General features: G+C 40.0%; 1 protein-coding gene across 1 annotated transcript; it reads left to right on the top strand.

The window, feature by feature from the left end:
• The first annotated feature begins 9,139 nt into the window (after nucleotides 1-9,139).
• dlst (dihydrolipoamide S-succinyltransferase) lies at nucleotides 9,140-52,059 on the top strand. The gene is made up of 15 exons (XM_052036231.1): nucleotides 9,140-9,249; nucleotides 20,613-20,646; nucleotides 22,443-22,491; nucleotides 23,585-23,646; nucleotides 24,604-24,678; nucleotides 27,557-27,612; nucleotides 29,561-29,672; nucleotides 29,758-29,922; nucleotides 30,954-31,024; nucleotides 34,291-34,388; nucleotides 38,161-38,291; nucleotides 39,413-39,486; nucleotides 47,353-47,436; nucleotides 48,470-48,637; nucleotides 49,583-52,059. Exons 1-15 carry the CDS (start codon nucleotides 9,190-9,192, stop codon nucleotides 49,715-49,717), a joined length of 1,374 nt encoding a protein of 457 aa, XP_051892191.1. The 5' UTR covers nucleotides 9,140-9,189; the 3' UTR covers nucleotides 49,718-52,059.
• The last annotated feature ends 6,482 nt before the right edge of the window (nucleotides 52,060-58,541 follow it).

Here is a 58,541-nt window from a genome sequence, read left to right as displayed (position 1 = left end):
CCATTCTGCATAATAAGGTGTTAGAAATACAGTAAAAGGAGAAAGCAGGCTAGGAAACAGGATAGAAGAGGATTAATCAGCATGTGGTTCTTGGTTCAGCAGAGATTCAGTTTCCCTATTGTACATGTAATCCCTGGCTGCGAGTTCAGTTGATAAATTCCTGAATTCTTCTATCCTCTCACAAAGAGAGCAATTCTTGGCCAATGGATGGCAGCCCCTCTAATGGTATTTTTTTTGTAGAGGAAGCTCCACTTAGCACTTCCTGCAGGACCTGGTTGTGATCTAATGCATTGGAACCAAACAATGTTATTCCCCAGAACTCTTTGTTACTGCCAACAGTACAGACAATAAGGAGTTTAATTCCCCTTGAAATGCCACACCTGTGCAGATTTCATTTTCAATCCAGTTTACAACGGGTTTTTTGATCCTCTTCAATGTCAACATTTTGTTTTCCAAACATGACCTTCTACCGAATTGATCCTGAGGCTGTTAAAATAGGAAGAAGGAGGAAGAGAGCTTTGCCTGACTCATCGATATTCATTACCCCAGTGTCATCTGATCCAGGTACTACTCCTTGAACAAATTATTGTATTTCTTTTGCTTTGACAGTCAAAAGATTACAATCTTTTCTTTTTGAGTTCAAAACTCTTCTAATGTGTGGCTCTTTAAAATTTATTTTTTCAGCAATTTAAATATACATGCTTGGGGCTCATCTTACTCTCAGTTAACATACTCTGTTTATCAAATATGTACTGTTTAATATACCAAAGTCCTCAGTGAATTCCTCAGCTTTATTATGATTGGTGCCAATTATATTTTCCATGAATGTCATTCTGGACAAGCCAAAAGGATGCACAAGCTCATGTGGGAAAATTATACACAAGATGGATAATAGTTTATTTATTGCTGGTAGTATCACAGAATAAATTTCCTGAATATAATACTTGCACTCTTCAGTTCTTTTCAAAAGGGCAAGTATCCCTCAGCACACGAACTACAAATCACGTTTCAAATATTAATCAAAATCAAAAATAGCAGACGTACTCCACAAAAACAGCATGCAATAGTTCGAGCTAAGTGACTTCATAATGGACTGATCAGATCTAAGCTCCAGTTGTGAATGACGGTGGACAATTAAACAGTTAATTGGAAGAGGAGGCTTCAAGGACATCTCCATCCACATTGGTAACAGGGCCAGTTTCAGTGCAGTCTGGTGTCAAGTCAGACTTAGTCATTGTCCCAGTTATTTTCGCCCCCAATATTTCTTGCTGCAATGCTGCATCTTACCTCCAACAAGCTTCCCGCTGGAGTGGAGCTAGTGTATAGGACAAATGGGAAACTGTTCAACCTATGTCACCTCTTCTCCAGAGCCTAGGTTCCTCCAGCCTCAGTCATCAAGATGCAGTTCACAGGTGATGCTGGTGAATACCTACTTTGAATTGAAGCTCCAAGTCATCATTGACTTATTCACTCATTTTAACTAGAGAATAGGTCTTGCACTAAGCAGTCACAAAACAAAGGTCCTGTACCAATCTGCCCCATTACAACACTGACCCTGACAGTAAAGATCCACAATGATCCACTGGAAAATGTGAAGCACTTCCCATTATCTTGGGACCCAGTGCTGATGAAATTAGCCATTTGCCTTCAAAGCATGATCACATCCTTTGGTTGATTGAAGAAGTGTTTGAAGGTCAAGACTTCAAACCTTGCACAAAACTCATGGTCTACCAGTGACCCCTGCACTCCTGAGCTACAGACTCCCTACAGCAGGTACCTCAAAGCAAAACAGGTAGCTCCAATGCTGTCTCCACAAAATCTTCTACATGTACTGGCAGAAAAAGCAAATCAATGTTAAACCTCCCCCAGGCCTACACCTCCAACACTGAGCTGTAATTACACGCACTCACATTCGATGAACAGGCAATGTCATTCACATACCCAACACCAGAGTCCCAAAATGGACAATCTACACCAAGCTCTGTCATGTCTTGAGATCAACAGGTGAACAGAGGAAAAGATTCAATAACGTTCTCAAAGCCCATGACTGGTGAAAGTGGGAAAGGAGTATCTGAGATGGTAATGAGAACCCAGAGTCCATTTACAAGAAGCCCAATGTAAATGGAAGAAGATGCACACCACCTCCTGAACCCTACCAACCCATCTGCCTCACCTGTTGCAGGGTCTGTAGATCACATATCAGTCTCATCCATCACCTCAGAGCCCACACAGTGCGAATCCTCAACCCCGCCCAAGGTGAGAGGATGACGTGAGCAGAACAGTGAAGTAGAGAACTTGCCATGGCTACACCCAGCTTCAGACTTGAATGATTCATATTTTCCTGCAGTAAACTCTGTCTCAAGTCTTTTATCAACCTTCAGGACAAACTGATGTCCGGGTCTGTTAAATAGAGACACCTCAGCCAATGGCCTTTCAAAGTCCTGCTACAATTAGAAAGGAAATGAAACAGAAAATCCGAGAGATCTGTGGAATGAGGAACAGAGTTAATATTTCAGGTCAATGACCTTTCATCAGAACAGGAAAATTGAGAGGAAATGCAAGTTTTAAATTGCAGAGAGAAAGAGGGGAGGGGGAGAGAACAAGGGGAATGTTTGCGAATATGGTGGAGACCAACATTGTTCAGGTGAAACAAGTGCTGTTGCTGCCTTCTGAGAGAGGGTGATGAATGTTTGTTAATCTGTTTGGAGTATAAATAGTATAAGTGTGATTGACGGTAGTAAAGGGGAAAAATACAGTGCTGGAACCAGAGATGTAGAACGCGGCAACTACTGGAAATCTAAACTAAACGAGAATTTTGGAAATATTCACCAGATCAGGCAGCATCTGTGGAGAGAGAAAAATCGAGTTAATATTAAAGATTGGTGTCTTTATCAGCGCTAGCCAGTTCTGGCATGAGCAGGAAAGACTGGTTTTCTGAATTTATTGTATTCAATATCAGGTCTCGGGGACAATATTGTGCCTTGATGGAAGTTGAGCTGCTGTTCCTCAAGCTTATATTGGGCTTGAAATAATCTCTATGTCCAGAGAAGGCAAGAATCTCCAAAATGGAAATTTTGTATTGATAGGTTGAACTTTAATTTCTGCTTTGTTTTATTTGAGATTTCAAACATCTGCAGTTATTTTCTTTTGATTTTTAATTTGTCTCACTTGCTGAACAAAAGGATGTCAAAAAATATCGTCTGCAGTTTTTATGTTTCTATATGGAGCTGACAACATTAGAAGAAAGGAACTTGAATTTTGTGTAATATTCTCTGCTTCGAAGCCCCACCTGCAGGATATCATTTTATAAAGTTGATAGTTGTATTGCACTGCAGAAGGCTTCGTGATGGTCTGAAAATCGTGTGCAGTACATCCAAATTGCTAACTTGTATTCATGGGCGAGGTTCCCTCAAGCAGCACAAAGTTGAAAAATTAGCCTTTATATTTACATAGAGATGGAGCAAGATATGCATAGAGTTAGCCAGCCTACAGTCAATCAAAATAAAGTGACCAGTGGGATGAATTTTCACAAAATATATATAAAAAATGCCTCTGGTAAAAATAAAAAATACCAAATCAAAGATCCCTCCCATCTTTAACTATTTTCTCTTTAAACCATATAGCTGGAGTTTCTTGCATTTTCCATTAAAACCCATTCATTTTACACTTGGGATCGATCTAGCTGCTGACCTCTTCGACCGTGGATGACCCTCCATGTCACGGTATTTATTAGCAACACAACCTGAACACAACTCCTTAAGGTAAATCCATAAAACAAAACCCTGTAATCTCTTACTTTATTGATCTTGATATAAATCTCAGTGTTAGTGATTTTTTTCAAAAATATTGCTTTATTTCCTTATCTACAAATGATTACATCCTACTCCTTTAAAGTGCATCTTTCTTTGCATGCTTGTTCCATATGCTTTATTATGCTGCACATTTATCTCCTCACACGCATAACTGATCCATATCTTTCTGAAAATCTTGAACCAGATTGTTTGTCCCTATTGTTCTCTGATTTCATAGTCAAAGTCAGCACAAACATCATTGTAACCATGAGGAAACCTTCGATGCTGCAACTGATGACAGCTATGCTGTCTGACCCACTGAGTTCCTCCAGCAGTTTGATTTTTTGATCCTCGCAAGTAAACCCTACTGCGCCTGGTGTTACCGAGTGATTTCCCATCCATGTGTTAACCAGGCCCAAATCTGCTGAGCTTTCACTTAACTATTCATTCACAGGACACAAGCATTTACTGACACTGTAATTGCTGCCTACTGAGAAGCTTGCTAGGCCATTTCAGAGGGAAGTTAAATCACAAGCCAAACTTGGAAAAAAAAGGTAGATTTCCTTTCCTGAAGGGCATTAGCGAACCAGCCAGGGTTTTATGACATTGAGATTGTTTTACTTTAGGTTACTTGGTGTTAACGGAATTTAAATTCTCCTGTTGTGGTGATCTCCAGATCTAGACTTCTAGCTGCTGGTCCAGTAAGTCTACTACTGTAGAGTTATTTTTTTTTTAAATTTTATTTACAGCGTGGTAACAGGCCCTTCCGGCCCAACGAGTCCACGCCGCCCATTTTAAACCCAAATTGACCTACCCGTATGTCTTTTTAGAATGTGGGAGGAAACCGGAGCACCCGGAGGAAACCCACGCAGACACGGGAGAACGTACAAACTCCTGACTGCCCATCATCTCCTCCCCATCTGGCTCTACCCATCACTTACCATCCTAGGGTAGAAATGTCAAATAATTGAAGGCATGCATTTAAGGTGAGAGGGGAAAATTCAAAGGAGATGTGTGGGGAAAGTTTATTTACACAGAGGGTGGTGGGTGCCTGGAATGTGCTGCCAGGGGCAGTGGTGGAAGCAGATACAATAGTGGTGTTTAAGAGGCTTTTAGATAAACACATGAACATGCAAGAAATGGAGGGATACAAATCATGTGCAGGCAGAAAAGATTTAGTTTAATTTGGCGTTGTGTTCGGGGCAGATATTGTGGGCCGAAGGGCCTGTTCCTGTGCTATACCATTCTATGTTCTAACACCTACCAGCCTCTATCCACCCCCCTCCCCCGCCTGGTTCCATCTGCCTGTCAACCCCTCCTCATCTCGTTCTACTTATCTCCTACCAGCCCCTATCCCACCCCCTACATACTACTAGTATAATGGCAATCATTTCTCTTCCCTCTCGGTCCTGCTGCAGCACCTTGACCCAAAACAGCAACTTACACCTTTTGCCTCCACAGATGCTGCTGGATCCACTGAGTTCTTCCAGTCTTCTGTTTTATTGTTTAAGCTCTACGACTGTACCCTGTAGAGGGTACGCTGGGTCACTAGTAACCAGGCATTTCCAGACTAACAGGGCAGCTCCGTGGCACTGTAGTTCGTGCTATTGCTGCACAGCTCCAATGACTGGGTTTGAACCCAACTTCAAGGGCCGTCTGTGTGGAATTTGCACACATGGGTGACCACTTAGATTTTCTCTCACATCCGGAAGGCATGTGGGTATGTGTGTTGGCCATTGAAAATTGTCCCTAGTGTAGGTGGATGCTGAAGAATCAGGGGTGGGGATGAAAAAGAGCTGATGGACACTTGAAGAGACTAATTTACAGGAAAATTAGTGGGGGAGATAGATTGATGGGATAGAGAGCACTACAGACTGAATTGTAAAACAAAAAATAAAAAAATGTTGGACCAATTTGCCCTGTTTTAGTAAATTTAAAAGGTATCAATTCTGAATAAAACATCCTGCAGTTTCACAGGGATTTCACAAACTGTAACATTCAATTCTTTAACAATGACGGTGACCTCAGATTCGGCAACTCAGATGCAGAATGACCTGATACATACCAGTCTCCTGCCAGCACAGCTGACTGCACCCGACATCACCAAATGGTTTCCCATCGAAGCGGATGCTGGAAACCCAAAATATAAAAAAAAACAGCAAGTGCTGTAAACACTCACCAGCTCAGAGAGCATGTGTTGAAAGGTAAAGAGGATTAAGGTCTGAGACCTTTTGTCAGAACTTCGAAGGGTCTTCAACTCTCTTTCTACAGGTGTTGCTGCTAAAGATATTTATGGGACATATGAGCATATTTTGTGATGAAGGGATAAATGCCTTTTACTTCAGCACTCCATACCACTTCATCCTCCAGGAAAATATGCATATTATCCAATTTTCCTAGATATAGTCAGCATTTGACTAATCATCTTTCTACTCACATCACTTGATAGTCAGTGGCTCATCAACCAACTCATTTCCCTCCAATGTCTCAGAAGAGTCCTGGACCCTAATTGTTTTTGTTTGGTTGAATTTTAATATTAGTGAAGTTCTCAGTTAAACTAACTTTAGTTGATGTTTCCACTCTCTAACTTCTTCAATATCCAGCTGCCTAATCTGTTTCAGAACCCAAGGGCCTGTTCTAATAGTCAGTGGCACTCATGGAGTAATATGGAAGATGCTCTGTCTCTGTCTCTGTCTCACTCACACTCTCCTGGTTTTCACTGCACCTGTACTTGTGCGTATGACAATAAACTCCACTTTGTTACAATGAAGAAACGGAATGTTCTTCAGCTGTGCGCTGAAACTAACAATTCTCTTCACCACAGCTCAGGGGTATCCCAGTGAGACCTGGATAAGGAGAAACCACACTTTAAAAACCCAAAGGGGCAATTATCTTCACTATTTTAAATAATGCTTTGTGGTGGTTTACAACTCCACAAATGTGTGGCAATAAAACAGAAGGAACTAGTAAACTAATCGGAAAGCACTCAAACGTCCTTCCCGCGCTCTGCCGTAGAAGGCGATTGTCCTTAAATATTAACAACGGAGCACTCTCTCGGCTCAAGAAGTTTATCTGGTGAGTTTGCCAGCATCGCAAACCGCGAAGGTTCCTGGTTTGTTCCCTGCATGAGGAAGAATTGGCCGATCTGGACCAAGGCTCTGACTTCAGAAGCGCTCCCTTGTTGTTTACTGACCCCCGCTTGAAGCGCATTTTGTCCAGATGCTTGGGGCAAAATGATAGATGGGCTCGGTCACGGCACTCAGATAACCTGTGCACACTCGCCGTTAAAGGGCATCTCTGTTTGCCCTTGAAATGGTGGCGAGTGAACCCCAGGATAGACAGAAAGCCGTAAAATCACAGAACAGCAAGAAGTCAGTGATAGAGAGAGGGAGGTGGTTGGTAAAAATGGCAAACAACCCAACAGCTCTTCTACGTTACGTCTAAATCAAGCGGCTCAGACTCTCTCCCTGCTTTAAATGATCCATTTGATAAAATAATATTCCAACTAATCAAATAACACGCGAGCAAAATGGAAGAATTAATTCAACAGATATTGCTGATCCCACATTTAGACCAGGGTACTGCAGTGCAAATTGAAAGGGATTGCAATTATTGCATCTTGCGCCTATCGTATCCTATACACTGCTTCAAAGCAGGCAACACACTATTTATTCATAGCTATGCACAATTGATTTACATTCATGAGAAAAAATTAAAAGCAAACAATAATATTTGATACCGCAAACTTTAGGGAATCGCACATTTCCGGTTGCTACTTGTAGTCTTCAGTTATTTCGCATTTCAAAACATTTAACCCGAAATTCTACACGTCTAAATGAGCCGTCGAGGTATCCAAATTTAAACATGACATCAATTATTCTAGAAATCACGGTACAGCCATTTATAAAACGCAGGAGGAATCCTGAATCCTTCGGGAAGTGGAAGTAATAGTTTGTTACATCAGAAACCCAAAACCTGCAGCAGATGAAAGTGACCCCAAAGCAACTTAGATGCCCCCTTTAACCAGTGCCTTTCTGCACCAACCCGTTACCGTTATACTGATCCTCTCTATGTATTGAATATTTCCTGCTTTCAAATAACATCGCATGCAAAGGCAAGGACTACTTAATATAATCTTGCAGCTCTGCAACCAATTGCCAGTAAGATTTTCAAAAAGAAAGAGACCGGCACCGACCAGAGCGATTAACCCTCTCAATAACAACCAAATGTTAATTAAACTTATTTTGGTTTCAATCCAATTGAATAGCATCGCACAAAGACGTTATCTTCCTTACTGTATACAACAAACAACTTTCGAAGAATGTGTCCCAGGAACAATTTATGAACGATCCACGCACACAAACTTGATATATGAACCAAAGGGAAAAATATATTTTACTCTCAAGCTCATTCAGAGATCTTTCGAAGTTCAACGTGAGAATAGTTTCTCGTTCTTAAATTAACTTTGACTTTTTATATATAAATCATCACGGGATGTTTCACTAGCTGAAGTCCCCTTTGAAAGGCGAGAACGGATGTAGGATAATATCAATAGAATTATTTTTAAAAGAATTAATATCAAGATTTCTCCTTAATCGTTAACATAGAAAATAAAGCAATCGAATGCAAAAAAAAGGCCAAAATCTCACTTATCCTTAAACAAACTTGCCAAATTAGAGAAACAGCTGATAAAAATCTATGACTCGGTAACTGTAAGCTTTTAAAAAGAACTGAAACTGTTCTTTCTGCAAAGCAGAAAAACAAGTAGCATTAGTAATTACCATTATGTATTGGGGAAATAGAGTGAAGATAATAACTCACACTCACGTTGCACTTTCCTCTAGGAAGGAAACCCTGTTACTCAGCACCAAACCCATCTGAGCACCTGGCAGCACTGACTGCACCTGACGTCACTCCTCTTCATACCATAAAAGGACAGAAAGGGGGCGTTGCCTCGCCAACCAATCGAAATAGGGGAAAACCGGCTGATTGACAGATAAACACACCGAATCTCCGGTTCGGAGAAACCACTAAGACGAGAGGTAGATCTCCAGAATGCAAATTTAAACCGTGTTTCCTTACTCATACGAGCAAATACAGACTTATCTGCAAACCCGTTATTTTGACATATTAAGACTACCTATTTTATGGAAACTGTGAAGATATTGAAATGTAGATTCTTTCCTCAGGCAACCAATCCCTAAATTCCCAGAGATGCTTCATGATGATAGATGCATTTACAATGATGTATTTCCCTGAGTGCTGCAGTTTGGATTGGTGTGGGTTAGTGAGAGAGAGTTCCAAGGTTGCTACTCCTCCCTCTCCCCCCCCCATTTCCGGGCGGTTGCTGTGTCCCAGCTGACTTCCGGTCGGGCTCCGCTTGCGCCCCCGCGTCGCCATGTTCACCCGCTCACGGTGGCTACCCCGGAGCTTCAGCCGCCTGGCCGCCGCCCTGCAGGTGAGCGAGTCGGAGGGGGCAGCGGGATGGTGGTGGGGAGGGAGGGAAGAGGAGAGGGGAGAGGCACCCTCACGGGAGGCAGGGGGCAAGGGGGCGCCTGATGCACGGAGCGGTAGGCCCGAAGCCTCGGTCAAGGACAGACGGCGGGAGCGGGGAGCGGCCGGCTCCACGCCCGCCGGCGAGAGCGGCTCCTTCAGCCCGCGGCCGGCTCCACGCCCGCCGGCGAGAGCGGCTCCTTCAGCCCGCGGCCGGCTCCACGCCCGCCGGCGAGAGCGGCTCCTTGCCGTCCCGCAGCCTTCCCGATCTCTCCGCCCGCCCGCCGTGCTGTAACGCTCCCTGGTTAAAACCTCCAAGCCTGACTTGCCCTTCGCCCCCTTAGCCCTGGGATCATGAGCCCGGGCTTGTAATGAACTTCGACTCTGTTGTAGGGAAGTGTGGGTGGAGATTTACTACAGCATATCCAACAAACAACGCTCCATATCAGTGCTTCCTTACGATTTGGAAGGTCATTGAGTATCGTTGCTCTCGAAGCAGTGCCATCGTTCCCCCCAACACTTATTTTCATATAACCTATCATCTTTCATGTGCCCCGATTCAACTACCGTCCATCTACATCATGTGTAATTAGTAACCAATTAACCTACCAGTATGCCTTTGGCATGTAGAAGGAAACCAGAACACTTGGGCAAAAGGATGTGACCACGGGAGAGTCATGCAAGCTCCAAACAGCACCAGCGGTTATATTCAGATGTACATTGGTTTATCATCGTATACAACAAGGTGCAATGAAATTTCTTGCTTGTGTGAAGTTCACAGTAAACAATATATGGTAATAATAAATGTAGCTACAAGCACTAAACAACAGAATGGTGCAAAGATTATAGTGCAATTTGAGGTAGTGCAAAAATAAAGTGACAGTAACTGAGAGTGAGAAAGGTCATGATTGAATTTGGGTCACTGGAACAGTCAGGCAGCAGTGCCACTGTGCCAGTTTTACCCGTAGAATTTTCAATGAAGTAGTTAACTTAAACAACCACCATTTTTTTTCATTAGTTAAATTCTCAATGTCATTGCAATTCATTTGTAGAACTGCTGGGGAGAAAGAGTTTCTTTTTATTTGGCCTTTGTTCTAGACTTGAGAGATCCTTGGGCATTTGCAGTTGAAGAATGTTGTTTCTGAAATAAAGGTTGGGAAATTAAAGAAAAAATGAGAACTGGCAGATAAGTGTTATTGGTATTTATTGATGTGAGTCTACTTGATTGTGTTCATAATTTATTTGATTTTTTTTTTGTCCTGTGCTGCACACTATTGAGAATGGTATGATATCTTCTAGGGCTTCTGCTCATGTTTGCCCAGGAGAGTATGCTTGATGATTGATGTTGGCAGTGACCTTTGTGGGACAAGCTAACTGGAAACTTACGGCTACATAGTAGAGACATTGAATATAGAGATTTATGAAAAGTTCTTAGCTTTTTAAGTGAGAATACATGAGTAGTGGCAACTTAAGATCTATAAGTTGTAATACCATTCTTTCAATTCAGATTAAAAATGAAGCAAGATTGTGGTATTCTGATTCTTGTTGGCAGTGTGAGTTATGAGGAGGATACATAAAGCTGCAAGGAGATGCAGACAGGCTAGCTGAATGGATAAGGACAAGACAAATGGAACATAATGTGGAAAAATATGAAGTTGTCCACTGCTGTGCCAAATCTGTGCACTTGTTAGAGACGCTACCAACAACTGCCAGAAAGTATACATCAGTTTATTCAACTTCTTAACTGCAAAGACAAAGGAGAAGCTTTTACTCTTCACACAATATTACCAGTCAAGACATGAAGTGATTAGCCTTATTCCAACTTAGGATATCCACTGCTCTCTGAATCCCATACCTTAGGATCTCTCCTTGCATATATGGTCCTAGGTCCTTGTGTGGCTTCAGGTTCCCGCGTTGATCCATGGTCCAATAAAGACTTAAATCCTGGTTCCAGGGTCCATTTGCATAAAATTCCTTCTGTTCCAGGACTGTTCCACATCAACAAGTCAATTTAGGCTATCTTTGTTTCATTGCAGCTGTTCTTTAGGTTGCCACCTTCTATTTACATTCAACGTGTGGCATCGTAGTTATTTGATACTGAGCCAGTGGGGTACAGAGTAGTGTGGAATTGATTACTCCTGACAGTGCGTACCATTCTTCCTGAGGGTCTGATGGTTTCAGGCCTCATCACTAGGTGTTTCTCTGTCTTGGTCCAGGCTCCAGTTACCTCAGTTACCGTGGAAACAGCCAGCTCCTCAGCCTGCTTCTGAGGTCCCAAGTGCCATTGGAGATGTCTGAGAGTGGACCCATTATTTCTTATCCTACAACAGCCAGCTGGATGTTATCTCTGTTGCTTCTGCTTAGACCTTTGGTCTCTGTGAAACAAGCTAGCTTTCCATTTTGTTACTGCCACTGAAGATGAGAGGATGTAATAGTGGGCATATTGTCTCTTATCTCTCATAGCTGCTCATTTGGTTCCAACGTACAGTCATGTCTGTTTCACAAGTCTTAATTGCCACAAATGGATTCTCAAAATGATTCCTGATTCAGAATCCTGTTATCAATCAGTCCTGGACGACTGACTCCCTCAATTAAGTCGCTATCAATATATACTTTGTTAATGTTCTCTGAGAACTTCACAGACCATTACCCACTTCTGTATGTGTGATCTCCAAATTTCTGTTAAGAATGTATACACTGTCCATTCTTCAATTCTGTGATGCTTGTTTTAACCATCTGACTACCAAGCCACTTTGTCAGAGAAAAAAATAAAGCAGTGCATTTTTTTAAGTTGTAAGAGATTGAAGAATGTGATTCTGGTGGACTTGCATGTCCTTGTACATGAACCAATGTAAATTAATAAGCTGGTAGTATCAAGTAGATAGGAAGGCAAACAAATTTTGGCCTTTACAGAGAATTTGAGTTCAAGAGTAAAGGCATCTTAATACAAATATAAAGGACTTTGATTATTTCTCACTTGGACAATTGTGTCCAGGTCTAGTATTCCTACCTTAAAAAAAAGATATATTTGGAATGTATTTGCAATACAGTTTTACCAAGCTAATTCCTGGAATGGAAGGATTGCCCCATGAGGAGTGATTAAGCAGACTGGACCTGTGCTTCCTAAAAGTTCAGAAGAATTAAGGGAAATCTCATTGAAACGTACAAAATTTTTACAGGGCTTCATGGTTTAAATGCAGAAGTGATGTTTGTCCAAGGCTGGGATGTCTCGAACCACAGACACAAAATTAGAGGACAGCCATTGGGGACTGAGTTGAGAAAAAAATTGAGAAAAAAATCCAGTGGGTGCTGAATCATAGGCATTCTCAATAGGGCAGTGGACGCTTCCTTGCTGAATGTATTCAAGGCAAATTAGTAGTTTTGGGATGTTAAAGGAATAAGGGGACATGGGGTTGGTGAAGGAATGTGACATTGATCTATGTTATTGAATGGCAAGGCAATTTCTAAGGGGCAAATGATCTGCTATTACTTATGTTAGCAATTTTTGTTAGTTTGTTAATTTATCTGTGCAATAATATGTATTGACCACTGTTTTTAGAAGGTGAGACATTGTAAAACATTTTCAAGGTACATGATTTTGGTAATTATGCATACAGAGGCCATGACAGACACATGAGACTGGATAATGTATTTAAAGTAAAATTGGCTTTTATTTTCTTTAGTTTGGATGAAAGTGAGTAAAACTGCTTAAGCATTTGGATGTGACACTCTTCAATGACCCCCACTATTTCTGTTAATTAGAATGCACCTTAATTAATATTGGAACTCTTGATCCAAACAAAGTAGGAATAAAATACATATGAAACAATGCATACTACGATTTAACAGTATCATAAATTATGCATGTTCAAATATTGCAGTTTATCAGTACAAGTTTAATACTGAGTACCCCGATGACGAAACAAAAAGCTGCAAGTGCGGGAATCTGAAATAAAAATAAACAATGTTGGAAATACTCAGCTCTGATGAAATAGTTAACTGACAAAAGATTATGATGATGAACTGTTGATGAATAAAAGTTGCCCTTAAGTTGTATGTCTTGTATATTTGTTTGAAGTATGTCTTGTATATTTTGTTTGAAACATAAATGATTGTAAACAGCGAGTGAAAATCAACCATTGTGGTTTTCTATTTACATTGTTCAATATAATTTTCAATGAAAAGTGCAGAAGCTACCAAAAGCTCAGTTATCTGTGGTGGAGGAAGGATCCATCGAAGGCTTAAATCAGATGAATAAAAAGGAAGTGATTTTGAGTTGCAAGGGGTAACAGAGAAACAAAGGATATTCAGTCTGGGAAAAGGATTTCAAAGTTAAAACATTGAAAAACAGTGCAAGTGTTTAGCAAGGATGGGGTTGATGATTGTATATTTGTGTGAACAGTTGGAGAGACAAAAATAGTGAAGTTGGAAGTAACAAAGATGTGTGTGTGTATAAATGGGGTAGAAAGAAGCAGTGCTGTGGACTTGGAAATAAACTTATGGCGTATGATGTGCTTGAGTTCAAATGGGGTGCTAAGATTATATGTTCCTTGTCTATGCTGAGATTGATCAGATATGAATAATACTTCAGATAGCCAGACATATCCTGAATTATCTTGTGTAAAATCTTCATGCCAAGCTTGCATGGTGAGGATGCAAGAAACATGCTCTGGAGGTACCTCTCACATTCAGGATGATAAATTTGCCAATGCTGGTGAAGTTAAGCAGAGTACAACTTTTGAATCAAATATTTTAATTCATTCATAAGGTTTAGCGTCAGACTGGATTGACAGTGCATCAAAGAATACAACCATATGAGAGCACTAAGAAAATGACTTTTAACTTTCTTCCTTTCAGAATGTTAGGAGAAAGATAAATCTGTCTTTCTCTAAGGAAGTAGTTATCAGCACAGCAGTTTTATCTGTTGAGTTTTTCTTTCAAGGTAATGTTAAACAGTTGGTAGAAATGGTTGCAAATTTTATCTAGTCATGTTAAGCTCAAATAGTGCTGTGAAAGAAATAAGTTGTATTTATATTACTTAGGCTTTCTTATTTTTGGGGTAATACTGGTCTCTTAGATGGAAGGGTGGTGGTGGTTTAAATTTTACTGTTACCAAAGTTTCATCTCTAAGAGAGAAATCTTTTAAGTGTGTGGATTTGCAGCTTCCCTGCATCAACTGAGCTAAAATACTAATAATGGTGAACTTTTACCCAAATACAAGTATGTAATGTTTAATTTAGGAATAATATACACAAAATAGTAATCAGAATTAGGCTTATTATCACTGACATGTCATGAAATTTGTTGTTTTGTGGCATCAGTACAGTGCAAGATGTAAAAATTACTGTAAGTTACAAAAACAAATAGTGCAAAAGAGGAATAACAAGATAGTGTTCATGGACCGCTCAGAAATCTGATGGTGGAGGGGAAGAAGTTGTCCCTGAAAAGTTGAATGTGGGTCTTCAGGCTCCTGTACCACCTCCCTGATGGTAGTAATGTGAGGAGGCATGTCCTGGATAGTGAGAGTCCTTAATGATGGATGCTGCCTTCTTGAGGCACCACCTCTTGAAGATGTCCTTGATGATGGGGAAGGTTGTTCCCATGATGGAGCTGGCTGAGTCTACAACCCTCTACAGCCTCTTTTGATCCTGCGCTTTGGAGCCTCCACTGCAGGTGGTGATGCAACCAGTCAGAATGCTCTTCACCTTACATCTGTAGAAATTTGCAAAAGAGTCTTTGGTGACATATCAAATCTCCTCAAACTCCTAATGAAGTAGAGCCGCTGGTGTGCCGCCTTCATGTATGCATCAATGTGTTGGGCCCAAGATAGATCCTCAGAGATGTTGACGCCCAGGAACTTGAAGCTGCTCACCCTTTCCACTGCTGCCCACCCCCACCCAATGAATATTGGTGTGTGTTCTCCTGACCTCCCCTTCCTGAAGTCCACAATCAATTCCTTGGTCTTGCTGATGTTGACTGTGAGGTTGTTGACTCCCAACCACTAAATATGTCATTTGCTTCTAAATATATTTGAACTATGAAAAGGATTTAAACACCCAGACAAAATTTGAGTCAATTATCAGCTCATACAGATGTTAACCAGTGACAGTGCTCTGAGTCAGAAAGTTATGGCTTCTAGCCCCATTCCAGATGTTTGAGCAAATAACCCAGGCTACCTGTCCAGTGTACTGATGGAGTGTCAGCTGAGATTTAAAACCATAGCTCCATCTACCAATTAGGTTAAGAACAACAGGAGGCATCGTATACCATGGTTGCAATGTCAAGATGTCACTGCAGTCTCTATTTTGCTGCTGAAATTTTGTAGAAGGGAATTGTGGAGCATCGGGTGCCTTGAAAATTTTAAAAGGTGATTAGAATCATAATAGTTTTAAATCTAAATTGTGTGTTGTAACTTACTTTAAAAAAAAACTTATATTTGTTTGAATATCTGCTTTGTAAAACTATACTTCCTGTTGTCATGTTTGTCAAATCTCTATTTAGTTTACTTAAATGAATTCATAACGTGTAGAGTGTATGCACTTTACTCCTTTCCACCACAGCATTGTGGTGCCTGAGTGTGGCACGACCTACTCCCTTGACTAAAGATGAACAGCGATGACCCAACCAACTGCTTTAGATCTGTCAGATTTTAATATTGTTATATAATAACTTGGCTCTACAAAATTTAAAACTGAAACCAAATGCATGACCAAATAGGGACTGATTTTATGCTTGACCATCTTGGTCTATTTATTATTTTGCTCTTTAACTCTGCTTCACATAAAGGCCATACTTGCCCTTAATTCACGATGGAAGATTGGTGAGTACAAATAATAGGTTTGGATGCAAACATTAAGGAAATTGTATTAATTTTCTGCTTGCCAAAATAACATAAATAGAAACAGGAGTAGGCCATTCAACCCATCAACCCAAATCCACAAATCTGTAAGATCATGAGTGATTTTTTACTTCGGTGATACTTTCCTGCACCAACCCCATATTCCTGATTCCCTCAATATCCAAAAATCTATCAGTCTCTCAAATAAGGTTCATGGTGAACTGAGAAAGAATGCAAAAGATTGTTGAGGATGTAGGTAATTTGGGGTAGTGTGATTAGAGGGTTGAAACAGCCATCACAGAAGAGGAGAATGGACAGTGTGCATAGTCTTAACAGATATTTGAAGGTTGCCGTATACGAGGATAGTTAATGGTCTGCTAAATCTTTGAGAATGTAAAGAAAATATAAGCAAGTAGATTGATAGTGACTTAAGGAGTGAATCTTTATGGTTGATTGATCACAGAATAACCAAACCGGTGTTAGAAAAGGGACAATACCTCAACACAGCAACCATAAATTGGGAAGTTAGCTCACTTTATCAAGACCTAGAGGACTAATAAATTGGAAGCAACAAGACAGTGGCCATCTGGTTGTAATGAGATAAGAAACAAATAGATCTACTCCAAGACATCTCCAGTGGCATCCAGGGCCTCAATGGCAGGCTGAAGAACTGGTTGTTACTATGGTAAATAGAGGCTTAGATTAAGACAGAGAAATACCTGAGTGGTGAGGTTTGGTCTTTAGAGCCACATGTTGACAGCTCATACCTCACTCACCAGCAATCAGTTCCATACTATTTTGTACCTACCAACTCAGTACCAATAATTAGGATGCTACTGAACGGTTAAAGTGGAAAATAGGGGGTGGATACTGTGACAGCCAATAATCCAATTGTAGCAGGGCAAAGATGGATGAAATGCATCAGGGATGGACTGGACTGTCAATTATCGTACTGCCTCTTTTGAGGAGAACAGAAGAATGAGGGAGATGGGTCTTGAAATGGGTCTTAATTCCTTGTACCCTGGAACAGCATGGAATCTGGAATTGTAGAGAGATTCTGAGTCTGAAACTTAAAAAAAACTCTTAAGTCAGGCTGAGACTGGTCACCTCGAGTCTTAATGGGTTGTGTACTGTGTAAGGTGTGAGTGTTTTTACATTGTCCTTGCAATTAGGAGTTTCAATAAAGCTAATATCTTTTCACCAGATATCAGTGATGTCTCTTATGTAAGTGTGAATTCAGCACAACAGTTTGTATGTGACAGAGTTTTAAACTGGGTAAATGTTCTGGATATTGAATGCAAAAAGAAAGTAAGTGACTGTATAATGTATTAGCAAAGGGCACAGCTTGGGTAGTGTGTGTGCAGTTTAGGGAATGCCCTTACGCAGAAGATATTAGAGCCATGAAAGGAAAGCAACATTGCTTTGATAATACCAAGAATAAAAGGATACCACTAACATAAAAGGTTGTTTTAGATGTATACATGAGCTGTATTCAGAGAAATTCAAGGCGATCTCATAACGTTATTCAAAATTATTTGAAGAAGTTAACTGCAAAGAAGTTAGGCCTCGTTATGGTAACCAGGGTGTAAAATGAGACTCTTTAATCATCTAGTAGGGGACGTTATATTTCACCTGCCCTTTAGTTGCTGGTGGGGCATGTTGCTGCTCGAGTGCAAACTAGGGCGTTTGGTCATGGGTGGTGCAACTGTGTAGGGAGGCCAGCTTCCAATCCCACAGTTCCTGGTAATCTTCTCATCAAGGTTTACAACATAATCCTGAAAGAGATTAGAAACAGCAAAACACAAACAGTTGATGGAACTCAGTGGGTCAAGAGGAATGTTTCCTGCAATTATGTAGCACTTGCCATGACCTTTGGATGCCAAAGCAAGTGGGGTGCTTTTGTAATAATAGGAAATTTGTTTCAGTGCATTGGTGTGCCAGGCAATGTAATGGATTATGTCATGGATATTGAAGACAGACAACCATGAATCACAGAGGGACCTGGGGGTGCAAGTCCATAGCTCCCTGAAAGTGGCAACACTTAGGGTGGTAAAGAAGGCGCATGGCGTTCTTTCCTTTATCAGTCGGGATGTTGAGTATAAAAGTTGGGAAGTATTGTTGCAGCTGTATAAAACTTCGGTTAGGTCACATTTGGAGTTCTGCATGCAGTTCTGGTTAATGCATTACAGGAAGGATGTGGAGGCTTTGGAGAGGGTGCTGAATAGGTTCAGCAGGATAACTAGAGAAACAAAGATGAAAGTACAACGAGATGCTGGAGGAACTCAGCAGCTCTCTCCGTGACTCCCTAGTTCACTCCTCCCCACCCATACCGCTCCCTCCCCAGGGACTTTCCACTGCCCATAGGTGTAACACCTACCCCTATGCCACCTCCATCCAGGGATCCAAATAGTCCTTTCAGGTGAGGCTGCACCTCCCCTGATATCAGCTACTGCATTCGGTGCTCCAAGTGTGGCCTCCTCTATGTTGGTGAGATTAAAAGCAGATTTGGTGACCGTTTCATAGAACACCTACACTCTGTCCGTAACCGCAATCTGCATCTCCCTGTTGCCAGTCACTTCAACTCCCCCCACTCCATCACTGATATGTCAGTCCTCGATCTCCTCCACTGCTGGGAAAAATCCAAATGCAAACTGGATGAACAACACCTCGTTTTCCATCTTGGGACCTTGCAGTGTAATGGGATGAACATTGAATTCTCCCACTTTAAGTAACCACACTGCGCGCACCCCCCCCCCGCCCCCCACCTTGCCTCTTCTTCCCTTTCCTAGGCCATCTCCCTTTTTCTCCTCACCATTTTTTTCTCTCTCCTTTTCCTCTCCTCCCTCCCCCCCCCCCCCCCCATGCTGCCTGCCTCCGTACCTCTGACCCATCCCCCGGTGGATCTGCTCTCCCCTCCTCCCCCACATCTGCCTATCACTATCTCTTACCTGCATCTACCTATCACCACCTTGTGTCCACCCCACCTCCCCTCTTTTGTCCACCTATCATTGTTCTGTTTTCCACCCCTATATATTGGGCTTCCCCTTTTCCTATCTTCGGTCCTGAAGAAGGGTCCTGACCTGAAAGGTTCACCAGGATGTTGCCTGGATTAGAGAATATTAGCTATAAGGAGAGGTTGGACAAACTTGGATTGTTTTCTCTGGATTGTTGGAGGCTGAAGGGTGACCTGATAGGAGTATATAAAATTATGAGAGGCTACAACAGGGTAAATAATTGGAGTCTTTTTCCCAGGATGGAAGTGTCAAATACAAGAGGGCATAGCTTTGAGAAGGGGAAAGTTTAAAGGAGATTTGAGGCAAGTTTTTTTTTACACAGAGAGTGGTAGCTGCCTGGAATATGTTACTGGGGAACTGTGGAAGCAGATACGATTGCAACATTTAAGTTCCCCAGTAACATATTCCATGCAGCTACCATTTATTACAGGCTTGTGAACGGGCAGGGAATGGAGGGATATAGACTGTGTGCATGCAGATGGGATTAGTTTAAACTGACATCATGTGGGCCAAAGATCCTGTTCCTGTGCTGTACTGTTCTATGTATGAATTTTAAGAATAAAGGAGATAAATTCAAATATTAAGGGCACTGCAAAAGTCAGAAAATGAGAGAAGTCTGTGGCGGTGTAATAGTTGCTACCAGCTCATTTTCTGTATATAAATTTGCTGCACTCAGTGATTGCACCCATTTTAAATGAAGGACAGGTCAATAGATACAGGCAAAAGGTAGGAATACATATTACTTGGGGGGAGAAAAATTGAGGTCCTGTATGGAACTAGAAAGAAAGCTGGTTAGATCATTTCAGTTAGATACTTCAGGTGTTGAGTTGATGCCATATTGTCATAGATTTGTTAAGACTTAACTATCAGCTTCATGGAAAGATAATCTGGTTTTATTGTACAGATTTTTCCTTGAAATTAATTTATCTGTGAACAGTGATTCATGGAGATGATAAGAAGATTTATAACTAAATTCGAAGTTTCAGCTTTATACAGTTGCTTGGCTTAATTCAAAGTGATTGGTTTGGTACATTGGCATTTAATTATTTAATATATAAAATCATGGGGTGAATGTACGCAGTCTTTTCCAGGGAAAGGGAATCAAAAACTGGAGGGCAAAGGTTTAAGGTGAGAGGAGGAAGATTTAAAAGGGACCTGAGGGGCAACTTCTTCAAGCAGAGGGTGGTGTGTATATGGAACTAGCTGCCAGAGAATGTTGTTAAAGCAGGTACAGTAACAACTTTTAAAAGACGTATGGAAAGTACATTGATAGGAAAGGTTTAGATGGATATGGGCAAACACAGGCAAATGGGACTAATTTAGATGGGCATCTTGGTTAGCATGGACGAGTTGTGTTGAAGGGCCTGCTTCCGTGCTGTATTAATGTATGACTCTAATGATTTCTGGATAGCTGAAAATGAACTGATTGTTGTATTGACAAAATGTTTTTTTTTAACCTTTCCTCTTTCATCACAGGGTAATGGTTCCCAACAACCCAGAGGTGTCTCTGGTAAGTTTTATATTCCCGTGTGGAAATGTGTGTGTAGTTTAATTAACTGGCATTCCTTAAATTATGCTGATTCTTCATTCATAATATTTTGCTATCTATGGTCCTATTTCTTCTTGCCTACGTGGTCAGTGTCCTGTCATATTTTGTACTACTAATTATTGTAAACCAAAAACCTCAAATGTAAAAAGATTTACTTGTGTAAAAATTTGGAGTAGATGAGAAGGCTAGTGGAGTAAGATGCCCTGCCCATCTCAAAAGTGCAGAATAGCCAACCAGTGCTATTGGCCTGCTTTAAAAAACAAATTTCTGGAAATACTTAGCAGGTCAGGCATTATCAGTAGAAAGAGAGAAACAGTTAGTGTTTCTGGTCGAAGATCCTTTGTCAGAACAGAGTCTCGATGGTTTCCTCCAACTTTTTAGGCTGACTGAATGTTTGTCATCAGTACATTCCTTGGCATTCCTCTGAGGTGTTAGCTGACACTAGCACTGTGGCTGGTCAAAAATTCTAGTCTTTTGTCTTGCAGTATTTTCAAAAAGTACTAAAGATGGCCAAGAAATTCAAGGACTATTGAAGGATTTTTAGAAAATATGACTCCCATTTTCGCATTTTGTACAGATCAAGATATTAGAAGGTAGACTTGTTTCATTCAAACTGAAATAAGTGAAAGTTCTGTGCTTGCTTCTTGATGAAACAGAAAATGGATATGGCTTCATAAGATAAACCTTTGGGTTGAATATTTCTTGCTCAGTTCTCAGATGTTTAGGAAGTGGTGACATGCATAGTAGGCTTCAATATCTTTATTTCCCTTTGATTTAACTGGTTCTGAAATTTTAACATTCATGTTGTAATTGAACTATTCTGATAACCCATAAGAATTTCCTCTTAGTGGTTTCAGAATGTGTGATAATCAGTTGTGTAATATTTCTATCAAATAACTGAATATATTTACATTCCTAGTCCTAGGGTGAAAAATGCTGTAGATTTTGATACTAGAAGGATACCAGGCTTGCAGAAGGTGTAATGTGAGCATTTGGCGCATGTGAATCTCTCCTTTTGTGTTCAGAGTGACAGTGAATAAAAGCCAAGCCACTTCCCCTTCTTGCTACCGAGGGCATAAAATTCATATTAATTTCTAGTCTATACTGTGCAAATTGTTTTAGCCTGACTACCGTGCATTGCATTTTGGAAAATCCACATTTCGATCTTCAGCTACCAAAGTGATGTGTATTTACGTAAAGAGTTTGTAGAAGTATTTTCATTTCTGTGGGGAGAGTTCAAATTCATTAAGGCAAATGAAAAATTCATTGTTCAAAAATTACAATGTGAAATATGCTACTGTATGGGAGTAAGTTGAAGCAAAAAGCATGAATGCCTTTATGACGTGGGAGGGTGAATGAGGGTGAGAAGAACAGAGTATTGGCTGGATAAGGTTTTGTCATGTGCCCTGGCCAAAGGGAAATCAAATGGCATGGTGGGTGACTTTTATGGAGCATAAATAACAGCATAGATCACTTGGCCTCTTTCTGTGCTGTTAACATTGAAAATATGGTAACATTTTAATAGCATTGGTCTCCATTATTTTCTGCTCTTATTGGCAGGTTGTGCTCATCTTTCTCTGTAAATCATAAACAATATCAAGTTGTATATTATATAATGCATTCTACGTTCATCTAAAATGGCCAAAACCTTTAAGCACTTTACAAGTGCTTGATGAAATTAGTAGCTGAATATCCTTTTGACAATTATTTTCCATTCTTTCCTACATGTTTGCCACAACTAAATGTGTCTTTTCTAGGTCTTTTAGTATGCCATCGATCCATTTATGATAAAAGCAGGCAGCTTCCGTAAGTACAAAGAAAATTATGAATTGAAAATGAATGCTGCTGCTTTCAGTTCTTGAGTGATTTTTGCTTTATTATTTGTGAACCTATTTTTCCAATCCCCACCCGTCCATCCCAGACTTGAAATGTCCTTTCCAATCATCTGTAGTTGTCGGGCATTTAGGAAGCAAGTTCTGATCTGATTAGTTTATTTGTCACTACCTTTTGTCATGTTCCCTACCCAAAGGGATATTGATCCTTTGCTTAGGTTTCTTAATTAAAGTGGATGCTGTTTCTGTGTAATAAGAATGCTGTCGGGTACTTTCCCTGATAATGTAATGGAGGAGCTCAGTTCTGTGTGCTATACACATGACATACCCAGATAATTATTGCACTGCCACTCTCATTGTCCACTGACCCACTCATTAGCAAGAGAAAATCTTTACCAAAAGAGGCAAGCAGTACACAAAATATATATTTCTAAAAGTAATTAGTACATGTATGGAATAATAAACTAACCATACTATTCATGGATACAAAAGCATTATTTACAGTATGTCCTCAGACTTGCCCTTTGTAGTCTTTGTGCTTTCAGTATGTCTGGAGACACAGTGGCAAAGAATTGCCACACTGAGTTTATTAGCACTGTAAATTTGTTTCTTATTAAAACAAAGTGAATCATGAACCTTCAGAGGAAGAGCAATGCCAGTAACTGTATGAAAAGGTCTAATTGTTCATGTGGCTGCATTATGTGAAAGAGAATGAATATTTTATACTTGCAACCGGGGTGCTTTTTGTTTGTGCGAAGTATTCAATTTTAGGAAAACAATTTGTACCTGCAGTTAATAAACACAGCACTGTTTTCTTAAAACCATAAGAATATGATAAACAAATATCTCTCAAGTCTCTTTTCAGATTCTTTAATTTACGATAGGCGCCCATGTCCGGCAATATAATCTGCATCCCTGATAAGTCCTGTATCAAGACTGGGAGTACTTTGGAGGACTGTAATATATTTTGAGTTTCCATAGATTATAGTTGTGAGTGAAGTTTCAGTTGCGTAATAGATCTGTAACATTTATAGAATGTAGTTCTAATTATGCTCATTTATTTGTAGTGAAAATGGCTCCAAATTCAGCATCTTCCACATACGACACTTCAGAACATCAACAGTTTTCAGTAAGTATTAAATTGCTTTATGTGAAGGGCCACTTTGAATATGGAAGAGACCCATCTGTGTGTTCTGATTCATAATCATTATTCATTCCAATCAGATATTCTCTCCACCCTTCAGAATGGGGAACAGTTAGTGTGACCTAAAGACATCATCTGGTAATTTTCTTTAACAAAATGCACTAAGTTTTGAAAATAGTTTAAGATCATAGGTTGTTTCACTTAATTTTAAGTGCTTCAGCTGGATTTTAGTTGAATTCTTTTTCTTCAAAAACTTGAAAACTTTGTTTCAAAACCTTTTCAAGTGGGTTTTCGATGTGTAGAGTCCTTGGCAGGCTCTTCTTGAAGGATAGAACACTTATTTTGGGTGTTTGTTTCGACATACAGGATTAGGATATAGTCTGAGTACGCTTTGTAGTAAGTTTCTTCTTTCATTCAGCTGTCTTGAATCCCCTGCATTTAGCTTGCTTTTGCCAGTCTGTTATTGACATTGAGATGCATTAATCTCGATGATCAGTGAGTCCTCAATACATTAACATACTGAACGTTAGTGATAGGATGATATAATGTTGTTCAGAGGTAATGATCTTCACATTGAATACTTGTAAAGTTCCTCTCAGATTATTATCTTTTTCAATAATTCCGTTTTCATTAGACTCCATAGTACATCTTTATTGTTAGATTTGAAAATTGGACCCCAAAGAGAAGCTAAAATTAACCTTTCCCTGTATTGTCTTTTGATGGTTAACTATAAGCAATCACAGTATGCTGGTTTTATTATGGTTGACTTAGACCATCCAGTAATAATCTGTAACCTTGAACATTGAATACAATATACTATGTCTGTGCCCAAAAACTACTTTGTTCAGTGATAAGTTTAAAGAGTAAAGGTATGTCACTCTGCTCAATTTGTAATTAGTGCATTTTACACACTAATTTTTGAACTGTTGCTGACTTTCACAGATGATGAAGTGATGACGGTGAATACACCTGCATTTGCAGAGTCTGTCACAGAGGGAGATGTCAGGTGGGAAAAAGGTACAGTGCATTTTTGAGCAATGTGAATAGTTGAAAGATATTGAAGCCTGCTAGATTCAGTGTTTGAAAGGATCTTTGTGATATCTACCACTGTCAGCTATTAATGCATTCCTTATATAAAAGCAACACTGACACCTTGTACTGTTCCAGTGAATCCTAATGCAAGCTTGACAGACAACATCTCACTAGGCTTATAACAGCCCACGTGGCTCAACGTTGAATTCAACAATTATAGATGTCCAACCTTTCCGGTTTTCATCAGAATTGGTCATTTCTGATGAAAGGCTATCAACCTGTTATGACAACTTTGTTTTCTCTCTCTCAATAGATGCTGCCTGACTTGCTCAGTATTTCCAGCTTTCTTTTAATTCAGGTCTCCAGCAACTAAAGTGTTCTGTATCTCGCGCTTCTAGAAATTGTTAACTGTCTGTTAGATCCTTGTTCATCTCCTTCTGTTTGGATTTCCTCCAGACTGATCATCTGCAATTAACAAGACTTCACCCGTTTCAGCTGGCACCACCAACACGTTTATCATTCAGTCTCTTCTAGTCTCCACAGACATCACCTTTGTTCCTTCTACCATTGTTGCAACTTAAAAACATGTCTGTTTTCTAACTTTTTCTAAGTCTGATAAAAGGTTGTCTATCTGAAGTGTTCGTCTCCCAACAGCTGTAGACTGGCCTAATATTTTCTGTTTTTATTTCCGATTTCCAGCACCTGTAGTTTTGTGTTACAATTAATAGAAATAGACATTTGTGGAAAATTCCTAGCATATTGGGATGCTGGAGGCTATTTAAATATTAAGTAGAAATAGTAAAATTATTCATATCATTCTCTAAAGATAACTTCATCCTTTAACATGGTTGACTACGTGATCTTTTTCCAATGTTCTTCGATTTTCCAACAGGGTGAGCTTCACCTATTTTCATTCTTGCCTATACTGAGGTGGCCATTAAATCATTTCTTGGCTCACATCCTTCCCCACTCCATTTCCTCTGTAGTTTCTCTATGCTTCTATTATTGGCTCCCTCCTGTTTCTCATTAACATACTTCCCCACAGTGACATCATTGTAAAACAAGTTAGATCTTATGTAAACTGACTGAACCTTAGTTTTACCTTGCAAAAAATTCCTTCGTCCCCTTTGCCACCTCTGATCTGTCAACTTGCTTGTCTGACACCTAGCTGTGGATGAGCAGAAATTTCTTCCAGCTGATAACCAAAGCCATTTTCTTTGGTGTCTGTGATTTTGTTAATGGCTTCTGATTACAGTTGGCAAAGAGATCTTAAGATCATACTCGTTTTTGGCATCGTGCACTTAACTCAGTAGTACAAGTAAAGAAAATGCCACAATGGGGCAAACAGATAAAGCAATGAGAGAGAAGCTATTGTAAGAGAGTTTGAGTTTTAAGAGTAAAAAGTACAATTATATAAAGTCTTGGATAGACCACACCACATACAAAATTGTGTACATTATTTGTTCCCTTCCAAAGGAAGGATATATTTGCTACAGAGGGAATGCAGCAAAAAATCACCAGACCAATTTGTAGCAGGGCAGGTCTGTCATGTGAAGAGAAATTGAGTAGGCTAGGCTTCTATTTTCTTGAGCTTAGATGAAGGAGAGGTGAACTCATTGAAATGTGAAACAACTTTTAGAGGGCTCTTCTCTCAAACTATATCATGTTTAAACTTGGAAAAAATTAGGAGTGGCACTGTTGATCCTTAGCTTAAATTTGAGGAAGTTTGGAGTCCATTTATTCAATATTTTCACATGATATAGATCCCCTTATAATAACCTTTCAATTTAGAGGAACGGAGTTGATGACATAATATTGCTCTGTTTCTATTGAGAAATGTTAGTCCAGCGTTTTTTCTGTTTTTTTTAAATTTTTTTTTCTTTAGCTTAGTTTGGTTTGATATTGTTTATAATTTTTCTTGTTGTTTTGTTTTTTTTAAATATTTTATAATCTTTTTCTTTTGTATTATATTCATTCACTAACAGATCATTGGATCTACAGATTTTTTTATACTCTATTGTTCTTTATGATTATCCACGTCATGATTGTTCTCTTGATCTCTTTGTATTACATGTATAAACATTGATATATTAATCTGTATTAATTTGAAAACTAATAAAAAGATTGAAAAAGAAAGAACTTTTAGAGGGCCCTATCGGGTAGATAATTGGAGAATGTTTCCCCTGGCTGAGGAGTTTGGAACAGCAGGGCACGGTCTTAAAAAAAGGCACAGGCCATGTAGGATTGAAATGAGAAATTTCTTCACTCAGTGAATGGTGAATCTAAGCATTCTCTGCTCCAGTGGACTAGAAGGCTCAGACATTGATTGCATTCAAAACTGATGAACTTCTAGATATTAAAGGAGCCAAGGGATATGGTATAGGACAGAAGAATGGTATTAAGGTAGATCAGCCATGATCAGAGAAACACAGGACTGCAGATGCTGGAATTTAGATGAAAAACACGATGCTGGAGGAACTCAGCAGGCCAGGCAGCATCCGTAGAGGATCCTGATCTGAAACGTTGACCACCTGTTTTTCTCCATGGATGCTGCCTGGCCTGCTGAGTTCCTCCAGCATCATTGTGTTTTTGAGCCATGATCATATTGAAAGGTGGAGTAGGTTCAAGGGCCTGAATGACCTACTCCTGCTCCTATTTCTTGTTTGTATGTAAAAAGATCAAGGAGCTAACATGCAGAAATCTATTTTTGGAATTAGGATTTGCAAATTTATCAATTTGGTGTTTCAGAAGTTGCCTAAGACTTTAGGATGAGGTTTTGATTTTAATACCCTCAATCCAACAAACCATAGTTGCAATCTCTTTGCCTTATCAAGTATACATTAATTCCTGTGTTTCATTGCAGCTGTTGGTGACGAAGTAAGTGAAGATGAAGTGGTATGTGAAATTGAAACTGATAAGGTTAGTAATATTTTAGATTATTCTTTATAAGCCAGCCTTTTTCTGCTTATCATTAGATCTCTGACATTTCTATCAGCTAACAATTAAATAAAGTGTTCCTTAATGTTATCTTGCTCCATTTTATTTACCTTCCTTCTGAATAGAACCTTGTGCCTTCCAGATTCACATCTCTCTGTCTGCATTCATAATATTACGGTGGGGAAAGTTTTAATCTACTCCCAGACTGCTTCAAGCCAAGAGGTTTAAATAGAGGACTGAGGCTCATTAGTATGGCTTCAGATGATAGCAGCCATTAGGATTCACAAAATCTGTTTAAAAGTATTTTCGAACTGGAGTGGCCAAGATTATTTGAAGTCCACAGTGAGCCAGAATTAAAGACTGCTTGGAGAAACCTTACAGTCTTCATTGAACATTGTCAGGTCAATAAACTTCAGTACAAAAAAAAACAGAAATTTACCAGCAAGAGAGACCCAAGGAAGACCTTTGTATCTATTTAAAATGGTGATTTTGAAAACAAGGTTTGGGAACAGTAAATCTAGGTTTTGGAGTGGTAAGGAGCAGACTAGGCAAGAGGATTCTTTTTCACTGCTGAAACCCCTAACTTGTAAAGTGGGAAGTAAGTATTTTTGATTTCCATCTCCTTGCTTGTTTGTACTGAAGAGAAAGTTATAACAGCAGTGAGCTGTAGAACATCTGACCTCGTTGATTATTTCCCTTCACTAGGGAATTGTGTTGAATTTTACTGCACCAATGGGAATTTCTTAAAAGAGAGCACTACAGCACAGAAACAGACCCTTCAATCCATCTAGCCCATGCTAGCCCAGTTTTCTGCTGAGTCCCATCTACCTGCACTCGAACCATAGACCTCCATACTCTCTCGTCCATGTACCTATCCAAAATTCTTTTAAATGTTACATTTGAACCCGCATCGACCTCTTCCGCTGGCAGCTCATTCCACATTCATACCACCCTCTGAATGAAGTAGTTCCCCCTCAGATTCCCCTTAAATATTTCACCTTTCACCCTAAACCTATGACCTCTATCTCTTGTCTCACCCAACCTGAGGGGGAAAATGCCTGCATGTATTCACCCTATCTATACACCTCATCTGCAATGGCATTTTTTGATTTTCTATATTTGACATGTAATCATATTGAGGTAAGAGAATGGGCTACCTTTGCACTTTCAATGTTGCCCATTTTTGGTATAGCCAATTTTGGACCAAAAATTGATGAGCAGAAGTGAAAGTCTGCAAAAGGAGAAGAACATCAGAAGAAGCAAGAGTAACAGATAGATGGGCAAGTGGAAACTCCCAACTCTGTTTCTCCCATGCCAGAAACAATCTGCTGGAAGAATTCAGGGGATCAAGCAGCATCTGTGGCAGGAAAGGAACTGTTGACGTTTTGGGTTGAAATCCTGCTGTCCAGCATCAGGACAGCAGGGTTTCAACTTGAAATGTCGACAGTTCCTTTATCCCACAGATGCTGCTTGACCCATTGAGATCCTCCAGCAGATTTTGTTCTTCCAGATTCCAGCATCTGCAGTCTCTGGTGTCTCTGTTTCTCTTGTCTTACCTGTTTGCATCCTTGGTGTAGTATTTTATCCAGAGATGAGTTTCCAACCACATATCCCTGACCCCAAGCCAATTTTTCAGTGAGTTCTTGATTATCTGTGGCTTTGCCATATGAGTATTTCATTGCAGTCCATACAACAAGCTTATTAGATGTGCTAGCTGTTATGTTGTCATAACGTGTTGTTAATTTGTTGTTAGTTTGGATCTGATTTCTGAACCACCCAGTTCTTCTCTCTCATTTTGAATACTGAATGTTAAGATGTTTCTATTTCTCAATTGACAACCAGAATTGAAACGGTTGCAGAGGATTTCCTTGCTAACACTGAAAATATGACCTGCTAGGGTATAATTTCTGAAATAAATACTTCTTTACAGACATCGGTGCAGGTTCCTGCTCCACATTCTGGTATCATCGAGGAGCTCCTGGTCCCTGATGGAGGTAAAGTGGAAGGAGGAACCCCTCTCTTTAAGCTCAGGAAAATGGAAGGTGGAGTATCCTATATAGTGCGCAATGTTTTGGAAAAAATTTTAGGTAAAAATGTGGTTTAAAATTTTACTACTTGCATTTCCAGGTGGTGCTGCAAAGACCAAACCAGCAGCCCCCTCTGCTGCCAAACCAGAAGCTCCAACTCCACCCCCACCTCCACCCCCACCTCCAGCGGCCACAGCAGGGGCAATTCCGACTACAATGCCACCTGTGCCACCTGTACATACACAAGCCATGGACAGTAAACCTGGTGAGTTTTTTTAAAAATAAAAGACCTTATTAATTTCATATCTCAAATATCTCATACTCCATATTGAATTGATGTCCGTTCTTAAGCCAAAGTGTCTTGCCAGCGATGCACAATGAGATCCCAAGTGCACCAGCTCAGTGGGTTGTACTCACACTGGAGATTAAAGGTTCAAGTCCCACTCCAGAGTCCTGAGCACAATGAATTAGAATGACACTCCAGTGCAGTGCTGAGAAAATTATGAGAGGCCTGGGTTCTTGATGGAATGTTAAAGCAAGGCCTTTCTTTCCTCAGTTGGATGTTTTTTAAAAACAAAACCATTACAAGAGCAGCAGAGTTATTCAGTTTGTCGTGATTGACAGTCATCCTTCAAATAACATCATTTTTTAAAAAAATTGGGTTATCTGGTCAGTTGTCACATTTTTGTATGCTGTGTTTTGTGTGTAAACTGAGATTCACATATTCTACTTTTCAGCTGTGATCTCACTTCTAAAGTATTTTGTGTTGGGGTGTCCTGAGGTCCCGAAATGTACTGTATTAATGCAGAGTTATTTTCCTTTGGAAAATGTATGCTTTTGGTGGCATTCATCAAGGGAAGAACCCTGAACCGCATGTAATGAGTTCACTTCTTTCTAACACCTTGCTTTATCACACAACGTTCTCCTCACTACTGCTTTGGACTGCCACTAAGATTATGCACTCAAGCCTGAGTGAAGCTTGAACTTTCAACTTTCTGACTGAATCAAATGTGCTATCAACTAAAGATGATGTAATAAACAACACTGAAAACAAAAGGTTGTTAATCTTGGCAGTTCTTTTGCTGTATTTGATTGTTCAGAATGTTTTCTTTGCAGTCATGGATCAATAACTTCTAACCAGTGAATTTGCTTGTGTATACATAACAGCAACATGGTTACATTGTTTCTTGTTTAAATGGAATTTTGCTGAGTTATCTGCAAAGTACGAGATGATGGGAACAGGATATAAATATACGTAGTTTCTAACATTGCCTTGTAATATTATTTTTGTTCCAGTTTCAGCAGTGAAACCTACTGCAGCTCCTGTTGGACACTTAGCCACAGCTGGTGTCAGATCAGAGCATAGGGTAGGTATGAAGGGTCAAAATAAAAAGCTATGATATCAATTGCACGTTGTTATCTATTTGACATTGTATATAAATAGTAGCAGATGATGGCATCTTTGGTATATTTGGAATGAAATTCTTGGATGCTACCTTCCTGGTTCATCAACTTGCCCATGAAGTATTTCCTGTCAAGCAGTTTCATATTTTGGAGAATTCCTTGCTCTATTGACTGTATAAGGAATGTTATGCTGGCAACAAGAAAAACAATGAAGTTATTCCCGACTCAAAAGATGGGCCTTGCAGTTATAGAGGAAGAAAAATCACCTTAGTATTTTGTGACTTTCCTTTGTTTCCTCAAATGTTCCTTACCTACCAGCACAAAAACACAAACCAATACCAGAAGTTCCCTCTGTCCATCCAAGTATTAAGCTGTGCTTTATATTCCATTAGTCGTGGTGCCCTTGAAAGCTCCTTGACTTGTATTTTCCAACGACCAATAACTTTGTGCATGTCTGCTGCATTGGCACGTGCAAGGACACTAAGATGGCACTTATTGCACTTGAATCAGATTCTGTTTCTAGTTTGCATCCACTAATGTCAATCAGTCTTGTCAGCATTGTAGATCTCAGCAAAAAGACCATACTCATCAATCAGTGTTTAAAAGAACTCCATGTATATTTTTTCGGTAATTCATACTCAGATTCTTTTCTCGCTTGAAATATCAAGCCTTTGGATGCCATGCCAAAGCTTGAAGCACAACAACCAAACATCTGAAAACTTCCAGGGTTCTAAAATCTCCATCTTCTCATAAAATTCCTTGGCCTTTTCGATCGACGTGAGTCCAGAAGTCAGTGTGTCTTCTGAATGTTTCAAAGCAAACCATTCATACAAAATCTTTGGGCTAGATTTGGTAGTTTTGCAGTGGATAGAAAGCAGTGGGTTTTGATAGCTTTGCTCATCTCTGAAGTCATGAAATACAAGCCTTTTGAGCTTGTGTTGTAGACTATCAGTGAGCTCACATTGAATTTCTTCAAGTTATTCTTATTTTCACCCCTCCAGTCATTTCATCTCCAACTTCTGTCCATGTCTGCTGCTGTTACCATGATACCAGGTGGGTAAAGCTACCAGGTGGAAGCAGAAGTAGGTGCATGCTGGATGGAAGTGGAAATTTTCCACGATAGCGAAGGCTGAATTTGTATTGGCGTATAGGGAAGTAATTGCTGGTTGGTTAGTGAGTGAGTGCACTGTAGTTCATTTGGTGGGTTTTGGTTTCTGTGGAGTGATAACTAAAGGAAGAAAGTCAGGAGAAAGACCGAGTAAGGTGTGCTTTCCTTCCCTGATGTTCATACTTTAAGCTGCAGTGGCCTGACTACCACCAGCTGGGATGCTCACCAATACCTGGTTTGGGTTTTGCCAAGAATACAAATAAGGATCAAGGAGCTGAATTCCAGTCCGAAGTGAGCATGATCACTCTTAACATCAAGGTAGCATTTCACTGACTGTGGCATTAAGGAGCCCCGGTAAAATTGAAACCAGTGGACGTTGAGGGGTAAAGAATGGTTGGAGAGAGACTTTGCACAAAGGAAGATGGTAGATGGAAATGGATCAGCCCAGTCACAAGGACGTCACTCCAGGAGTTCCTCAGGGCAGTGTCCTAGACACAACTCTCTTCAGCTGTTTCATCAACTACCATTCTTTTATCATAGGGTCAAAAATGGGGAGTTTCACTTATTGTACAAGTTTATTTCCATTCATAAATTGATGTCCATTAACTATGTGCATCAAAGCTCGGATGATATTCAAGCAGTGGCAAAAACATTTATGCCAAGCAAGTGGCTGGTCTTGTTTATCTTAGAGAGCAAATGCACATGGCGACACTCATTGACACTACTACTATTCTGGTGGGTTCACCATTGACCAGGAACTAACTTTTCCAGCCACAAAAATGCTGTGGCTATAAGAAAAGGTCATTGACTGGGTATCATATGAATGGTTCCTGATGCTCTTCCACCATTTACAAGGCATAAGTCAAGAGCATGCTGGAATATACTCTTGCCTGGATAAGTGCAGTGCAAACAACACAAAAAAAAACAACACCATCTAAGGCAAATTAAACCACTTTACTGGCACCCAATTTATTTCTCTTTCCTCCAGCACCCCCGCAACCACTCTCAAACATTCACTCCACTACTAGCACATTGTGATTGCAATGTGTGCCTTATATAAACTGCTCTGTAGTTACTTGCATTAAGCTGCTCCAGCAGCTTCTCCCAAACGAGTGGAGCTGCTGCTCCAGAGGCTTGGATTCAAACCTGACCTTGGCAGTCTGTGTGGAGTTTGCAAGTTCCCCCTTTGTACTCTCTGGGTGCTCCATTTTTCTCCCACATACTCAAGACATGGGTTGATAGGTTAGTTAACTATCTATTGTCTTTGTGTAGATGAGTGGTAGAATCTGGTTGAGTTGATGGGAATGTAGGGAGCATAGGTTACAGTGAAAATTAGTGGGGAATAGGATTGCTCTGCAAAGTGGCATAGACTCAGTGGTTGAAATAGCCTCTTTTTACATTGTATAGAAATATGGTAAACCCACAGCCTCCACCAGCAAGGAGGACAGCGGGCACTAGGGAGCACCTCCATTTGCAGTTTTCTCTCCTGGTAACATGCCATCCTGACTTGGAAATAGTTTGCCATTATCATCATTGGATTAAAGTCCTTGACCTGTAACCAAAGGTACCTTCATGGGAAGGACTGGGAAATTCAAGAAGGTTGTTCACCAGTTTCTCAAAGGAAGTTAGGATTAGGCAGTAAATGCTGGTCTCACCAACAATTCTCACATCCTGAAATGAGTAAGTCCTGTTCTCCCTTCATGTCTGTGCGTTCTGGCTTCCATTGGCTTTTTTTTGCAAATCCCTTAATAACCTTACCACTGCCAATCTTGGTATTTAATTCTAGCCTTGCAACTCTCCAATTCTTACCTCCTGGATTGTCCCTGAATTTAATTGTTCCACCTTTGGCAACTCTGCCCTAGGCTGCACCGGCTGTAAATTCTGCAATGCCCCTCTGCCTGTATGTTCCCTCTTTCAAGATGTTCCATAAAACCTACCTATTTTACCAAGCACTTGGTCATCTGCCTTAATATCTCGCTATGTGAGGCAGTATGAAATTTTATTTAGTATGTCTTCCATGAAGCAACATGGGATGTGAAGCAATGTGAAAGTTGCTATGTATGTGCAACTTGTTGATCCATTAAAATAGAATAATTTAGTAACTGATTTTCAAATTATTAGGTTAAAATGAATAGAATGCGACAGCGAATTGCACAGCGACTAAAGGAGGCTCAGAATACTTGTGCCATGCTGACGACATTTAACGAGATTGATATGAGGTAAGATGGATTCTGTAGCTACAATCGACGTAAGTAGAGCCATGCACATAGCTGTAATTGTCATTTATTTTGTGTGCTTATTTGATTGATAGGAAAGACTGGTGTTTAATGTATGCTTTACTGCTGAATTGTGTCAGGCACTGAAGATTTTCTGCTCAAGTAGTGGAGTTGTGAGATTCCATTGCATTGTTCCCATTGATGCTCGGTGCCAGTATGTTGTGACTCTGCAATTAGCATTAGCCGGAACTGACTAAACCTATTTATTCTTTGCTTTGGAAGCAGATGTATGAAACTTGTCACCTTGTGTTGGGGAGTTGTAGTGAGTGACATATCTATACTTCTTTTACACCCATTAATACTTTCCTGGATCTCCCCATATTGCAACTGTTCATAGGCAAATTCAGCTTAGACTTTGCTGGTATGACTGGCTGGGTACCGATAGAGTCACTCCATCGTTGTTCCCCAGGTGAATTAGCTGATTTTGAGAATTGTGCATTGTTAATCATGGTGGCAAACCCATGCTTTATCATTTCAGTGCACAACAGTGTGGTCCAACATGATAGGTCTAGCCCATGTACTAATCTAGAACTTGACTTTTGCTGCTTTGTCCTCTTCTCTGTTCCTTTTCTGGCCTTTGTCTTTATACAAGTCTTGTGGAAATGTTGAATGCAGAAGGTTACAGGGCAGTGTGTTGGCTTTAAGTTGAAAGTAACTGTACTACATCTTGAAGCGTCATTAGGAAATTTTCTTCCAATCCCATGTAAACCCCATGGCAAACTGAAAAATCATCTCCACTTAATGACAAACGTGTAAATATCTGTTCCTAAAGTGCTTTTTGTTGTCAGTTGCACAGACTGCACCATGTTAATTTGAGAAAATATTTGTCTCTTGTGTTAGAAATAATGCTTTTAGCATTTCTTTTAAGGGTCTAATAAGCCAGTTTTGGTTACAGCTCTTCAGGATAGTGTTGTGTAACAATACCTATTTAAACAGATTAGTGAAGAACACATTTTACAAGACTAACATCTGCATGGAGACTGAAGAGAAGGAGGAAAGAGATGGAGGAGAGAGATAAACCCCCAAGGGAGAAGCTTGGTCTTCAAATGAAAGCAGTTTAATGATGAGGCAATGGAATTTTGATATCGTTAGACTAGAAGATTTTATCATTTCTGGCTCCTTTTCTTGTGTTCTTGCATCTTGGGGATGCATAATAGTGTTAGTTAAGTAATCCTAGATTTAATAGGCTTAAGTGCAGGAAAACAAACAGGGTTAAGGGGAAAACACAGACATAGATGCCTTTTATTGGGTCAGTGAGCACACTATCCATTTTCACTGGCTTTTAACTATTTCATTGCTAGTTTCATTTGAAATGTATATCCTTGTGGTTTTGACACACATACTATCTGCAGGGAATTCTGTCTTCTGTGGACAGTTTAAGATTGTACTTCATGCTAGGGTTTGGAGCACCTTTGTATTTTTCATGTCAAAAGTCAGTTTCAAATTTTCCAGCATCAGCGATGCTGTGGGTTGCAGAATGAGGCCACTGAGCCCATATTTTTCTGCATTTGTAGCATGACTATGATACTTGTGAGATGGGTCAGAGATTTATGATTTGCCAAGGCCAGGGTATGTATCTTTTGGACAGATGAAAACTGTCAAAATGAGAGGACCCTGTGCTTCCCAGAATTCCATTTCTATGTGCTACTGAATCAAGAGAGGATCAAAAAAAATAGTGTGTCATCTTCTGGGATTTCCATGCCACCTCGTATCTACTTCTCACTTGTGCTGTTTGATATGTCTGTTGCAACCCTAGACTCCTTTAGAAATTATGCTGTGTGTACTAGTGGCCTGAAAATTTTATCAAAATTGGTTTTGGCAATTAACATCAATGGGTTCTCAATATCATATGTTTATTCAGAAATTTCAGGGTTCATTCATATGGTTGCCTCTCTACCATATGGGACTGAGTGCCTACGTAAACTATCTTTCGGTTAGTTGAGCTGTATAGGTAAATCTAGTTTTTAATCATGACTTACTTGGTGTACTTAATTCATTTGATCATTTGTTGTAACGTATACAGGATTAGTTTTCCTATAATACTCCAAAACGTAGTGTGACATTTCAGGTTTTCATCATTGGCTGTCCCTTCTCCCACCCTATGATGTTTTCTCTGCAGTGTGCCCATTCTCATTTGCAGAGGTATGGTTATAAGTTGACTGAACAGTTTAATGATTGCTACCACCATGCCACACGGATGAGGTGAGGAACAAAAATCATATGCAGAGCTGTAAAGGTGCATCATACCCGTCATCAGAGTAACGACAGAAATTTCTCCAAGTCTGAAAATGTGAAGTGCAGTGCAATTTGCTGTAAGACAGATGAAAACAAAAGGCAGCAATTCTGCTTGGGTGAAATGGAATGAAATTGTAGTGCTGAGACACTATGTTGATTGAAAGCCTTAAGGTGATTTCAGTGCAGTTACATCAAAAAGTGTCCTAAGCACTTATAAAAGCCATTCAGATGATAACAAACACTGCACTGAGCTTGTAAGTATTTTGAATAGAAAATGCTATTGAGCTGCTTCTTTACGAAAACTTAATGATATTTAGCGATAGAAGATATGTGATGAGTAGTTCTAACAATGTAAGGATTGAATTGGCACTAAGTAAATGTTTGAGTTGTAAGTCATTATTGAAAAATAAGAGCTAATAAGTTTTTCTTAAAATAAATATAGAGAATGAAGGCAGAGGCTGTTGGGCTTTGTATTGAGCTGCTTAGTGTAGCCTGAGACCAGGTGAATATTTGGATTCTATTATTGTCTACAGATTTGTATAACAAAGGACAGAACAAAAAAAAGCAAGTTTAAAAACGAAGTTTATTTGGAAGCCAGTTTTTAAATATTTGCTACTTTCATGAGGATTGGGGGAAGAAAGGAAATTCCACCTCCTTTCAATCTTTCTAGTGTACGTGTGCACGTAAACTGTTGTCCAACTTTTTTGTAATAATGTTATCCTTGATTTCTTTTCTAAAACAAAAGCTCATACAATTCCCAGTAAATGTCATTATTACTCAACATGTAATCAACATTTCAGTTGGAAGTAAGGATGATTGCACACGATTAATTAGAAATGTCTTGAAATCTAATTGAATTTGAAAAACAAGTTATTCTAACTTTGTGGAATCATTAATGAATGGAATCATTAATGAGTCTGCATTTATAATATGTAGATTTGAACATATTCCCTTCACTTGTGATTTGGAGTGAATTCAGACAATGTAATCGCACCTAAAGTATTGATTATTCTTTCCAGAGATGCTTACTGCTCACTTTCAACCTTGTTTTCATCTGGATTATTTGTAACAATGGCAATTTTTTAGTTATTTTGTTCAGTTCCAAGTTGTTCTCGTGGGTCTGCTTAAGTTGATCTGTTCACTTCCCTCTAACTTTATATTTTATTTTAGGAAGACTTCCACGCTTACTGAAACTGTCTATAGATATTTAACTGCACTCAATGCTTGGGTTTTTTGCTTAAGAAACATGGAAGTATGGAGAATGTTTAAACTTGTGGTTGACCATCAAGTATATCTTGTACATGTATATGGACACGTGTATCTTATGCTGATTAGTAAGTAGAAATATGCCTCCAGTGATTTTTGTAGCCACTTACTTGGGTCAGCACTGTTTGGGAAATCCTACTAACATTTGTGCTTTATGGGGCTATTTAGTTTCAAAGACCATTTTTGACAAATTGCTTTTTCTTTTTTTTTGCAGCAATATCCAAGAAATGAGAACTTTGCACAAAGAAACCTTCCTCAAGAAGCACAACCTGAAGCTAGGTTTCATGTCTGCATTTGTTAAGGCATCCAGTTTTGCACTGCAGAATCAGCCAGTGGTAAATGCTGGTGAGTGAAAATAGTGGATGGGACCAAATATTGCTGCATATATTTGAGCAAAAAGCTATTGAAGTCCACTTCAAATTATTAGAAATCATCGGTATAATAGTAAAGTCAAGGATCTACATAAAGGCAGGCGGGGTTGTTGTTTCAATAATTTCAAATGAAGCACAGTTGGGTGACATTTGTTCAGTAGAATTTAGGAAAGAGTTGGTCAATAAATCACATTAATAGCTGAAATCTTCCCACTCATTTACACAGGAATAAATGTGAAATACTGGCAGCTTTTTGTTTGGAAATAGGATGGAGAGTTTTTGGACAATGAGAAGCACTTAACGAAAGTGAACAGTAGAGATGTACAGGTTTCTGACTGACCTTCAAACAGACACTTGTAATGAAAATCAAATAAACTGCAGAATCAGAAAATCTGAAATAAAAACAGCAAATGCCAGAGAACTGATGAATAGTGTTTGACCTGAATCATTAACTATCTCTCTTTCCACAGATGTTGCCTGAACCTGAGTTTTTGTAGCATTTTCTGTTTTTATTTCAGACAGCCATAATGTTTAGTTTATTGGTGAAACTTGAAATGCAGCCTACACCTTGCACCAGAGAATTTTCATTATTTTTCATATTCATTGATATAAAGTAAAATGTCAATCTTTAATTTTTTTTGTCTTTTTTAAAAAAATAAACTTGAGGGCAGCAACATTTTTCAAATATAAAATAAATTCTCTACCCATTTACTTGAACTACTCCATGTCAAATCCTGTTCCGAAGTGAAAGAAGGGGTGTGTTCCCAGGCCTCCTGCTTAAACTAGAAATCAAAGAATGAGACACAAGGTTATTTGTGGTGATGGGTTGGGGCTTCACTTCGATATTGTGGCACAAGGAGAATTTTCTAAGTGCAGGGAAATGGAAACTTTCAAAACAGTGTGTTTGGAAAATAACATGAATGGATTGTCCGTCTAAGAATTTAAATATTTAGCTTGCACTGTTTAGTGGGCAGTCTCTTCATCAATGTGGCTAAATCATGCCCACAGCATTTTATTCCACTGAACCTCATCTCTATCTATAAAGGCAACAATTTGTTCAGTTAATGCAGTGTTTTTATTTATTTTTCTATCTAGTTATTGATGATACAACCAAAGAAATCATCTACAGGGACTATATTGACATCAGTGTAGCTGTAGCAACGCCAAAGGTAAGCATTTGTTGACTCTGAATTAGTCACTGGTATCAGTCAGAAGGATAGAATAGCTATTGACTTCTGCTCATTAGCACATTTTACACTGAAGCTTTTGGACAGCTTTAATTCATTCATGCAGAATGAGCATCATTAAGTTTCTGCATTCTGTTACCTTGTACTACCTCTATGTACTGTTGTAATGAAATGATCTGTTTGGATGGCATCCAAAACAAAGTTTTTCCACTGTACCTCAGTACATGTGACAATAATAAACCGATTTACCAATTTAATATTTTGCATTAATTCAGTTTACTTTTAATCTCGAAGGCTTTACAAACTAATACTTGTTATAGTGACCAGGTTATCAGCTGCATTGTAAATGTAAAAGGTGTGGTTGAATTACAATTTGATAAGGATTCTGAGATCAAGATCTAATTTTCAGGAATACCATCATTGAGTTTGTGAAGGAATGAAATGCTATGCGATTATTCTAACCCCAGCGTAGCTTGTAATCCAAAACTTGCGGTAAAATCTTCTCTACAGTTTATCCAACGGTCAGCAAATCTAAATGCTAGTTGGTCTTCCTAAACGTTACTGGTGTTCCACAGGGATCAGTGCTCGGACCCTTGCTGTTTGTAATATATGTGAATGAATCAGGTATATTATCACTGACTTGCATGATGTGAAATTTGTTGTTTTGTGGCAGCAGTACAGTGCAAAGACATAACTATTACAAACATAAATAGTGCAAAAGAAGAAGGAATAATGAGGTGGTGTTCATGGGCCATTCAGAAATCTGATGGTGGAGGGGAAGAAGCTATTCCTGAAATGTTGAGTATGGGTCTTCAGGCTCCTGTACCTCCTCCCGGATGGAAGTAATGAGAAAAGGGCATGTCCTGGATGGTGAGGACCCTTAGTGATGGGCACCACCTCTTGAAGATATCCCCAGTGGTGCGGAGGGTTGTGCCAGTGATGAAGCTGGCTGAGTCTACAACCATCTGCAGCCTCTTGCAATCACATGTCATGGCATGAATACAGATGACATGAAGGTTTGTGGAGTTGTTAGTGTGGAGTGTAATCTTAGGCTACAGCGTGATGTCAATGGGCTGAGAAATGGCAGATGGAGTTTTATCCAGATAAATATGAGCTGGTGCATTTGAGAGTACTGATGAGGCTAGGACATCATGAATGGTCTGGTCCTAGGGTTTATTGAGGAACAGAGAGACCTTGGTGAACAAGTCTGAAAATCCTTGAATGTGGCAGTGCAAGTAGCTAACTTGGTTAAGAAAGCATATGGGATACTGGCTTTCATTAGTCGGGGTATGGAATACAAGAGCAAGGAGGTTATGCTCCTACTTTATAAAACATTGGTCAGACCTAAGCTGGAGTACTGCATGCTGTTCTGGTAACCATGCTGTAGAAAGTGTGGTCAAATTCTAATGGAGCATGTAGAGAAAATGACAGGGACCTTAGGAGCATTGATCTACAGATGGATCTTGGGATGCAAATCCATGTCTCACTGAAGTGGAGACACAGGTGGCTAGAGTAGTGAAGAGGGCACTTGGTATGCTTGAGGCATTGAGTATAAAAGCTGGGACATCATGTTGCAGCTACAGAAACTTGGAGTATTGTGTACAGTTCTGATTGTCACACTACAGGAAGGATGTGGTGGCGATAGAGTACAAAAGAGTTTCACCATGAAACTGCTGGAATGGAGGGCTGTAGTTATAAGGAGAGGTTTGATAGTTTATTGTCAATGGAATGTTGGAGGCTAAGGGATGACCTTCATAGAGGTTTATAAAATTGAGTGGCATTGATCGGACTGATAGTGTTTTTCTCAGGACAGGGGAGTCTAGAACCAGAGGGCATAGTTTAAGGTGAAAGGGGAGAAATTTAAAGGAGATCAGAGAGCTAGGTTTTTCACACAAAGGGTGTTAGCTATCTGGAATGAGCTGCGAGAGGAGGGGTGGAGGCAAATACAATGTTTAAAGGGCATTTTAGATAGGAAAGGCATAGAGATTCATGGGCCTATTTTAGGCAAATAGGATTAGCATAGATGGGCATCACAGTTGGCATGGGGAAGATGGCCTGGAAGGGCCAGTTTCTGTGCTGTACATTCTCTGATATGGTAGCGCTGGAGAGGGTGCAGAGAGATTCACCAGGATGCTACCTGGAATGGACCGTTTCAGTTATCAGGAGAGACTGGAGAGGTTTGGGTCTGTTATCCCTGGAGCAGAGGAGGTTAAATGGGGACGTGATTGAGGTGTATAAAATTGAGGGCGATATAGATTGGGGAGACTGCAGGAAACATTTCCCCATATCAGAGGGAGAAAAAGCTAGAGGACATAGATTTAGGGTAGGGGGTAAGGGATCTAAAGGAGATCTGAGGCTGACCTTTTTAACCCAGAGAGTGGTGAGTTACCTGGAATATACTGCCTGTGAGAGTGGTGGAAGCAGAGTTACTGACAGCATTTAGGTGTCTAGATGACCAATTGAATTGCCTCAGCACAGAAGGCTAAGAGACGAGTGCTGGAAGATGGGATTAATGTGGATGGGTGCCCACTAGTCTGTGTGGATGTGTTGGGCTGAATGGCCTGCTTCCATGCTGTATGACTCTCTGACTCAGTTTGAGAATGGGAAGCTTGGGTTTGAAACTCGTGTCTTAAACATGAATAAAAGTAATTACAAAGTTATGAAGGTAGAACTGGACTGGAAAAATAGATTAAAAAGTAAGATGGAGGATAAGCTGCAACAAGACATGTAAGGAGAGAGGTCATAATTTTCAGCCAAAGTGTACTCCATTATGAAATAGACTTGATGAGAAGGATGAGCCATCCTTGCTATCCAAGGAAGTTGAGGATGATTTCATATTTAAAGGAAAGGTAAAAAATATTGTTAAGATTAATGATAAGCCAAAGATTGAAAAAGTTTTAGAAACCAGCAAAAGGATGACTCGAGATAAGGGAGAAAATAGACAGTAAACTAGCCAGAAGTATGGAAGCTGACAGTAAGAGCTTCTACAAGTACATAAAATGGAAGAGAGTAGCTAAAGTAAATGTTGGTCCCTTAGAACAGTGGCTTTCAACCTTTTTCATGCTGCGGCTCCCCAGAACATGTCCTTGTTAGGTGGTGGACCCCCAAAGCCCACAAAATCAAACAATCGATAATTCATGCATACAACACTTAAATTACTGCGCATAGGCCCTATTGAAATAGTGACTATTTCAATCACCGATAATTACCAGCGGTGTCTTTCAGTGTTCAGTTCAATGTGAAGGTTGTGCCTGTTTTGCACTGCAGAGTTTGTCCAAACATGGTGGTATGTGTGACAAACGTACGCGTATGTCATCCTCAATATTCAGTCTTGATCTGTATTTGGTTTTCATGGCAGTGACTGCAGAAAATGCTATTTCGCACAAGTAAGTGGTTGCAAATGGTAACAGAACATTGACGGCTTTGCCGGACAGCAGTGGATACTCCTGGGAACATGCTATCCAGAATGACAACAGTGACATTCGGTTGAACTGCAAGCGCAAAGTCCTTTCAGATGACAGTTCAGCCAATTCTTCTTGTTCATATCCAGTTAAATCAGTAAGCATGCATTCAAACGGATTTCGAATCCAATCAAACATGCTTGTGTCATCGTCGCCAAAATACTCATGGAAATAATGTGACAGCTGTTGAATATGGTTCCAAATGGTGCTTGCAATGGCCTCTGTCTTAGTCTTATTCACTGTCAGGTCAGCCAGCAACAGAAACATATTATAGACGCCTCGCTTGCATCTTCCCTTCCAGGTACGCAGTTTTTTCTGGAAGGCGTTGATTCTGTCATGCATTTTCAGAACATTTGAGCCAGCAAATTGTTCTGAAAAAATGCGTTTTAAGAACATTTGAGTCCTTGCAATGATAGATTTAAGCTGTTGAAAATGTTGGAAATGTCTGCAGGATAAGCTAATCTGGCAACCCATGTCTCATCTGACAAGAACTGTGCCAATGCTCCGTTATGCTCATTTAGAAAAATGAGCAGTTCATCTCGCAATTCATATACACGCTGCACAACGCGGCCTCGTGACAGCCATCTGACTTCTATATGTGGCAACAAATGCTTATGCTTGGCTTCCATTTCACGGCTTATTTTTTCAAACAAAGGATGACTGAGCGGCCTGGCTTTGATAAAGTTAACAATTTTAATGCACGTGGAGAACACATCCACAAGATTTTCATCCATATGCTTTGCAGCCAAAGCCTCACGGTGAATCATGCAGTGGGTTGCTGCTACATGTGGAGCTACTTCTTTCACTTGTGCGACTAGACCCGACTTCTGTCCCATCATTGTGGCAGCACCATCCGTGCATACTCCAATACACTGTGTCCACGCCAGTGCCGATTGTACATTAAAAAGTGTCAAGCACATGGAAAAGTTCTTCACCGGTTGTACGCCCTGGGAGCGCCTTGCAAAACAGTCTTCCAAAGTCTCTCCTTCCCAGCAATATCGAACATAAACCAACTGTGCAACACTGGCAACATCAGTACTTTCGTCGAGCTGAATCGCAAATCTGACTTGCTGAAGACATGCTATCAGCTGGCTCTGTATATCTTCTGCCATATCGCCAATTCTTCTGCTTACTGTGTTATCAGACAGTGGAATGGCTTTCAGTTTTTGACTGGATTCTTTTCCCAGTACAACTTCGCACATATCTACTGCTGCAGGCAGTACAAGCTCTTCTCCAATTGTGTGAGGCTTTCTGGAACGTGCTAATCATAATGCTACCAAATATGATGCGCAAAGAGCCTTCTCATTTACAGTGGCGCAGGCTGTCATTTTGCCTTTCTGCTTGAGGTACAGCTCCTTTTGCCGCTCAAAATATTCCTTTGGCTTACTGGCAATATCTGGATGCACTGTTGTTAAATGGCGCTTCAGTTTCGCTGGTTTCATTGCATCGTCAGACAGTGTTTGCAAACAAACAACACAGAGAGGTTGGTCTGCATTTGTCCCCACTGCGATGAAGCCATATGAAATGTATTCTGGATCGTACTTGCGTTGTTTTCTCTTTCACTCACCCTTATCCCATTCTTCATCGGAATCTTCCGGTTTCTGGTCAGCTTTTCTCTTCAGAAATTTCTCCATACTCAGCAATACACGCTGGACAGTTTAATTACTATTACTGATAAACAAAATTATCAAAACAAATCTAAAATTTACGCGCTTGTGCACTTTTCGTTTAACAGTGATGTCACTGTGGCGTAAATGCACGGTAAGTAAGCGATATTATTAAGGCACACCAACAACGTCACTCAGTCTCGCTAACACTACAGTGCACAACAGAATAGTAGTGATCACTACTGACTACTCTGACTACACAAATCGAATATTAAGCGGCAGCTTACCAGAAGGGAACACAGTCTAAGTCTCTAAGATTGTCGCCTGTAACAGATAGAATAGATATGGCCGATTTTCTGAATAGTGGAAAACTGGAGCAAGCAGGTAAGCTACGTCTTTGTAACAGGTAGCTTTTCCATTTTTTTTCTTGGCTTGCTCGCGGACCCCCAGGGATCTGTGGACCACAGGTTGAAAACTTCTGCCTTAGAAGAGAGTAGGGAATTGTAGAAATCTTACACAAATATATTGTACCTGTATTTATGGTAGAAGGCGTTATGTACATCCCAAAATGGTAGAAAACCAGGGGCAAGGAGGAGGAAGGAACTTTAACAACATATCATTGTATTTGGCAAATTAATGGGATTAGCTTCTTCAGAATGCTGCCTGGATTGGAGGATTCACCAGGACGTTGCCTGAATTGGAGGACTATTGTTATGGGGAGAGAGTGGATAGGCTGAGCTTTCCCCTGGAGCCAAGGAAGCTGAGGAGTAATCTGGTAGAGATGTATAAAATTGAGAAGTTGATAGTCGAAATCTTTTTCCCATAGTAGAGGTATTAAAAACAAGAAAGCTTGGGTTTAAGGTGAGAGGAAAGAGTTTTAAAGGGGATTTGAGGGGCTATCTGGAGGAGGTGGTGTAATCAGACATGATCGCTACGTTTAAGAGATATTTAGATTGGCACAAATAGGCAAGGCGTAGAAAGTTGTGGACCTAATGTGAGCAAATGTGATTAGTGTAGGTGGATGGAAAGGTCACCATGGACGTGATGGGCCGAAGGGCCCATTTCTGTGCTGTACAACTCTCTAAATGCTGCCTCGTCCCCTGGATCTGATGAACTGCTTCCTTTGGTCTTAGAAGTGGCTGCAGAAAAGCGAATGCATTATTTGTGATTGCTGAAAGCTCCCTAGGTTCTAGAAGGGTCCCGGAGGAATAAAAAGCCAGAAATGTCATACTGTTATTCAAAAAAGGAGGGAACACAGAAAGCAGGAACCTATAGATTAATTAGCCTAAGTTCTGTCATTGTGAAAATGCTAGAATGCATTATTAAGGAAGTTGTGCCAGGATATTTAGAAACCTATAATAAAATCAAGCTGCTTTATAAAAGGGAAATCGTGTTAACGGACTTAATAGTTTTTTGAGGAGTTATCAAGCAGGGTGGATAATGGTACACAATTGGATGCAATGTATTTGGATTTCCAAAACAAATTCAGGAAGGTGCCTTTTTAAAGCTGATTGCACAAAGTAGGAACTTGCTGGATTTGAGGTAGTAACATGGATAGAGAATTGATTAACTAACGGAAAGCAGAGTTGAGATATACGGGTCATTTTCAGGTTGGCAAACTGAGGTATCACGGGGATCAGTACTTGATCCTCAACTATATACATTCAATATTAATGACGTGACTAAAGGAACTGATTTTATTGCCAACGTATTTGGCTGCTATATGTAGGAGTGGGAAAGCAAATTGTGAGGAGGATGCGGGGGATATGATGGGTTAAGTGACTGGAGAAAATTTTGGTAGATGGAGTACGATATTGGGAGATGCAAGGTAGAAAGAATAGAAGAGTAGAATATTGGTTAAACGAAGAGAACTCTTACCCAGAGGGTGGTTGGAACCTGGAACACACTACCTGAAGGCTTTGGTGAAGGCAGGTACTCTCACAACATTTAAGAAGCTTCTAGATAAGTACAATCACAATGCATAGAAGGCTACAGACCAAGTAAATGGGATTAGTATAGATAGGTACATGACAGGCGTGGAGGTCCTGTGTCAGTGCTGTATGTCTCTGACTTGACCACTACCTAAAACAAAGATCTGTGTATCCTTGTACATTGAAATACAAAGTTAGCATGCAGTTACAGCAAGTATTTAAGAAGGCATATAGGATGTTGGCCTTTTAACTTCATACCCCTTGCAATAAATGTTGGGATGTTTTGCAACAACTGTACATGGCATTGGTGAGACACCACACCATTTTTGCAGTTTTGGTCTCCTTATTTAAGGGAGGATTTGCTTGCATTGGAGGAAATAGAAAGAAGTTTGTTGCTTGGAATAAATGAGTTGTCTTACAAGGAAAGGTGTTCAGCAGGTTGGGCCTGCTCTCACTGGAGTTGTGAAAAATGAGGTGTGATCCTTTTGAAGCATTAAGTCCCCTCAGGATCTTGTACAAGGCAGCAACATGGGAGTTGAGGCAAAATCAGATCGGTCCTGATCTTTCTGCTCCTGCTTCAGTTTCCAATGTTCTTATGTTCCTCTTGAAATCATATAAAACAGCCCTGCTTTTATTAAAATATCTTAATCTATTGGTGGATCACTGACTTGAAATTAATTACTGTATTATTAGGAATGGGCTTTTCATTTGTTCAGGCCAAAATTCATTTTCTCTGATTTATGATATATTTTCTTAAATTTCCTGCATATTAAGGGCTTGAGATGTTTACTTCAATAAAAAGCATTTTGTAAGAACAGTGTGTAACTATTTTTTTTCTTCCATCCATAGGGTCTGGTGGTTCCTGTTATCCGAAATGTTGAAACAATGAACTATGCCGATATTGAGAAAGCAATCAATGAGCTAGGAGACAAGGTGATTGTCAAAGCATTATTATTGCTTGTTAGTTTGTTCTAATACTATCAGGCACTTTTTCCCATTTACAGCATATTCAAACCATCATAAAACATCTTTATAAAACACTAATTCAGCCACTGTTGGAGTATTGCATCCATTTCTGGGAACCGTACATGAGAATACTGTCAAAAACTTAGCAAGGGTGCAGAGGAAATGTAGTGGAATAATTCGTATGAATGAAGTACTTAAGTTACATGGAAGACTGGAGTAGCTGAGGTGGTTGTTCTTTGACCAGAGGAGATTCAGTGGGGTCCTGGTAGAGGTGTATAAAATTGAGGGGTATAGACAGATTAGCTAGAAAGACATTGTTCTCACTGGAAGTGTCAAGACCCAGAGAACACATTTCCATATTGCATATTTCCTTACAACATAGGCCATTTAACCAATCAAGTCTATGCTGACTCATAGAACAATCCCATTCCCTGAAACCTACTCTCCCCAAAACTGTTCACTTTGCTTTGTTCTTTTTGTATCTGAGAAATGCAGACTTCACAATGTTATTTAATCTCTAATTTTTTCCCAGGACTGAACATTAACTCTTGTTTCTTGTTACCTGACCCTAAGTTTCCAGCAATTTTTAAATGCGGTGTTTTTGTTTTTGTTATAAGGTCCTTGATGGTTTGTCCTTTGACCATTTGGTTTTGTTTGTTTAAGCAGTGTTACAACTTGTGTCTGAATTGTTTCAGTATAAACGAAGCTGCTTTGATATTTTGAACAAGAGAGACAGGAAACAACAAACCAAAGCCCTTTTAGCAGGGCAAAACAATTAAGTGTTACAGCTGGAAGTGATCATCTTTCTATGGAGCAAAGTACCTTACAGAATTGAAATGAGTGTTGAAGTATGAGATAGGAAGTTTTGTATGGAGGAAGAGAAGATCGGGGATGAATTCGATTACACTGTTGTACAGTGATCCAAAGTGAGGTTGGATAAGGTGAGAAAAGAAGTTGGCAAATTTGAACATCCTAACAAGCACGTTTTGCACTGTTCTAGGCACGCAAGAACGAGTTGGCTATAGAGGACATGGATGGAGGTACTTTCACAATCAGCAATGGTGGTGTGTTTGGCTCAATGTTTGGGACACCAATTATCAACCCACCCCAGTCTGCCATCCTGGGTATGCATGGCATCTTTGAGAGGCCAGTTGCAATTAAGGGCCAGGTAAGTAGTAATCTCATTATATTATAAAGCTTATTGATTGGTATGGTTTTAAAAGGATTTCCAGTATTGCTCCCTGTATTACAAAATAGATTGCAACTTACTGTCACAGATTTGATGTGATTTAAGGACACTACTTCCAAGTTTTGTCTCATTTCCCATTAGATTTGAAGCTGTAGTCCTGACTAGAGGCCATTTTCAAATCTGCACTTTTTCTTTGAGCTACCTCATTGGCATTATCTACAAAGTAGCTCTGAGCATATGCAAATAGCATAACGTTTTGTACAGTGCTTGCAGAAAAAGTCCTTGCTGTATAAATCCTTCTGATAGGCAAAGCTTCCCTTCCAGCATCACTAGAATAATTTGGATCATAGTACTTCCACTCCTCTCACCACCCATCTCCTGCCTTTGTTGTTCTACTTGATGTGTGTGGGGGGAGTGGAATTGGTTTTCTGAAGACATCTTGGAGTTAGAATAAAGATGTGTGCAGTTCTGTTGAGGAAAGTCTTTTTCATAGCCTGAACCTTTAACACATGCCAATGTTTAAAATTCTATGTAGAAATCATTGTCAATAAGCTACATGCTTAATGGGCCTCTTCACTCTTCTTTAATGGTTCCCAGATTTGCTGTACAAGGTTAGGTTGAGATGAAAATGGAAGTTTTCCCCTATGCTATTGTTTGCATCAATAGCAAATTAGAGTTGTGTTGCTCTTCACTTGGGTTAGAAGCAGAGCTGAGCTGTTTGTAAGAAACATTGCCTTGGCTTATTATGGCCTATTACCTGGGTCTTGGCTAAATGCCTTGAGCTGGTGCACGTTTGTGGAAAGTGGTTCTAATGGTACCTGTGCAGGAGCACTGGCCTGCACTTTGGAGGTTTATGGCTGTTGGGTGAGTACACTGAATTAACTGATTTAAACACATCTCCCACTTGTTTTCCTCTCTTTGAAGGTTGTGATCCGTCCCATGATGTATGTGGCCCTAACCTATGACCACCGCTTGATTGATGGCAGAGAAGCAGTACTTTTCCTCCGAAAAATTAAAGCTGCAGTTGAAGATCCTCGTGTGCTACTACTTGACATTTAAACCCAATTACAATTATTTAAAAAGAAACACATACTCAAAATGTCATACGCATTTTCATATTAAATAATTGTTTTACCTTTTTGATGTTTAAAAAAAATTATAAATGAATGTTTTATGGACAAATTGCAATTTCTGTAGGAATTGTTTATAATGGAAGGGTATGGCATGTCAGAGACTTTACAGCTAATTTATATTATGAGGAAACAAGCATACTAACATGGGTAAATCACTGATATTTTATATTGAGGGAGCAGCTTTGAGTGGTCTCATTCACAATTTAGTATTAAAGAGCATGAAACTGGCAATTGCAACAAAAGATGTCAAAATTGACCAATATTGAAGCTGGAAATGCAGAATTCCTTATCTGATACTCATAGTGAGACATATTGCCAAGGCAGATACAGAATCTTTGCTTCTAACAAATGATGCTTTTGATTTGGGAATGTTCCACATCTGAGAGAACACATTTCATCTTCCACCATTAACATCTTTATCTTGATATAAAAATGCACTGATTGAAAGAGTACTGTTGCAACATTATTTTCTATCCAGCTAGGTAGAAGCAAATGCATTGTCCCAAAGTTATTTTGGGAACTTTGAGTTGCAAAAATTTTACATTAGTCACTTACAGAATGGAGGACATGAAATTATTTGTTCTTAATATACTAGTTTTCTTGTGGCCATAACACCAGGCTTCAAGTTTACAATATTGCTGTAATTAATATCTGCTACCAAACTTTGCTGTTGAAGACATAATGAAAAAGAAACCCTCATCGCTAAAACAATCTGAAGTTTACAAAGTTGGCAAGCTAAATTACACAAAGGAGCCAGAGGGCTGAAGGAACACAACTAATGGTACAGGTGATTACTGTTCCTTTTAGATGGCTATGAATTTACAATATATAAATGTTGTGTTGCAAGTTTTAGTTTATTCTCCATTGATAAGTCTTTGTACTGGGTTCATTTCTCGTTCCCCCTTTCACCACCCCCACAGCCCAAATTGTCTAGCTGGTATTAAGTTCCAAGCACCTTTGCTCAAGAATGCATGCCACAGTCTTAGCACGCAGCTGTGCAGCATCATGTTAGTCCAAGTTTCCAAGTGTTTCATTATGGGACCAGCTTAATACAACCCACTTTGCTAACAACGTATTCTGTTCAAATCAAATCCTGTTTCCTCGGCAATGAATTTCCTTGTCCTCTGAGAATTAAGCGGTCTTTTGAGATTTTAAAAAATGCGCACAACTTTTTTATTCCTGTACTATGTTGGGGTGTACAGACGGTATTGTGATTAGCACGATATTAGGGTCAGTAAACTTGTTTATCAGGTCAAGTATTATTCAAATAAATGTGGATCTTTCTGTATTGTAGAGAGAAGGGTTTTTATTGAAAGCTGCTTCCTGACATGAAATGTCCTTCCTATATTAATGGATTACAGTAGTACAATTTGATAGAGTAGCAGGAAGACGGTTCCAAATTGAGAATTAAGTCAAGAGTGTTCTTACAGGACAGTTAATGAGCCCTTTCACACTATGTAGGGAAATATGCATTAGGATTGAGAACAAACTGGGTGTGGTGGGGAGGGGATTGGCACTTTTGAGGTCGTGTTTTTTTTCAGTGGGATTATTTTTAATACTAGCTCGTGAGATTCACATGACCTTTCTGTCATTGTGTGTTAAGTGAAAAAGTGAGCCCTATCCTTAGTTTGAGCTTGTGTTTTTGAGACACAAATATACACTAGTACACAATCAGAGGTGCTACTCCTACAGATTTGCGTACATTTTCCCGCATCTTCCGAACAGTGATAATATTGCTTCCCTCAATCTGCACAACTTTTAAATATTCGATACATGGTGTGCACCATGATTTCACTTGTGACACTAGCTCACCTGTTTCCATCAGCACATGGGGCATAGTTGGATATACGTACGTCATTTTAAAAAAAATTACCTGCACCGCAGTGCGGTCATTGGCAAGAGGGAAACTAATCTGTGATTCAGAGAAATGTATCAGTTACCCAACAAGCTACAGAGGAGAAATTCTTAACAGCTTTATTGTGGGTACGCTGCCAAGCAAGCTTAAGCACTATGTACCAGTTGGATGCAGTTACATGATGGTTTATTGATTGTGCGGCTTAGACCTGTCCCAGTCGGTGCTTTTCCAGGCATGGCATTTAGTGGTATACTGGATGTTCATATTTACTTTGCAGCACTCTTATCAGTTAATTAAATTCCAAAAAGTTTGAAACATTTAACCAAAAATGAGGCAGTAAGTTGAAATGTTGAAAAGGACAATTGGTAATGTAATAGTATTCGAAATCAATAAATGTGACTATTCAAACCCTCTTTCGGCTGGTCTAAGATCTGAGAGCACAGGCCATTCTGAATGGGAGATGGGTGAAATTCATCTGCCCCTTTTACTTTCCTACCTTCCTTCCTCTGTGAAAATCCTGCATGTTTGCACTGATTTTAAAAACGTTGTATATTTTCTTTTAAATGTGTTGGTCTTTCAATCCTCTGGGATTGAGGTTGGGTTTTAGCTTAGAGTGCACTGGTGTTTGCCACATGGTGAGTTGAGATTTTCTCCAAAACCTGCAAAACAGCTGGGATCCATTTGCACTGGATTACCAGATCTGTCTTTAAGGACTAGAACTGGGGCAGAACATACACCTACCCCTTTTGCAAGAGCAATGACATTAAGACAGAATTTGGATGCCTTACTTTCACTACACTTTCGAGAGTTTAGGTATAACAGAAGATCAAAGAAGCAGCTGAGATCAGGTTTAGTGACTTCAGGATGTGTGCAAGATGGACCTTGTAAGTATGGAAATTTGAGTGAAGAGATTCTCAAAAGAATCTTTAATAAAAGTATCAGATTTGTTCAAGTAAAAATGGTTGAGATGGAGTGGGAAGTAATAGGTCTAGCTTCTCTCTACGCTATCTATCTTTAAAAGATGTAATGGGGACCTTAAACCCTGTACGTCAACACTGTAGGATGTTGGGAGTCTTGCAATCTCTGTCATTTATACCAGTAACTTGCTATACCTTTTCAGGAATTATTTAAAAATATGCAGTCTGTATTTAGTAACTACAGGGTCTGGTGCTTTTCTTTGCTGCTACAGGTGAACAAATTTCCCGAGGTAACCACCCTCCTTGTATTTGTGGATTAAAGACTCAACTGCACAAACTTGAAGCTGATTGAGTTCACTGATCTGCAATTAGATATGACTTGGCTACAGACCAAATGCTGGTAAAATGGGATTAATATAGATAGGGACTTGATGCTCAGCATGGATCTATCAATCCTTCTACAAGACATTGGTGAGGCCACACTTGGAGTATTGTGTGCAGTTCTGGTTACCTAAGCTTTGGAAAGATGTCATTTAGGTGTAAAAGGTGCAGAAAAGATTTGCAAGGATGTAACAGGGACTGGAGGGTTTGAGTTATAAGGATAGGCTGTGACCATTTTCCTCTGGAGTGCAGGAGGCTGAGTACCTCAAGAGGTTTATAAAATCATGAGTGTAGCTAAGGTGGATCATCACAGTCTTTCTCCTAGGGGAGTCTAAAACTAGAGGCCACAGATTTGGGGTGAGAGTGGAAAGATTTAAAGGGGACCTGAGGGGCAACATTTTCACACAGAAGGTGATGGATATATGGGACGAGCTGCCAGAGGAAGTGGTAGAGGCTGATACCATTACAATCTTTACAAGACATTTGGATAGGTATATGGATAGGAAAGGTTCAGAAGCATATGGGCCAAACATAGGCAAATGGGATCAGCTCAGATAGACCTCTTGGTCAGCATGGACTAGATGGGCTGAAGGGCCTGTTTCTGTGCTGTATAACAATGACTCCAAACCTGAAGTTTCAGATCGTGTGCACTGGTTTGCCTAAACTGGCTTAGCTGGAGTTATTTAGCCAAAGTGCCTTGGGTTAGAGAGTGAAAAGTCAATAAGTTCCCCGATCACTATCCTGAGCTTTATCTTGGGGGGAAAAAAATGTGTTGATGCTTACGAAGAGCAGGATTCGGCCATGTGTAACTATTTGAGGACCTGATACTGCACGAGGCAAAAGTGTTAGTCGGGTGTGGATAGAAATTGGACAAGTGGCTCCCATGCTTGCTGCATTACCACCTAAGTTAGTTCTGGGTGGAGGAAGAATTCTTTGTCCTATTTGCACAAACATTTCATTGTAGGAGAGTGCAGTGTTGGAACACTGGCCACCCACCCTGCACGAATGTGACACTAAACTTCCAACAGCATGGTGGCTCGTGTGCTTTATGTAAAGATAATGCCTTCATAAAGCAGAGGTTGCTTGCGTTTCGAGTAACAGGAGGGAGTGTTTAGCCATTTAGTTAGCATCAAATTCAGGCCTTAATGGGAATATGAACGTGGAGATTCCAGAGTTGCAGATGGACGCCTACCAGTGAAGCTGCCACTTGGTTGTGTTGCTGGGATCTCGCACGAAGTCCAAGAAGCGCAGCACAAACTTCCCCAGCTCCTAGAGGAACTGGTTAGACCTGCCCGTGAGAAAGAAAGGTAACAAGTTAGTTGCATTATTCAATTTCACCTATGTTTTAATTCACATTTTTAGGTGATTTTTAATTTTCATATTTTGTCTTCATCATTCGGAAGCAACAAAAAAAGTTCAGTAGCTTTGACAGGTGGTGAAGTGGACGTGGCACTCAGCTGTTCCATGAATGGGGCTTGTTCTGACCCAGTGGCATCATGAAGGGTCTCGCCCATAAGGTCCAAGAGGTTTTTGTCCAACCATGTCATCTTCATTCAGGATCACCTAAGGTCAGTGTGGGACAACCTGGTATCCAAGTGGTGAGTCGGGACCATTCAAAATGTATTCTAGATATGAGCCATATCTGAAATGTGAACCAGCCTTTGACCTACTCACTTTCATTTATGCATTGCCGAATGATTTAAAGGAAGTCTTAAGGATTGAGATTACATGTTCTTTAAATCAATTTCTACCCCCGCCTCCCCTCAGCTCCTCGATGACCAATATATTGTACAGTTATTGGTTGACCTAGCGAATCTAACTGAAAGCTGGCGGTTTATGTGAAACCCCATAATCCTGGCAGAGGCGTCATTTTCTATTCTCGGTAATTCAGAGACTGAATTTATCTGTCATTGGGACCTCCTGCAATCGCATTTTTCCGTGGGAGCTTGGAAAGTTGCATTAACCTCCAGTTCTTTCATGACACAAATAAAACACTTCTGTGCAAGATAACATTCAGGTATGGAAAACCTTGATTTCCTCAAAAGATTAATAAGGAGGTCCAGTATCAGGTAATCTCATAATGCAGAGTTGAGTGTTCAGTACTTATGTTATCAGTACTCTCAGTTGGTGGAATTATGCAGGCAGAATTAAAATTAGCGTCATTGTGAAGGACTATAGAGAATGAACAGCTGTTCTTTTTGGTTGATTCTGTGATTTCACCCCAAATAATCAGAATCAGGTTTATTATCACTGACGTATGTCGTGAAATTTGTTGTATTGCAGCACCAGTATAATGCAAGACATAAAAATTACTATAAGTTACAAAAATAAATAAATAGTGCAAAAGAAGAATAATGACGTAGTGTTCATGGACTGTTCAGAAATCTGATGGCAGAAGGGGAGAACTGTTCCTGAGATGTTGAGTGTGGGTTTTCAGGGTCCTGTACCTCCTCCCTGATGGTAGTAATGAGAAGAGGGCATGTCCCGGGTGGTGAGGGTCCTTATTGATGGATGCCGCCTTCTTGAGGGACTGCCTCTTGAAGATCTCCTCAATGGTGGAGGGAGTTGTTCCCGTGATGGAGTTGGCTGTGTCTACTATCCTCTGCAGCCTCTTTTGATTCTTCTCCTCATCTCCCATTTACATGCTGCTTTCCTAGCACTGGAAGATGTTAAGCAGAGATGTTTGGATAATCTACAGTTTACCTACAGTTGGTGTAGGTAAGATGATCCTGTCTATCTCTTCTAACTGGCTCAGAAAAGGATGAGATGAGGCTGGGACAAATGGTAACCTGGTTAGAGTCCAAGTTTGTGAAGCAAGGCCTCAGTCCCAGCAGAGAAAATGTCCAAAGCCTCAGCAGGGTGGCTGCATTGTCTCTTTAACATCCAGACTGCAATATGTCCAGACTTCAATGAAAGAACTAGGAGAAGCAGCCCATGTGATAAGACTATTGAATGGTTCCCTTATACAATGAGATGGACTTTGACCTTGCACCTTATTGCACTGCACTTTCTCTGTAGCTGTGACACTTTACTCTGTACTGTTACTGTTTTTACCTGTACTACATCAATGCACTCTGTACTAACTCAATGTAACTGCACTGTGTAATGAATTGACCTGTACGATCGGTATGCAAGACAAGTTTTTCACTGTACCTCGGTGCAAGTGACAATAATAAACCAATACCAATACCATTTGACCGCTTGAGCTGCTCTGCTGTTCATCAGGATCATGGCTGATCCACCTCAACTCCCTTTCTGCCCTGTTCCCATTTCCTTGGATTCTGCTAATATCCAGAAATCTGTTTAAATGCAGTCAATGACTGAGAATCCACTACCCTCTGGGATAGGGAATTCTGAAGATGTCACCCTATGAGTGAAGAATTTTTCCTCATTTCTATCCTCTATGGCCTACTCCTTGTTCTGAGACCATGATTCATTAGTCGTGGGAAACATTCTGTCCATACTACCATGATGAACCCTGGAAGAATTTTGTGTATTTCAATGAGATCACCTGTCATTCTTTGAAGCTGTAGAGAACAGAGGCCCAGCCTACACAATCTCTCCTTCAATGATAGACGCTCCCATCACAAAACTAGTTTTGTGAATCTTTGTTGTACTCCCTCTGTTGCATATATATCCTCCTTGGAATGTGACCAAATTGTGCACAATACTTCAGGTGTGGTCACACCAAGGCCCTATATTGCAGTAAGACATCCTTAATTATGTATTCAAATCCTCTTGCAGTGAAGGTCAACATTTTGCCTTCCAAAATGCCTGCCCTACATGTTCACTTTTATTGACTTGTACACCCAAGCACTTGGGTCCTCTGAATATAAATTTTTCAATCTCTCAACACTTAAAACAAAATGCACACTCCACTGCGAAGTCGCTTCAAGGTGTGCTGACTTTGAAGAAGTTTTCCTCTTCTCTCCGATGGGAGTTCTGTAAGACCCTTGCTTACTCTTTGACCACGTTCTTACCAAGACTTGTTATTACAGCCACATATCGTTTCTCAGTACAGGTCTTTGCGGCCACCACTAATCACCTCGGGCTCCTGTCTCACCACTTCCCCTCCTCTTTATTACTGGCTCTCTCCCCTCTCAGTCCTGATGCAGGGTTTAGACCCGAAACATCAAAAATTTTCTCTTCCCCCCCCACACACACACAGATGTTGCTCAATCTGCTGAGTTCCTCCAGCAGATTGTGTTTCTCAAAGATGCACAATACTTGTTTCTTTTCTACCAAAGTGAATAACCTCATTTTCCCACATTATATTTTATAGATCAGTCAAACATGACTTCCCTTTCAAAACTCCATAAGGACTCTGCTTAATCTGATTATGATTTTAGCAGTTTTGTTCAGCCAGAAGTGCCAAAGGCTACGAGGCCAGACAGCATTCCAGCTGGAATACTGATGAAGACCTGCAGTCTAGAACTAGCTGCACTTTTAGCCAAACTGCTCAGGGACAATTACAACACTGGCATCTACCTGACAATGTGGAAAGTTGCACAGATACTTCCTTATTTCTCCTATTTCAGTTTTTCTCTCTCCATTAGCACAACCTGACCTGTTAGACATGTCCTACAGCCCTGCATTTCGCACTTTTTCACCTCCCTTTGTCTGTGGTCTTGTTCCCTGATATCCCTCATTTCACAGCTTTTGTTCTTTCTCCCCCTATCTCTGCCCCTGGTAAGCCATCGACCGGATGACCTCTACAACTTCTTTCCAAGTCAATCCTCACCTTTATCCAATCAGAGACGTTCCTTTTCTCCAACCCATCACTCCCTCATTTTCTGTTCAACTTGAAACTCTCCCTTCCCACAGATGCTGCCTGACCTGAGTATTTCCAACATTTTCTGCTTTCTTAGAAGCTCATTGTCTGCTTTTATGTTTCCTGCCAGTTTACTCTCATTTTCTATTTTCCATTTCGATATCACTTTCTTGTCTCCTTTGCTAAATTCTGAAACAGTTTTTTTTCTTGTCAATTTCATATTACAATCTAAGTGGTATTCCTGCCTCCCTGTAGGAGGTCAGATAGGGAATAAATATAATGTACATTCCCCTTGCATCACCCAGTGTCGTCCTAGTGCAGTATGTAATTGCATTGCTTCTGAAGTACATCAATGAAGAGCAGTATGTACACTACCATTCCAAGAATTAAGTTTTCCTCCTTAACCCTCCCCAGAAACATCTCAAGTGTACACAGCTGTGAGGTGAACTGAATCATCTGTGTACATTTTTAAAAAATGATTCGATGTATTCAAATGAATCCTTTTGTCACCAGAGTCCACACAGCTCCATGCGCACAATGAGCTGGCAAATAAAGAAAGGGTCGCTATTCATTAGGCCCAATATAGAGATGAATGCTCAATTTGCATGAGAATAGAAGTAGCTCTTATATGGACATGTGGTATGAACAATATGTTGTTTTAGCTTTTTCAATTGCACCTCTTCAGGTTCCATTAGCTAGGGGATGGTAATTAATATGGTCGTAGCAGCTTAAGGTGTTTTTGATACTAATTTATTGATTTACACATCTGTGTTCTTTCAAAAATTGGCACCAAGATGGAATATTGCATAAGCCATTCCTTTTTAAT

This window comes from Pristis pectinata, chromosome 1 (assembly GCF_009764475.1).
Source record: "Pristis pectinata isolate sPriPec2 chromosome 1, sPriPec2.1.pri, whole genome shotgun sequence".
Taxonomy (NCBI): Eukaryota; Metazoa; Chordata; class Chondrichthyes; order Rhinopristiformes; family Pristidae; genus Pristis; species Pristis pectinata.
Note: the sequence above shows the minus strand (reverse complement) of the source record. Positions and strands in the feature narration are given on the sequence as shown.

What these genes read in the sequence shown, in the direction of transcription:
- dlst (XM_052036231.1), top strand. Translation starts at nt 9,190, where the DNA reads ATGTTCACCCGCTCACGGTGGCTACCCCGGAGCTTCAGCCGCCTGGCC. An exon ending in GCCTGGCCGCCGCCCTGCAG is followed by an intron (nt 9,250 to 20,612) that starts GTGAGCGAGTCG and finishes CTTTCATCACAG; the next exon opens with GGTAATGGTTCCCAACAACC. An exon ending in AGCCATGGACAGTAAACCTG is followed by an intron (nt 29,923 to 30,953) that starts GTGAGTTTTTTT and finishes TTTTTGTTCCAG; the next exon opens with TTTCAGCAGTGAAACCTACT.